The following is a 69,860-nucleotide window of genomic DNA, read 5'->3' as shown; positions in this document are numbered from 1 at the left end:
CCCCGCGCCGGGGGGGTCCGGAGCGGGGAGAAGGAGGAGCTGCTCCCGCCAGCACACGCCCGCGCACACACCGTCCTGCCACCACCCGCGCCCCATCCCTACCCCATCGCACACGCGTGTGCCTTTCCCCCCACACGCCATCCCCATCACACACACACACCCATCCCTCTCCCCATCACACACACATGTCCCTTCCCCCCCACACATCATCCCATCACACACTTTCCTTCAAGCACATACACACACATACATACACATCCCTATTCCCATCGCACACACATGCTCCTTCCCACGCACACACGCACCCCATCGCTATCCCCATCACACACACACGTGTTCCTTCTCCCCCACACACCCCATCCCCATCACACACCTTCCTTCAAGTACATACATACACATACACAGCCATATCCCTATCACACGTTCCTTCCCACACACACACGTGCACACACACACACACACACGTCCCTATCCCCATCACACACACGTAGTCCTTCCCACACTCATGTTCCTTCAAGCACATACACACACACACATACACCCCCCCTACATCCCTATCCCCATCACACAAAGATGTTCCTTCCTTCCCATGCGCACACACACACACATCCCTATCCCCATCACACACACGTAGTCCTTCCCACACTCACATGTTCCTTCAATCAGACACACACACACATACACCCCCAGCATCCCTATCCCCAACGCACAAAGATGTTCCTTCCTTCCCACACATACGCACACAATCACTCACACACACCCCATCCCTATCCCCATCACACACATGTTCCTTCACACACACACACACACATACACACATAACCCATTGCTATCCCCATCACACACACATGTTCCTTCCCACACACACACCTCATCCCCATCACACACATCCCTATCCCCATCACACATGTTCTTTCAAGCACACACACACACACACACACACACCATCCATATCTTCATCACACACACACACACACAGAAGGGAAGGGGATGAGCAGCTCATCTGAACACAGACCCCCCTTTTCTCAGCACAGGCTGGCCCCAAACCTCACAGGCAATCCCCCAGCTCCTTACCTCTGATTTGGTTCTGCTGTAAGGTTCAAATCTGCCCTGCCTTCTGCCTGACTTCAAGCTACCCCTACCTCTGCCAGGTCCACCAAGCCATACCCTGGATGGGCCAAGCCGTCTGATTCACCAGTTAAACTGTCAAGCGTCTGGCTGGGTATAATTGCCCTGTCATTTCTGTGCTGCCCTGTACTTGCAGCTGTGCAGCTGCACCTTCAATATGAAAAGCAGGCTTCAGGCCCTACTAAAAATAAGAGGAAGCATTGCACAGTAATGCTCCAGAGCACTTCTTCACACAATACTTGGCTGCATTTTATAGAGACCTTGTGGTGGATTTCTAAGTGTTTTACAAATATTGATGAGTTCAGCATCCCCATTTGAAGGGCAGAGAGATGTGACTTACATAATATGACCACAAGGTTCCTCCATTAGTATTACTGCACTGTTATGTGCTATTATTGCAAAATGTTGTTCTAGCTGTTTGCAAGGGATTGCAGAGGTCCTTTTCATTTGTTTGTTTGTCTGGATTGTTTTTCTCTTTTAGTGGGTTTTTTTTCTCTCCCCCTTTTTATGCTGTTCTGCTTAAATGCTTCATGCAAAAGGCAGGGGGATATTTTTCTTATTAGGTGCATTTGGTCACCTCTGTTCTGTTTTACTGAAGGAAAAGGAGGAGTATGTGGCTGAAATATCTCCCTCTTCACCTTTCTCAAAAGCTCTAGCATAGAGTTTCTCAGAGGGGCACTTCAAGATCCTTTCCAACATGCTATGAGGTGCCACACAATGTTGGCACCGTTAGGTGTCCAAACATGATTCACATGGTAAACTCCCAGTTTTCAAATAGGAATCCAATTGTGTTAAAAACAGTCTTACCTGTTGTGGTCTTTCTGAGTACTTTGCAACTGAAGAATTGCTCTGTTAGTTTTCTGTAGTCAAAATAAAAGAGTGAAAACTTAAGAGCTGGGATTTTCCAAGGGTTGTCTTGTGTCTAAAAGGTTGAGAACCACTGCTGTTCCCTGGAGCAACACCACATGATTAGAGCACTGTGGGACTGTGGGTTATTTGGCCGGCTAGAGAAAGTTAAAAAATAAATAAAATCATCAGTCACATGTACAAATATGATCTGCTGGGGAGGAATCAACATGGTTTTTGTAAAGAGGAAAAAATAATCTGAATTATGTTTACATAATGCTATTTTCTGAATTAGAGGTTACGACCCAGGAAAAGACCTTGGAGTCATTTTAGATAGTTCCCTAAAATCATCAGCATAATGTACAGCAGTGACCAAGAAAGCAAATAAAATGTTGAACATCATTAAGAAGGAAACTGAAAAAAAATGTAGAAAACATCATTATGCCATATGCCATCCATGGTGTGCCTACGTCTTGAATATTGTGTGCAGTTCTGGTCTCCACATCTCCAAAAGCATGTATTAGAATACGAAAGGGTGGAGGAGAGTGAAACCAAAATGATCAGGAGTCTGGAGAAATTGTTATGCTAGGATAGACTAAAAAAGACTAAGACTCTACAATTTGAAAAGGTAAAGGCAGGGGGGCCGGTTGCCTATAAAATCATGAAATGTGTAGAAAGTAGGACAAAAATGGAGCGGTTATGCAGCAAGACCCAGAATACTAGGACTAGAGATTACCCATTTGGAGACAGGTTTAAAACTAACAAGAGAAAATGGTTTTTAAGCGGTGTGCACTTATCTTGTGGAACTCATTGCCACAGGAGGTTGTAGAGGCAGATTGTGTAGCCAGGTTCAAAAAGGCATTAGACAAATTCATGGACAATGGCTTTATTGATAGCTATTAAACCAAACAGTTGAAGATGTTACACCTGGCATCTCTGAACCAGTAATGGAGGATGCCAGGGAGGGAAATGAACAGGGCATAGATCATTCTAGATATGCCCAGTTACACACACTTTCCCTCTAGGGCATCTACTGCTGCCACTGTCAGAGATGCGATACTAGGCTGGATGGACTTCTGGTCCAACCCAATATGGCACTTCTTATATTCTTAAAATTAGATTTGGAGAGCAGATGTGCTCCAGCTGCCATTCCAGCATTCACTCCTAATCTTCAGCATGTGCCCTAGTCACAGGGCATACAGCCGTGTACCTAGCCATAAAGCTGGAGGCAAGACATTGTATGGTGGAGAGAGACCTCTGAGTGGATGCTCTGTGACTTGCAGCAATCCCTTGTACAACATTAGTGTCTATGTCTGGGTAGCCACAGTATGGGTCACTTCTACCAGGCCACCAAAATCTCTGTTCACTGTGGTGAACACGCCCACAGACATTTTTCCTTAAAAGTTCTTCTTGCAGTATCTGTGTACAAAGGGATCCTTTAACATCTACTTTGTTTTTCTTTCTGTCTTTTTTTCTTTTTTATTCAATTGCTGGTAGCAATCTTGCTGCTGTACCTTACACCATGCTGGTTGCAGCAGAGAAGATGGATGGTAAGAGGAAGTGGGTGATGACATAGTAACTGAGTTTCCCCTTAAGACATAACATTTTGTGGTAAAGAATCTCCTTATTTGCTCTGCCTCCTTCAGAAAAATGTTGAGGTTTTTTCATCTTCCTGATTCAAGAATGTGAGAATTAAGAGACAGAGGGAATAGTACTCTTTAACAGCATTAGACATTAAACTACCATAACCTATTATTTGTGTATAAGTATGTAAATATGTAAAAAGTATATTAGTATACCTTTTATCCTTTTATCACTATATTGTGATAGGTATATTAGTATACCTTTTAGTATATTAGAAAAGGTATACTAGTATACCTTTTATCCTTTTATCACTATTTTATTTGCTGCATCTGTACAGATATGGAGACCTATTCTATCTCCTACTTATGCTAACTCTCACGGTGTAAACTCTGAAAAACTTCACTGACTTCAAAATTTAATATGGTGCAACAGAAACCATGATCTGGCTCATCTTTGTGAGTCTTCTCATTTTGTATGTCGCAGAAAAATATAATGTGGTAGTGAGCTCTCTTTCTTTCTGAGTGCTCTCAGGCAAAACATCACCATCACACATCCTCAAAGGTAGAGACCACCCCAACAAAGGAACATGTTCAATGATTAAACCAAGTGGCAGTTAAGAGTTTCATTGTTGCAATGCATTGATATACACTTTTACTTCAGCCAGAGGAGTGACAGAAATCTCACAGAAACTCATGGTGTTTGGAAAAGTACACTACTTTTACAGTTTGTTTTCTCACTGCCAAATGACATTTAATAAATAGCATTCAATGTGATTTGGTAGCCCTTCTTAAAAAGTATTTCTTGAACCTTCTTTTCTCATACCGTTCCACTTTTCAGATTTGGGAGAAATAACCAAGCTTATTTGTATCTTTTCTGTTCAAGAAGACTTGATTTGAACACCTCAGTGAAACGGTGCTGCAGTTCTCTACTTGTTCTTGTTTGTCCATTTTCGTGTCAAAAAACTGACAATCTGTTTGTCAATAGAGTGTTTGCAGAGAGTGTCCCAAAGGAAGTGAGATTGTTTCTGCTGAAATACAGTAGGACTGAAAAGGAGATTCACCAACACAGTCAGCTTTGCTAGGGTTATGGGCAAGGGGAGTCTATGAATATAGAAGATCTTCAGATAGTTTTACTGTCTAATGACGCTGTAAAAGAAAATACTGAACAGAGTTGAAGGCCCAGGCGTCTTTCTCACTTCTGCATATTGATTATGGTTTGATAATCTTGTTTCTCTTTAAAATGATAATTAATTTTCAAAATTAAAGGAAAAATTGTTGCTTTGTCACAAAAACATAGACAGTATCACTTTCTGTTAGGTCCATTGCACCCATTTTATGGTCAGGACCTCTGAGGGATGTCTTCCATCCCTAATTCAGAAAACCATGTACATATGTGCTTATCCTTATTCACATGCTAACTCTAAATGCATTCTTGAATCTCATTGACTCCAATGGGGATTTAATAATATGCTTAAAGTTAAGCCCATACTTAACTGCTCTTACTGATGAGGGGATCTCCTGAATCAGGGTGTTTGTTAGGATCGGAATAAAACATTACTCTTAGGCAATAAAAGATACCTGTACATTTACTTGGCCAGTGGAATCTAGCGCTTACAACAGTTATAAGGGATTAGTGTTGAAAGAACTAAGCTACTAGCCTACTAGTCTAGCCTACTATAACTGCATAAGTTATACCGGTATTCAAAGACCATGCATTACTTGGACCCAGCTTGCCCAACATCTGTATAGATGGGGTGCTTTAATGGGGCTTTTTTGGCACTTTTATCTAATAGCTGATTGAATCAGCTTTAGATAAAAAAACACCAAAAAGTCCCACTAAAATACCCAATCTATAGAGATGCTGCAGAGCCAGGTTGAAGTAACACGTTGCTTCTTTCCATAAAGTGCCCCCCACCACACGTCAGGGCTTACAAAGCCAGACTTAAAATTTAAGCTATCCTTAAATTAATTCAGCAGCTGTATTGCTACCTCCCTTACTATATGGAGCATCTTCATAGAATCATAGGGTTGGAAGGAAGCTAGAGGGCGATCTACTTCAGGGCTGCCCAATTCCAGTGCATCCAGAAGCTACACATGACACTGATGCACCATATCTGGCCTGAACACTGCTCAATCAACTTTCTAGAGGGTTGCCTCCCTGGGATCCCCACAACTACTCAGGCTGCACCAGCAGCTCAGGGCCCCAGTACCATGTGGTCTGTGCTGGCACAGCATGTCCCCCACTCTGCACTGGGCAGCCTGCGCAGGGGGGTCACAGATCCCACCCAGGCCCTTTCCCACTGAATGCCAGAGTCTACTCATGGACTGCATGCAGCTTACAGGCCTCCAGTTGGACAGCCCTGATATCGTGCAAATGTGCACAAAAGAGGGATTTGCTATTCCTAAACCATGCCATATTAATATCTATCCAGCCTCTTCCTGAAACCCCCCAACAAAAGGGTTTCCAGCAACTTTCTTAGACAGCTTGTTCCACTGTCCTCCTGTTCTTACATCTAGGAAGAGATTTTTGAGATGTGATCTACATCTGCTTTGCTACAAATTGAATTTATCACCATGGGTCCTACCTTCCGTAGCAGCAGAGAGTAATGTTACTCCATCTTTTTTGCAAAGGCTTCCAAATATTTGGAAACTGCTATTATGTCCACCTCTAATTTCCTTTCTTCATAGTCTCTCAACCTTTCTTTATACAGCTTGCTTTCCAATCTTTTTATCATCTTTATCACTTGCCTCTAGACTTTTTTCCAATTTCTCTGTATCTGTCTTATAAAGCACTGGACACAAACACAGAGCTATAGGTGAGGCCTAACTAGGACCAGATAGAATGGTACAATCTTCTCCCAAGACTTGCAATGTTTCTGCTTATGAAATATTTTTTGTGACAACTTCACATTGTTGTCTCAGATATATTTGTGACTCAATCCTTCTTAGTAAGGCTCTTGCCAAACCAGGTATTCCCTATTCTGTATTTGTGCATTTGATCTCTCTTCTCTATTTGTAGCCTTTTACATTTGTCTTTGTAGAATTTCATTTTTTTGTCAATATATCAAGATCTCTTTGAATTTTGAATTCTGCCTCAAAAAATTAGCTACCACTAGCAATTTAATATCTTGTGCAATCTTGATCACTTTACTCTCTATCCATGCATAAAGGTCATACCCTCATCTCCAGATATTTTAAAACAGTACTGCTTTATAAATTTGTTCTCTCAGTTTCCAAGTTATTAAGGTCAAATCGACTGGCCTATATGTTCCCCTTTTCCCTTCCTTTAGAAGACTAAAGGTAGTCTTCTGGGACTTCTACTTTCCTCTTTACATTTTCAAATATTACTGCCAGGAACTCTGAGATATGTTCAGCTACTTCCTTCAGCAGCTCTTGCTGTTTGGTAAAAATTATTATTTTAACAGGATAGCTGTGTTAATTGGTACACAAACTGAATATTAGAATGGGACTAGGGGTTCCTTGAGATCTCATTTTATGGCAAATTCTGTTAGGAATTAATTTCAGAGATCATAAACAATGATGTCTGGCATCATTTAAAACAGGGCCTGCCCCATGCTATGAACAATTTAAATATTGAGAGGGACAGGATTTAAAAGTACTAACCTAGCTCCCAAATCAAATTTACATGAATGCATGGTCATTCCATTGTATCATTAGAAGTGCACCTTTAAAACAACCCTAATAAATGTTAAGGGCCTAACGGTATACAAACAAAAAGGATTTACATCCATCTAACTGTAATTTTTAATAAAGGTATGGATATTACAAATTGGGATATAAGAACAGGAAAACAGCCAGACAAAATGTGCATGCTACAGTGATGAATACATCAGAAAAATTGTACCTACATAGACAAGACAGACTACATGTAACCACGATGTCTTAGCCGAGCTGGCCTTAGGGAAATGGCACCCTGGGCAAAATTGTATTTTGGTATCCTTCCCACCACCCTCCTCCCCTGCCCCCAGCATCCCCCTCCCTTCTCTTGGTGTCTCCCCCACCCTTCCCCAAGTCAGTAGCGCTGCAGCAGGAAGAGGCAAGCAGGCAGGAGTGCTGGTGGGAACTTAATATACAAAGTATTTTTTATATTGTATAATAGGCCCGGGATGGCACAGTATTATAATGATTTTCAAAGGATAAATAATGAGTATCTTTGGCACCGAAGGAGAGGCTTAAAAGCAGTAATCAGCATCTGACGTGTATGTTTAATCATGGAGAGACCTTCCTACAAAAAGACAAATTTATATTTTAAAGAAAAAGCTGTATCATGAGTAACAGTCAGGCTGCAGTCTCAACCTTTGCGTCTCAACCTGGTCCAATTGTTCATTTAACCTGCTAGTCTACAGCAAGTTGCCCAGAATGATCCACGATGGCCTGCGTAGGTACCAGCAGGGCCTAGCCCTCTGCCCACTCCCTGTCACCAGGGTGGCTGGGTCCTTCCCTCATATAAACCCTTGCACAGGAACAGTGTCTGGGAAACATGATTCAACCTGATCTCAGACTGCCTTGCTATTCTTTCTGGCTTGTGCTCCGACTCCACTCTCTGCTTGATCTCCTGGCTTCTTGACCCATCTTGTTCTTCCACTTTGCTCTCTACTTGATCTCTTGACCTGCCTTGCTCTCTGATTCCACTTTCTACCTGATTTCCTAACCTCCTGACTCAGCTTGTTCCTAGACCACACTGTCAAATTGACCTCCTGGCTTACTAACTTAGCTCATCCCTGGATACTACTTGCTACCTGGATCCCTGACCGGACTGTGTCCACAACCCAGAATGACAGTAACATCTAAAAATATTTTCACGCTGAGTGGAAATCAGGAAAGAGACAGTATATTGGAGCAATGAATCTGCATGTCTGAAAGGATGCACATACTACTCCAGTCTTAATAAGATCAGGACAGTCTTACATTCTGCTAAAATGCACCTTTGGGGGGCAGGAGTAATAAGCATAGTGTGAGCCCCTCTATAACTGCAAAGGTGATGTACATGAATAGCCTGTTAGGCAATGGTACTTTAAGCATAGTTGTATTTTCAGTTTTTCCTGGGTTTAAAGAAATGCTGGAGTCCCCCAGTTGTTGAGCTGGGTGAAGATTGCATTCTTGGGTCTAAAATGCAGGATAAGAACTGCTACTTGCTAGGATATCTTCTTTTGTTTGTTTTTTTCTCTTCTGAGTTTGTGATTGGACAAGGGTGTGATCCTACTAGCTGGCAAAATCCCCTGTGCTAAGGGCTGGAAAGGCCTGAGTAAGACAAGTAGGGCTATGGCACCACAGGACAAGGAGTTGGCCTCTTGCATATCTTATCTGGTTCTCAGTGATGAAGTAGCATATACCAGGGAAGGTTTTGGTGCAGAGAAGAACCCCAAAAGTGTGGGAGCACCCTTTGAATGTTTCAAAGGTGCACCCAAACTGCATTCAGGGCCAGGGTATGTCACAACTGTTATACAGATCACTTCACAAGATTATATTGGTTATCCCTGATTATTCCATGAGATCTAAAAGATAGAGCCAGACTTAGAGGTAGGCAACATAGGCACCAGGGTCAGGGGGTGTCACATAGGCATGCATATGTGTGTGTGCATAGGTGTGCTCTCACAGACATACAAGCACACACATGTGAGCAGGCTGTGCTCACAGCAGTGTTCTTTCGCCACCCCACCCAGCCCCCAGCCAATCCCCGCCCCAGACAGGAGGAGTGGTGCCCAGCCCAATTCACCCCCTGCCTCTAGCTGTGGCTCAGGAGGAACTGGGCCCAGCAGTGCAGGTGGCAATAGCAGTGCCTGCCTGCTTGGCACACAATGCCTATAAACTTAAGGATGATAAGGCTAAATATGGCTTGATGTTATCTTTCCATAGAGACTGCACATGTCAGATTAGTAAAATAAAGTAAAAAAATCATGCGGGACTCCCCATGAACCCCCAGTTCATGACAGGTTGATATTACATTACTAATATGGGAGTATTTATGCTAATAGATGCCTTAAGAATTAAGGTGATGTTTCTAGAAGCCTACTCTGAGTTGTAGACATGCACCGTTAGCTAACCTGTTCCCTCTCCTCTGACAAATTCAACTCCTGGGTATTAACAAAATATTACAAACCTCGAGATGATCCAGTACAATAAATCCTGTTGATGATTTGGTAGGTAGCATTTTTGGGGCTAAAGTATCAATATTTCTACTTAGGGGAAGTTACACCACTGTTTCTTGTGCCAGTTTTCAGTTGAAATATGAGTAACAATCCTCATTCTTCACAAGTGGAGGTGCTAGGCCTGATGTTCTTGCCAAGTTTCAGTCTGAGTAATTAAATTCTCTTCATTACATCCCCTCTGCAGTTTCAGTTATATATTCATTACTTTCTTCTTGTCCTAAATTGTAGTATAGTATTATATACTGTTAAACATTTGCTATGTCCTACCTAAAAGGTGTCTATATTTCACCTGTAGTTTGTAAAGTACTTTTTTTGAGTTAAGAGATCTAGATAATTTGTGTTGTATCTGTGGAGCAATAGAATGGCAACCTGTATGTAAGTAGTATCTTTGGCACTGGGATGATTGCTTAAATGACTAAATCTGGACACTTAGATAACCAGGAAAGAAGAGAATGCCACCTTTAGTCTCCATCTGTGGGACATAGAAAAAGTGTACTTATTGTGGGTTTCATCAGATTACTTGTAATCTGTAATTCCTCAGATTACGTGTATCTGTCATCAATGCCAACACTATGTGTTGAATGAATGATATTTTATCTATATTACTTTTTTAATGTGGCAAAATCTGGGCTAACAAACTTTGACAATAAGCTGGATAGAATCAGAAAAATGCTAACCAATAACAAATATATCACTTCTAAAATTAACTATCTCAAATTTCATAAACTATACCAAGAACAAGTAACTTTCTTTAAACTGACAATAATGGGATGAAATAACAGAATAGGAATTTGATGCTATATAGAAAAAAATGTCACCACTGGCAATTAGCTTATTTTATTGTTCTGCAAGGCACGGTGTAGGAGCTATAGCACTAGAGATATTCCTAAATAGAACTGGAAAAAAAATGCATGCATGTGTGCGTGCGCGTGCGTGTGCACGCACACACACACACACACACACACACGCACACACACACACACACAGTGCCCAGGAGAATGAACAGATGGAGCTCAATCTAACACATGGCAGGGGAGGACCGTAAAAGTTCATGTTAGAATTTTTCAGAAACTAAAGTTGGAGATTTTAAAGCTTATTTTTGTGTTATTTCATCAACTTGTGCTTTAATAGCTTTACTAAATACAGAAAACATTTCTGAAAACTCAAAGTCATGAACAGAGTTGTTTGAAAAATGAAGAAATTGTTTACACAAATGTGCATCTCTTATTTTATTTTGTTAAAGAAAATAAATAAAACATCTATGAACTGTATTGAGTTTAGTATTTTAAAATTAAAATGGATAACAGGGTTATTTCATGTTCATAGGTATGTAAAAGTGCTAGCTCAGCAGTTAAAAATAGCATTGGTTGTACAATGCTGAAAGTAAAAAAAAATAATGCAGATGATATATAGCCAGAAGTAATTGCATTTATTTAACATAGGGTGTATTTGCACGTGACACTATGTCACTGTAGCTAATGAGCTATGTCTACGTAGCATCCATGGGTGCCTACACATGACCAGCAGCTACTTCACCAGCAGCTACTTCACTATAGTGGTGTGCTCCCCCATTATAGCGTGCCGCCATGAAGAAGTAGTTAGCACAAATAACCGTGAGCTGCATGAATGGCGCAGTACGGGTGATTACTGCACTGTGCTTTAGTACATCCAAAAGGAAGTACTAAAGCACAGTGCAGTAACAACGTTGCTGCAGAGCAACACATAGACACACCCACAGAGAAGTAGTTTCGTTAGTCTGAAGTCAGGTACAAGGCAGGGCAGATGTGCACCTCATAGACTAATTGAATCAGAGGTGTATAGCAAAAACTTTTGTGAACTTGAGCTCACTTCATCAGAGTCTCTGATAGTGAAAGCTTATGCTATACGTTTATGATTTATTTAGTCTATAAGTTGCAAACCCACCCTGCCTTCTGTCTTTTTTAACTTAGTCATCAAGCAATGCACAAAAAAGTGTAGTCAGATATTGCCATCTGCTGGACCATAGATAAAAGTGTCAAACTGAACTAGAGTTTAGTAAAACATTGTTAAGTAATTCCATTCTACCAGCACTGGCTTAATCTTGAGGTCTTGTTACACATTAAGTTTAGGCAGCTTCTGGAGCTCTAAATCCCTGGAACTGCTGCATGTTAACACCTTTTAAATAGCTTAAAGCGCTCATTATTTGGCTAAAAATTACACCACTCCAGCGCAGGATTATCTCCAATCCGCCTAATTTTATTCCTGTTCCATTACTGTGTGGCCACATTCCACAGCTATTCACCAAGTTGAAGTCCTCCAGTACCCACAATACAGTGTCCCCTCCAGAGTCAGGATGAGCGTGGATGCCAGGGCTCAGTGCCGCTGGGGTCAGTGCCTTGCCTCCCAGGGACATCAGGCAGATCAAGCACCACAGGCTCAGAGCACCCAGCAGCTGCAGAGGCGCCACCTGAGCTCTGGAGAAAAAGGGATCAGACCCCTCAAAGCTCAGGTGGTGTCCAGCTGGCCGGCAGCCTGGCTGGTGAGGTGTGGGGTGGCGGGCGCCACCTGAGCTCCAGAGAAAAAAAGGATCAGGCCCCTTTGGAGCACAGAACAAGCAAGCTCCAGGACTACAGCCCTGGAGCTCTCTGGTTTTGCTGAAATGGACACATCAACTCCCCGCTGAGACAGTGGAGGGCCCACTTTTTGCTCAGTAGGAGCAGCAAACAGGTCCTGCTCCTAGTAATGCCTCTGTTCACCAAGTCTCCAGTGGCAAGTCACAGCTGTACACATGAAGGACATCCAGAGCAGCTTTTTTGCCTTACTTCATGACTGGTTCACTAAGCTGAACAACACTAGGCCAATTAACATTTGTTTGGCTTACAGCACAAGACCTAACAAGGCCCTTGCATTTCAATTCAGAAATGAAACTCAAGCCATGCTCATTAAAAGGTTATCATTTGGCAAAACTGGCTGAGTTTTGGTTTGAGTGAGATGGGCCATTTTAAGAAACATAGTGGATTAATTAGGCTTCATGAATATTGGAATAACTGGGTGTGTCTACTTGAGTAGCTTTACTGTGAAGTAGACTAATCTACTATGCAGTAAAGCAGCACTATGCAACCATGAGTAGCAGCTAATATGTATTAAAATATACTAATGCGCAGTTTTCTGCTACCTCTAAATTGAGGTAGTAGATTTACTGTGCATTAGCTAATGCTCAGTAGCGCATGGGTATTTAGCTGACCAGGAGCAAATTGCTCCCACTCAGCCAAGGCAGCTGCAGGTGGGAGAACTGCCCCCTCTGATGACTCTGAAACTTATATTAAGCTGGGGCCTGCTCATAAAGGTTAAAATGCTAACTGTATAGTGCAAAATGACGCAAGTTTATGGCTAGGCCATCTGAGAAGAAATAATGAGGTATCACTTCCATCTTATCTTACAATATCATGATGATATAGCAGGCTCCTAGCTGTCTGGTATGTAACCGTGTGAAATGTATATCCTTGATTAATTAGTATGGCAAATATTTCTGTTGCAATTAACTCATGTTACATACAGGAAGAGTAATTCTCCATACGTGATAATTATCTGCCCCTGATTTACTCCTGTTTTGTCTAGTGGTTCCCTTGATTTTCCAAGCACACTCCCCAAAACCTTGTGTTTTTCCTGATTGTTAATCAGTTTCTTGATATGTTCCAAACTTGGTAGAAATGGATAACCTCTTGTCACTGAGGAAGGTAATTCATTCAAATTTGAACTTTCTGATAACCAACAATGAGCAGTTTGATTAACAGGATTTTCCTGTCAAATACTGCTTGGGACTCTCTCTTGATTTACACAACTACAAGAATGCTTTGAAGATGTTGAACTAAGGCTATAAGAAAGAAGTGGAACAGCTAACAGTGCATGCTTCAGGAATGAAAGATCTCTCTGACAAGAACTGCTGCTATGCCCAGCTGACTTGAGAAGCTGGAAGAAACAGACCATCTCTCTTGTCGCCTGTTTGGGGGCAAATCATCACCTTATAGGTAATTACTGGACTTTCCTTTGGTTTGGGCTCATTTAACTTTGACTCCCCCCACTCTCTGACCCTGGTGCGCCCTGCCAGCCCAGGGCTAGCACCCAGGGGAGTCTAGAGCTCCCCCTAGCTGCTGTATAGGAGAAAAGCAGGGCAGGAGTAACCCTTCCTTGAACTGCTCCTGCCAGAAACAAATTTGCTCTTGACAGGCGGACATGTAGACACACTCCCAGGAAAAGCTTACTGCACAGTATTTTCCTGTGCAGTAAGCTTTTACCACATTAATTGTGTATGTAGACATGCCTACTTTGGAGGAATCAGACAAAGAAGTACCACAACAGCACTCCTTTCACCAGAATCTCAAACTCCTTCCAACAAAGCCTTCCTTAAATAAGAAATAAGACCTCTCCCTCCAGCATTTCCTTTGACTTCCTCACCTCTCTTGTTATAGCAAAGATTGTAATAGGTTCCTTTGGATGCTGCTGCAGACTTCAAACATTATGCTGAGCTGCCATTATCCCATTAACTCCTGCTTTCCCTTCCAGATATCTCTTTGTATAAAATCTTCTTAGACACTGTATATCAGTAATGGTCAACCTCTGGTTCACAGGTCAGTTCCAGCCAGTGGAGCTGTGTCATCTGGAATTTGGTAGTAGGCGGTCGGTGGCAGCATTAATTGCTGCTCCTGTGCTGCCAATAATACAGACCCATGGGGAGCACAGTGGTCCAGATGACATGGCATGCTAGATCACTGGTCCACAGTTTGTGGGGTCATTCCATAGGCATATCCAGCATGTGGGATCAGAACAGATCCAGCATGCAGAATCAGGCTGGGGTGTGTGCATCACTCACCTGGACTGCAGGGCTGCATGTCTGAACACCATTGTTTTATATGCACAAGTTCCTCCAGTGTTTCTTTCCCTTCCATTAGGGCACCTTTGTCTCCTCTTTTTTCCTAACACACTCATCCTGCAAAATCCTGGGGTTTTCCAAGTCCAGGTGTTTCCAGCTCCCATTATTATTAATATTTTTTCCTCTAATAATATTTCTAGTTTTTAAAACTGTTACTACTGGAATCAAGTAAAGCCACAAGAATCTCAGATTTAATTTTTAAAATATTTTTTTTATTTTTCATGATTGCAGAGAAGTGTTCCAAAATGTGGAGCAAGTATGTCTGAAAGACTCAAAAATCCCAAGGGAAAACAGAAAGAACTCCAAATCTATTATTTGAAAACAAAATATATCAAGATATTCTTGGGAACTGACTTGCAATTTTTGAATGCATTGGGTTAAACAACACTCTGCCTTAGTCTCTCTCTTCCTCCCTCACCCCCCCTCACAGCATTCATCCCTGCAAAGTGCTTCTTGTCCCAGTCACTGTCCAGTCTCCTAAAACCTTCCATTTCCTTTTCCCTTTCCTACACTTCCCTTCATATCTGCTCTGCTACACCTCTGTTGTCCCCATTATGCCAAGAGTCTCCTTTTTGCTTGTCTTGCAAACAATTAGTCCAGAATTGTGAGTAAGACAAAGAGGGCTTGGCCTGAATTTTGGAGTCTTCATCTAAGAATTGCCTTGAGCTCTTGGTTTTATTCAAGCCCCACTTCTGAAGTAAAACACAGAGGTGCAAATGCTTCTAAACTCAACTTCTTCCTTTATTGTGCCCTTCTTTTGTCTATTGCTAAAGATAAAAATAAATACTTCATGGTAAATTGCTGAACAAACAATATGTCAAATTGAATATTATTTCAAATACGGGAGGTGGTATTGCTTATCTTTTTCAGCAAATAATCCTCACTCAGGTCATAATATTAGCCAATTTGCTGAGTAACCAGTTTGGAATGTTTTGGAAGGCTGTATAATGTCCAAACTGGTATTACATGTACTCAGTGGGCATCTCTACACAGGCCCCTAACTCTGCAGTTGGTACTGCACAGTCCTGGCAGCACATGGGTCATTTTTGACCCAATTGTGTAGTAGCAGCCCTACTGCAACCCTACTGTGCAGTAGCAGCAGTGCTACATTTAGTGCTAGCTGATGCTATGTCACCAAAGTGACGAGCTATGCTGTGGCAACGTAGCATCTTGTGTAGACACTCCCAGTATGAACGGTCATGAAAATGAGGACCAGAGACTTTGTTATTTTCTTTTGCATAGTATCTTTACGAATGTTTACAAGGATTGGAAGATCTGGCCTTTAAAATATACCTAGCTGTCAGATCATATTCTTCTGTAGTCTTCAATTTTCCTGAAGATCACCAGAGGTAATGTAGAAGGCAGGGTAGAGATGCACCCTAAAAGCTAACTAAATCAGAGAAGCATAAACTTTCATAAGCAGGAGCTCACTAGCATCCTGGGGGCCAACTGGCTGGGCAGCAGCTTTTCAAGAAAGGACCCATGGTTTACAGTGGACAATTAACTGATTATGAGCCACCAGTGTGCCCTTGTTGGAAAGAAGGCTAATGGTATATGGGGCTGCATTGGTAAGTATGTTGCCAGCAAGTCAAGGGAAGTGATTATTCCCCTCTATTCAGCACTGGTGAGGCCACATATGGAGGACCGTGTTCAGTTTTGGGCCCCCCACTACAGAAAGGATGTAGACAGGAAACAAAAATGGTTCAGGGGCTGGGGCACATGACTTATGAGGATAAACTGAGGGACCTTGGCTTATTTAATCTAAAGAAGAGAAAATTCAGAGAGGATTTAATAGCAGTCTTCAACTACTTGAGGGAAGTTCAAAAGAGGATGGAGCTAAATTGTTCTGAATGGTGGCAGATGATGGCAGATGAAGGAGCAATGGTCTCAAGTTGCAGCAAGGGAAGTTTAGGTTAGATATGAGGAAGAATTTTCTCACTAGGAGGGTAGTAAAACACTGGAACATGTTACGCAGAGAGATTGTGGAATCTCCATCCTTGGAGGTTTTCGAGACCTGGATAGACAAAGCTTTGGCTGGGATGATCTAGTTGGGGATGATCCTGCATTGAGCAGGGGGTTGGACTAGATGACCCTCTGAGGTCCCTTCCAACCCTCATTTTCTTTCTATGCTTCTATGATTCTACGATCTGATGAAGCGAGCTCTTTCTCATAAAAGTTTATGCATCTCTGATTTAGTTAGTCTGTAAGATGCATATCTACCTTACCATCTGCCTGCCTTCATACTAACACTGCTAACTACCTCTCTCTGCTCAGTGATAATGATAATGTACACTGTCACGTACACTGTCACAAACACTGTCATGTTTTGAAGTTCGCAGCATCCCAAAATTGTTTTCTTGTGTTTTATTGTACTGACATAGCATGTGTGGTCTTGTTGGAAAACCCATGTTATGCTGTATCCATTTATGCTATTGTTATTACTCTATGGATTATGTTATGTTGGGCTATGCATCTCTATGGTTTTGGGTATGGTTTAGCCAGGGATCTCAAGGACTAGGTCGAATGGATTATTACCATTGTCTTTTAAGGCCAGGAAAACTGTTACTCACAATAGCAGGTAGAAGGGGCCACTGGTAGGATGGGCATCCTGTGGCAGTGTCTGCCTGTGATAGGGCCTAAGATAGCAAAGGCATCTGTGAGTAATGGTCCATTAAGATAGCAGGACTCCAAGTACCCCAGGTACACCAGAACTTTCTGAAGGCTTCTGGTGATTCATGAGCACTAGAATAATGCTAACTGGGTGGCTAGCGTGCAAGCTTTTTGGAGCCTAGCTAGTCTACAATGATCATTTTTGAATCTCAGGCTTTGAGGGTTCACTGGCCCCAGTTACCAGGACTGGTAGAGTTATCAGGAAAGCTGATTGCTAAGAGCTCTGGCAGTGACTCTCATGAAAGCTAGGGGTAGCCTGATGAGAGTGTAGGAACCTATATTTGTTTTACTTGTCTATGCCCAAGCCTATGATCTGTTTTGGTTGCATAATTCTTCCATCGTATGTAATAAATCCTTTTGCTGTTTGTCTCTTTCCTGATTGCTGGTGGAAAAAGTGATTTCTGGGTGAGTGCTATTTCAGGCTAACTGTCTCTACAGAGAGGCAGACTTATAATTTTTTCCATAACCCAAAAGAGAGGGCCACATGAGACTGTCAGAGATGCTTCATTGCAGCTGCAGAGTTCACTGTAAAGGCAGAGGAACTAAGGTGCTGGGATAGGGAGCTAGCTCAGGGATATCTTGGTCTGTTTCATGGGATGAATGGAGAGAAACTTGGGGCTCTGGGTGTCCCCCCGTGGATGGGTTTGTGACATATGCACTGGACAGAAAGCAATTAAGTTTATAATTTACATCCCAGGATGATTTAATTTATACATAGGTATTCTGCAATTATCCTGTGGTCAAAACCCCATGAAAACACAAGGTGCATTAAAGTGAACATTTAATGATTGCTGAAAGGCATTTCCTTCGATTGTTTGTCTTAGTTTCACACTTACCATTTCCCCTTTGATTTCCTTTTGTTCTAAATTTCAAAAATGGCTTTATCTTTCCAGTAAACAATATCTTCATAAAGTTAGTAAGTCCATTTCTTATCTCCACCTGTGTAAAAAGCACCCAATGATCAAGCCCTTTCCTTTCCTTTTTTCATGTCTTTGTGACAAGGTATTTAGGAAAATTTGCAGATTCTTTGGAATCTGACAGACTGCACTGTGAGCATGTCTGCTATGGCCTCAAACTTGCAACCTCTGAGCTGTCCACCATGTGCCTTTGTGCTTGCACCAGCCCAGCCCATTCCTTTTAATTAAACTGCTGTTGGAAAAGGAAATAATGTTATTTAATTCAGATCTCTTCAGAGTAGCATATTTCATGGATGAAACAGCAGCTATGAAACACTGTATGAAAACCACAAAGTTTTGTAACAAAGTAATCACTATGAAAATAAACTGCGGCTAGCTCCCTGAATAGCAGCTAAATTCTTTTAGACTGTCAAACTTGCCAGTCAGAGTTTTTAGACTGTCAAATTTGTCACTAAAAATGGGGAATATGTGGTGCAGAATGTCAGTGTGACTATCATTTTCTTTTCTTGCTAAGAAAAAGTTGAGCTTGGATTTCACGCTAGCACAGAACTGCAGTGAGAAGGCACATTACTAGTAGTTTACAAATTGCAGCATTAAACACAAAAAAGAAACTCATTTCTCTCTCATCTTTGGTGATGCCTAGGGAGAAATTAAAGTGCCCTTCTAAGGTACATTTGGAATGGAAAAAAAGCATAGTGCAGATAGCTGCAGTGACATAACCAACATTCCCTTTCAGTTACACAGTTTTGAATGACCAAAGCCACATGGGGAATATAGTACTGATGTATAGCTCTGGAACACACTGGAATGTAATGTAATATGATTACATGAGCTTCTTTTGGACACCACAGACAGAAGGTGCTATATAAAATAAATTTCATATTTACAGTGATGCAGTGGTCAAATAACCACACCAAAAGCATGAATATCCTATCTTTAACATTCGAATGGCAGTTTGGAGGGACCATGAAGGGGGTCTTGGAGGTCCAACAGTGCCTGCAAGGGGGGCACAGCAATCCCATAGTGCCTGAGAGGGGCAATCCTATAACAGCTGCAAGGGGAGCACCTAGCACCCTCAGAGAGGTGATCTAATGGAGCCCATAAGGCATGATCCCAGAGAGCCTAGGGAGGCTCAGCAGCCCAAGAGAAGGCATTAGTCAAAAGCCTTTGAACAGATAGGCCTAGAGCCTGAGGCTCAGACAGAGAGAGTCCAGGAAGTTTCAGCAGGCTGAGAGATGGCTGAGATAAGGACTTGGAAGACAGACAAGAAGCTGGGAAACCGTAAGCTCAGTCCGTGAACTAGAGCTAGAGGTCTCCGGAAGAGCAAAAAGGGCCAGGGCTAAGAAGGCTGAAGCCCGACATGGGAACAATGGAGTGCTTGCTCAGGCAGCCTTCCTCCTTTCCAAATTTTAAATCAATGGTGTGGGCAGGAAAGTAAAGGAGATGAAGGCCTTTAGAGTTAGAGCCAGGGCAGGAATTGCCTGGCCACCAGGGGGCACCACAGCCACTCATGGGACCCAAACCTGTCACAAGTAGTTAGAGAGGGTGCAAAGACAGGTAACAAAAATGATAAAGGGCTAGCAAGGCAAGTCATGAGAAGAGAATGAAGGAACTAAACATGTTCAGCTTGTGGAAAAGGTGCTTAAGAGGGGATGTGATAGTAGTCTTCAAATACCTGAAGGGCTGCTGTAAAGAACAGGGAAAATACCTTTTCTTTCTTGCTGCAAAGAATAAGACTTAGGTCAATGGCCTGAAGTCACTGCAAAGCAAGCTTAGATTGGCTACCAGGAAAAACATCTTGACTGGTGGAACTGTGAGGCACTGGAATAGACTGCCTAGAGAAGTTGTGGACTCTCTATCACTGGAGAGGTCCAAGAAAAGGTTTGACAGCCACTGGTCAGGGATGATCTAAGGCATAACTGCCTATGCTCTACTATGGATATTTCCCATACTTCTGGCTTTGCTAATTGCCTCATGGGGCAGGTAGGGAATTCCACCCCTCCTTCCACCACACCTTTTTTGCTATGTGTGCCAGATGTGTATGTGTGTATTTTTATAAGCCTCAGAGGCATTGGATGTTAACTGCAGCTAAGGCCGGGGATTTTGACCAGGACGTGCCAATGCTTCTGCTGGGACTTGAAGCTGAAGATTCCTGGCTAAAAGCTCTTGCCCATCTGCTCAGACCAATCACCACATTTTGGGGGCAGGAAGGAATTTTACCCCATAGTCATACTGGTAAGGACTGTGGGCGGTCCTTTCTTCTGTAGTGGGGGAATGGTGGGTGGATGGCCCTCTTCTTTGGTTCTCTTGAGCATATCTTAACAATCATTGCAGCAGCAGGACACTGTCTGCCATTGTTCTCCTGCTTTACCTATGTTAGGGTGTTATGTCTTGAGGTTTTATGTCATGGTTGACTGTGTAGTCTTCCTAATAGGTTACACAATGGATGTGTATAGGAATGCTTGAGATGGGGATGATCCTGGCTCAGGCAGGGGTTTGGCCTAGATGACCTGTGGAGGTCCCTTTCAGCCCTGCTTCTCTATGATTCTATGAGATAACAGGATCTCATGTCTAACTACTGAGAGCCAACCTATGATAAATATAGTTCTGAGAAATTGTTTCATAGTAAAACTTTAGTACTGGAAATAGAATTGTGAGAAGCAGGAGCAGTAACACTTGCAGAGTCTAGCTTGTACAATCCCCCCCATTGCAACTTTAGAACAGATTTCAGGTATGCACCTAAATAAAATACTTATCACCTCAAATTAACAGAAATCAGTATTTTTCCATGGTTCAAGTTAGTGTAGTCTACTGAAAGTTTCTGTGTGTGTTTAATTAACTTAAGTATGCTTTGAATTAAGCACCTACATTATACATGTAATGACACAAGAGAAGGGAAGTGCTTCTGCAAAAGAAACTATAAACCTAAAGGGATGCGTTTAACTTGGCACACCATACATTCAGCTCTTGTTCTCCTAGCATTAGTTGAAATGAATACCTTTTGAATGGTATCATGTATTCTATACTTCATTGGAATAAGAGTTAGAGACAGCAACCTCTGCCTGTGAAGCTACAACACAGTAGGGCTGTGTGAAACAGCACCATTTTGTTTCACCTTCTGTTTCACTGTTTCGAAGGGACAGTGTTTCATTTAATCATTTTGTTTCATTTCAAAGCGCTGTTCCATTTTGTTTCATTGAAACTTCAGCTGATTCGACATGTTTTGACGTTTCACCCATAAGCTATAATGGGGAATTGTGAAAATGCCTATAACGTTTTCATTTCTTGGCTGATTTGGATGAAAACTGTGGGGATAGTAGCCCCTTCTGAGGGCATGAAGCCTGCCAAGTTTCAAGGGATAGGTCTGGGGTTTCTGGGAAAACTGACCTTAAGGTGATGACAAGCAAAACTCGTGTCACTTGCTGGCAGTGACAACCTCTTGTCATCCCACATGCAGATCTGGGGGCTTGCACCCTCGGGAGGGCTGTGGGACTGTGCCGGATGCTTCCTGTGGGTGTGGACCCCTGGATCTGTGCACAGGATGACAGGAGGCTGTTGTGGCTCTCCCCTGCCTCCCGCCACTGGGCTGCTTTGAAACTCAAATAATTTCAAAACTTTCAAAATGTTTTGAGTGCCCTCATTTAATTTTGAAGCTGTTTTGAAGCCTTTTGTTTTGTTTCAATTTCGCTGTTTCAAACTCAAAACGTGTCAAAACAGCTTTGACACAAAATGTTGGTCGAAATTTCGCACAGCCCTACAACACAGCTGGAAGGATATATTTTTATATCCACACAAATGTGCAGGTTCAAGTGTAAACATTATCACTCAGCTTATGGTTAAAGGATAAAGTTATAGAAAAAACTATGGTTATAGACAAAATCTGTAGGCTACCGAGTCATTTGTTGTTGCATCTTGGGACAAATATTCTGCTGTTACATATTTCATACAATGAAAAAGTAAACTGGATACCTATAAGTCATACCAGTAAACTGGAATTTGGAAATGAAAGTTTTCCAACATAAGGAAATGTAAGTGTACCCAAAAACTTACTTGTAAATGTCCTTTGAAAATTTCAAGTCTCCTTCAGAGCGAGCAAAATGAAAATGTTTTTCTTTCTTTTTTTAAAAGCAGCAGATATGAAAGATAACAGTAAAAAAAAACCAGTCAGATGCAAAATGTATGTCCCTGCTATGGAATTATATCAGTTGGTATAAAAATGTTATAGAAGTGTTATTTCCTAGTAAACAATACTGAACTTTTTCTTGGCAGTCACTTCTAGCCTCGGAATCCAGAAACCCCTTCCTTCCTGGATCCTGGTAAGAACAGGGTTGTCTGCATTGCCCTCAAGAGGCTCATAACATTTGGAGTTCTGTATTAAGACAATGATTATAATCAAATCTCATTCTTCCGGGTTTCAGCCGTTCACCCACAGAGGTCAGGAAAGATTTTTCCCCTCAGTGCAGAACTAACTGTATTCTATTTCCTCTCTCTCTCTCTCCCTCCCTTATGCTAAAGATTCATAGACTGGCCATAACCAGGAGATGGACTATTAAACAGGGTAAGCCAGTGTTCTCTTAGGGAGTTTATACACAGGCTCCAGGAGCGGGGGCGCTTTAATTAGAGCAGCTCTGAGAGGCTGCTGTAATTAAAGCTGCTCTAATTAAAGTGCCTGGAGCATCACATGTATCAGCATCCCTGGCTTGAAAAATGGTGGTGGGGATGCTTTAGCTAAAGTTCGTCAAATGAGCTTCAGTTAAAGTGTCTCTGCTGCCATTTTGCAGCGTGGGGCGATGATACATGTGACGCTGGAGTCTGCTGGAGTGCGGTAATTACCACGGTCCAGCATACTCTGTAAATTGCGTCTGCTCTGACGTTCTGTAATTACAGTGCTTCAGAGCAGCCTTGCTGCACACGTATAGGCACCCTTCATGCCAGGCTGGTGTATCTTACTCACATCTCCAGGGTCAGATTTGGACTAGGGGGCTGATATGGAACTAAATTACTAGATTTGGACTTGTGGGGGCTGATATGAAAGTTTCCTCCATATTGGAATTTTTTTTTATTTTTTATTTTTCTGCCTTCTGCAGAATAAGAAGTGGTTCACCTATTGGGATTATAGAAACATCAGATTGAAGGGGACTTCCTGGGTCACTGAGTACAATCTCTCCATCCCACTTCTCTTTTTGCAGAGAACTATATTGTATTTTCCTTTTCACAAATTTATCAAATGTCATGTTAAAACAATTTTAAATTTTGTCCCAATCCCTCCTAATCTTCTGGATATATCTTACCTAATTCTTTTCCTGTCTTGGGTATGGTGGCACCTTGATCTCTCTTAGTATCTGTCCATTGCTCACAGTACAGTTTCTTGACTACTGAAATGTTTCAGCCTAGTCTTTGGACTACTATACCTGGGCACAGGACTTTCACATTAGGGGATATTTAGAATTTCAGAATCTTGTGCTGAATGCTGGACTAAAAATCCTTGTAAATACTGGCCATATTCACAATGTATATGTTGCATAGGATGTCCCATCAATAGTGTAAAGGTACAATAATACTCAATAATAATATGTTTCTTATGCTATTCTTAACTAGGAAAGATTTTTTTTCTAGCAAGTGTGAAGAAAACCAATTGAATATCTTTCTCTGTGGAAAATCAAGTCTTCTTTTGGCATGTGGATGTCACATTTAACAGCAATACCACTTTTTGAAAGCCATTGACCAGGGACTGGAGTTGGGAAGTGGAAGACTCAGACCAGTCTTTCATATGCTCATCACAGCATTTAGAAGATGTGCTAAGCAGACAATTACATCTTCTTGATGAAGATTAAGTTCTACAGTGGTTAAACTGAAGAAATATGCATCAAGCCTACGGCCTTGTACATGCACAGGTGAATCATTAGAGGCCATATTTTTCAGTGGAAGTTTCTATGTCATTTGTCACATTATGAATATCCTTTTAGATAGATAGCCTACTATGAGATGGGAATATTTTTCATCACTAGCTAGAGAAAAATAATTCCTTGGAGTTGTTCTTCATGTATCCGGAGAACTGTAAACTAACCAAGGGCAAATTAGGGATTGCTGAAATATAAAACAATGAAAGGAAATCCCAGGCTAATCAAAATCTCCAAATGGAAAGAATTATGCATACAATCTAATCTGTTTCACCTCTCTTGAGTGAATCTGGATATTCCTGAGCTGTATAGAAAGAACTTAAAAATCTGTCAGAGGAATTCGTTGTAAGTGCATACAGTACACTAAATCTTGAAGTGTGAAAAATGTACCCAACTTTTCAAATTCAGTTAAGGATAAGTTGCTTTTTAATAACATTCTCATTAAGAATACATGGGGTGCAGCTACACATGCATTTACTCCAACCTAAATTTATTTTTGTGTAAACTAAGCCAGAGTTAGGGTTTTCGGCAGGATACATGAGAGGATTAGGGAGCACATTTACACTCAGTTCCCTGCAGCCCTGAAATGGACCCCTGCACCCACTGGAGGGTGCTAGCTCAGGGGCTGGCAGGGAGCACTGGGCCAGGAGACAATGTCCCTTTGCCCCAGCAGCAGGGAGCTCCTGGTCCTTGCTCCCTGACCAGGGGCAGGGTACTTGGAAAGAGCTACAGGAGAGAGACAGGTTCCAGCCCTGTCCCCCAATTCACCAGTAGAGCAACTAGCTCACTGCTAGCTGCCCCACCAGCAGATCAGGGTAGGGGGTGGGGCCTACCCCACCCCTGCAGCTTTTTCCAAGCCCCATACCTTGATCACTCAATTAAGGCATGGGGCTGGGACATGCCCATGACCAGGGGAGTTCCTGGTGAGCCTTGGGCTGTGCTGGGACGTCTGCATTTGCAGCCTGGAGCTGGCTGGGGACTGCCCAAAACAGGACAGTCCCCAGGCACCTCCAGGCTATATGTGCTTCCTTGCAGAGCCTGGGGCTGGCTGGGAACTGTCCCAGTCAGGGGCAGGTCCTAGCCAGCTGCAGGCTGGGCGCGGAACTGTCCCCATTGAGGGAGCTCCCAGCCCCTGCTCCACGATCACAACTGTGATCAGGATAAGGGGCTGGGGAACTTTTTCCCAGCCCCAGCTCTGTGATTGCAGAGTGGGGGCTGGGAACAAGCTCCTAATCCCCACTCCACAATTGCGATCAGGGAGTCACAATTGCGATGCTGGAAGCTCCCTGCTGCTAGATTAGGGGGACATGGTCCCCTCCCGGGCATGTAGGGCAGGAGCTGGGGAGCTTGTTCCCTGCCCAGCTCCATGAGCATGAGGATAGGATCTCTCAGCCCCCTCTCCACAATCAAAATCTGGGTTTGGAGCTCTCTGCTGCCAGGGCAGGGGGACATATTCCATACCTGGGCTCTTGTGGTGGAGCCCACCCAAGCAGCAGGCAGCTCTTGGGGGCAGGAAGTGGGAGCTATCTCCTGCCCCCGGTGGACAGCTGACTGGGAGCAGATTTTGCTCCCAGTCAGGTATCTACACAAACGCTACAGTGCCATTATTAATCCCAAGTAAATTTGCTACTTGCATTTGCAGGTGGCAAATTTACTTGGGATTAGTGAGGTTTGCTGTGAAGTAAGCATGTGCATGTGTAGATTCACATACTTACTTTGCAATAAACTATGCTAATGCAAAATTAAGCCTCTCGTGTAGACACGCCCATGCATGAATGACTCATGCCCCTGGCGGCTGCGGGGGCATGGTGGCAGCAGGAGCAGTGGGAGCATGGTGGTGGCAAGCGGGGGTGTGGCAAGCACTGGAAGCATCGGGGCAGATGCTGCCAACAGTCAGCAGTGCCTTTTTGTAGGGGGTGCACTGCCATGCTCAGGGGGTGCACGTGCACCTGCATGCACCCCCTACGCATCACCCCTGTGCCCATGGAGACATAGAGTTATCTTCTGCTTCTACTTGCATCACTAAATCCAGGGTAACTGCATTAACTTTACTGCCAACCTCACAAAATGAAAGGACAAAATGTAGTTCTTGTTTTAAAGGGGCATAAAGTTTGACTTGTTTGAAGGGAGGTGAACCCACTTACACCAACAATGAATTTGACAGTTTGTCTTTTACTTTCTCTCTATTTCATATTTGTTAGCAAACACAATGGGCTAGTTTGACCACTTAAACCGAATACCATTTTACCACACCAGTAGTCCCAATGATTTCAATGTTACTAATTGCAGAGAAAGGTGTTTCTCAGTGTGAAACATGGTGTGAGATTGGGATCAGTATTAAGATGCCCAACAACCATAAGATAAACCTAAAGCATGTAACAATCATTTTTTAACATATTTAATCTTTGTCATATTTTGAATAGTGTATGGCATTTATAGAGGCATGATTGGAATTGCCATTTTAGTTATACTAGTAGTCTGTCTTTGACAATAACCAGTAGCAGATTCTTCAAAGGAAGGTAAGAGAGAACTTCCATCCTAGTGTTCCCAGAGGGTGTCTTTTTATTCTGACTTCCTGTAGGTTCTTGTCAAGAAGCATGTGTGTTTACATTTCCTAGACATTTTCTACTAACGAAAATATAGATGTTTTCAGTATGCTTATATATGCCCATGAAAACAACACAATAAAATGTTATATTTAATGAAGGAATACTTAATAGGAGTCAGCTTCTTCATTCCTGGTTTGCTTACTATTCCCATTGACAAGAATGGTTGTTTTTGAATGCTTGAGCATGAAGCCATTACTAGAGAGAATCACTGTGGGGATGAAGAGCAGACATTCATCTCTCTAACTGTGATGCAGTCCCATATTTCAGAAAAGAAGGAGATTTGGTATCGTTTTAAGTTAAATCACTCAGCCAAGGAAATGACGAGAAGGAAATAGTTCCTCTGTCTCAGGAACCATGTGGTGCTCCAAGATAAGATGAACAGTTGCTAATTCGAGTGTCCAAGCAGGAAATGATACTTCAATTTCCTTTTAGGCAAACAAAACAATGTGGCCAGCTGTGTAAAAGCATTTCTTCTGCTGCTACACCTCAGATGTTCTGAAACCAAGTGCTCCATTGTGGACATACTAGTATTGCAAATATTGTTTTGGATGTTATGGATAAACAGGGTACTGGTTCTGACATCGAATGGCCACCAAAATTTTGGGGTAAGGATTTTAAGATTTTTTAGCATATTAGAAATGGGAATGGGAATTCTGAAATATGACATCAATTACTTTAAAAAGTGACATCTAATCTCACTTGGGACACTTTCTAGAATTTCAGTAGAAACATAGTAGTACAGATTACTTCAATATTTATTGTGTTGCAAAACAGAAGTATATTTCAAATGGATATTACTGGAGGATTAAGATAATTTCTTAATGAATTCACCCGAGGACTAATCCAAAATTCCTTACTGAAGTCAGTGAGAGTTTTGTCCATTGATAGTCATACAGCTTCAGATAAAGTGCCTAATCTCAATGATTTCATAGAACAATTCAATTAAGGTAAGTGGGATTTAGTTAATTTTCAGATAAAAATGATGTAGCAAAACAGAGGGATTTCAATCTTCGGAGTAATTTTCCTTTTCAAACTATGAATATAATATGGAGGTGTCACAAGATCAACTCTTTTCCACTTCTGCTTCAGACTGTGACATGTTATTTATCCACTGACTCAGATTTGCAGAGCCTGGGGCTGGCTGGGACCTGTCCCAGTCAGGGGCAGGTCCTAGCCAGCTGCAGGCTGGGCGCGGAACTGTCCCCATTGAGGGAGCTCCCAGCCCCTGCTCCACGATCACAACTGTGATCAGGATAAGGGGCTGGGGAACTTTTTCCCAGCCCCAGCTCTGTGATTGCAGAGTGGGGGCTGGGAACAAGCTCCTAATCCCCACTCCACAATTGCGATCAGGGAGTCACAATTGCGATGCTGGAAGCTCCCTGCTGCTAGATTAGGGGGACATGGTCCCCTCCCGGGCATGTAGGGCAGGAGCTGGGGAGCTTGTTCCCTGCCCAGCTCCATGAGCATGAGGATAGGATCTCTCAGCCCCCTCTCCACAATCAAAATCTGGGTTTGGAGCTCTCTGCTGCCAGGGCAGGGGGACATATTCCATACCTGGGCTCTTGTGGTGGAGCCCACCCAAGCAGCAGGCAGCTCTTGGGGGCAGGAAGTGGGAGCTATCTCCTGCCCCCGGTGGACAGCTGACTGGGAGCAGATTTTGCTCCCAGTCAGGTATCTACACAAACGCTACAGTGCCATTATTAATCCCAAGTAAATTTGCTACTTGCATTTGCAGGTGGCAAATTTACTTGGGATTAGTGAGGTTTGCTGTGAAGTAAGCATGTGCATGTGTAGATTCACATACTTACTTTGCAATAAACTATGCTAATGCAAAATTAAGCCTCTCGTGTAGACACGCCCATGCATGAATGACTCATGCCCCTGGCGGCTGCGGGGGCATGGTGGCAGCAGGAGCAGTGGGAGCATGGTGGTGGCAAGCGGGGGTGTGGCAAGCACTGGAAGCATCGGCAGTGGCCAGCAGGTATTGCGGACCACCTGCAGATGCTGCCAACAGTCAGCAGTGCCTTTTTGTAGGGGGTGCACTGCCATGCTCAGGGGGTGCACGTGCACCTGCATGCACCCCCTACGCATCACCCCTGTGCCCATGGAGACATAGAGTTATCTTCTGCTTCTACTTGCATCACTAAATCCAGGGTAACTGCATTAACTTTACTGCCAACCTCACAAAATGAAAGGACAAAATGTAGTTCTTGTTTTAAAGGGGCATAAAGTTTGACTTGTTTGAAGGGAGGTGAACCCACTTACACCAACAATGAATTTGACAGTTTGTCTTTTACTTTCTCTCTATTTCATATTTGTTAGCAAACACAATGGGCTAGTTTGACCACTTAAACCGAATACCATTTTACCACACCAGTAGTCCCAATGATTTCAATGTTACTAATTGCAGAGAAAGGTGTTTCTCAGTGTGAAACATGGTGTGAGATTGGGATCAGTATTAAGATGCCCAACAACCATAAGATAAACCTAAAGCATGTAACAATCATTTTTTAACATATTTAATCTTTGTCATATTTTGAATAGTGTATGGCATTTATAGAGGCATGATTGGAATTGCCATTTTAGTTATACTAGTAGTCTGTCTTTGACAATAACCAGTAGCAGATTCTTCAAAGGAAGGTAAGAGAGAACTTCCATCCTAGTGTTCCCAGAGGGTGTCTTTTTATTCTGACTTCCTGTAGGTTCTTGTCAAGAAGCATGTGTGTTTACATTTCCTAGACATTTTCTACTAACGAAAATATAGATGTTTTCAGTATGCTTATATATGCCCATGAAAACAACACAATAAAATGTTATATTTAATGAAGGAATACTTAATAGGAGTCAGCTTCTTCATTCCTGGTTTGCTTACTATTCCCATTGACAAGAATGGTTGTTTTTGAATGCTTGAGCATGAAGCCATTACTAGAGAGAATCACTGTGGGGATGAAGAGCAGACATTCATCTCTCTAACTGTGATGCAGTCCCATATTTCAGAAAAGAAGGAGATTTGGTATCGTTTTAAGTTAAATCACTCAGCCAAGGAAATGACGAGAAGGAAATAGTTCCTCTGTCTCAGGAACCATGTGGTGCTCCAAGATAAGATGAACAGTTGCTAATTCGAGTGTCCAAGCAGGAAATGATACTTCAATTTCCTTTTAGGCAAACAAAACAATGTGGCCAGCTGTGTAAAAGCATTTCTTCTGCTGCTACACCTCAGATGTTCTGAAACCAAGTGCTCCATTGTGGACATACTAGTATTGCAAATATTGTTTTGGATGTTATGGATAAACAGGGTACTGGTTCTGACATCGAATGGCCACCAAAATTTTGGGGTAAGGATTTTAAGATTTTTTAGCATATTAGAAATGGGAATGGGAATTCTGAAATATGACATCAATTACTTTAAAAAGTGACATCTAATCTCACTTGGGACACTTTCTAGAATTTCAGTAGAAACATAGTAGTACAGATTACTTCAATATTTATTGTGTTGCAAAACAGAAGTATATTTCAAATGGATATTACTGGAGGATTAAGATAATTTCTTAATGAATTCACCCGAGGACTAATCCAAAATTCCTTACTGAAGTCAGTGAGAGTTTTGTCCATTGATAGTCATACAGCTTCAGATAAAGTGCCTAATCTCAATGATTTCATAGAACAATTCAATTAAGGTAAGTGGGATTTAGTTAATTTTCAGATAAAAATGATGTAGCAAAACAGAGGGATTTCAATCTTCGGAGTAATTTTCCTTTTCAAACTATGAATATAATATGGAGGTGTCACAAGATCAACTCTTTTCCACTTCTGCTTCAGACTGTGACATGTTATTTATCCACTGACTCAGATTTCACAGTATTAAAATGTCCAAAGGGTTCATTACCAAAATAAATTGGGTATGAGGCAGGGGAATATGGAATTGTATATTCTCTATGTAATTCTAAAACTAATTTGGAGGGATGAGATCCAGTATATGAATCCCAAAATAATCCCAGTAGTAGCTGTGGAGCTCTCTTTATTCCAAATTGTTCTATTATTTGACTTGTTTTCCGTTAGGTGTGTGTCATATACACTGTATTTACCTATTGTATGTGTGTCAGTCCAAGAGACTTTTACAGGAATCCTTGAAATATATAAAGTTACATACTGGTTACATACTGGTATATACTGGTAAAGCATGAGTCTGTTGTGGGAGAACGTTTAAGGGAATTCCTTCATTTCTTCTCGTGTGAGCAGGAAAAAGACTATGCCACACAAATTCTGATTCTTTCAGTAACACATACTTCCCAGCTTGATTATGATGAATAAGACACTTCACCTCTGTGTCTCAGTTTCTTCTTCTGTAAAACGGGAACAATACTAATTGGTTTTGTAAAACATTTTGAGATTGGCAGGGGAAAAGGGCTATATTGGAGCTGAATATTATTATATTTTTATAAAATACATTCTCTGTGCTTAAAGCAATGTTAGCTGGTCTTGGAAACATAGGTGAATACTAGTTTTGAAACATAAACTCCATGTATTTCTAACCTAGCTAGTTCCAAACAAAAGTGAAATAGTGGTTTCATAGAGTTAGGTCTGTGAGAAACCTGGAGTAAAAGGTAAAATGTTGAGGGGCAGGGCTAAATAGTCACAGGGATAGATATGCCTACTCAGGGGAAAGTTCATGAGAAGGACAAAGTTATTTGAGACGCTGAGAATTAATTAGCCATTTTCTAACTCAACAGTGCAGTGTTTCTCTTTATGGGGTCCTTCATCTGCATTCAGGGTTGGGCATCTATTTCCTTTTTATGCCTGTTGCTGACAGCAATAACTGTATTAACATTACTTCTATGCTCACTCTTAGGCATCTTTCTGGGCTTGACAAACCAAAGCTTTTCCCATATTCTGACTGTGTATAGCAGAACCTGCACAAGTTGCCATAGTATGGGGAGAGTAGCATTAATTATCACTCGTATTTTCCTATGGGTTGACAAGGAATAATATACATACCCATGACTGCTTCTACTTGGCAGAGCTGTCACAGCTTCCCTATTGTGAACCAACCAGTCTTCCCATGCATGGTCTTCCTTTGTTGTAAGGGCCTGCAAAGGCCTCTTTGTCTCTCTTCTCTTCTCTCTGACAATTTTTGGCACATTGCAGTAGGGTTTCCACTTTCTTCCCAAATATACTATATGGGAAGTGAAGAAAAGGAAAGGAAATAGTATGATCCAATATTTTTTTGAATCCTTGAAAGGCACTGCTTCTTATTTTCAACATACTTAAAGCTAAATATCATCAATTAAAAATAATGAACAATGAGAAACATATAATATATCTGCCTTTTCATATCATATCATGTAATGTATCTGTTCTCTAAAGTCTGATTTTATGAATATGCTCTTTTACATTTTGTTTCTTCCTTTCTCTTTCTTTTTAGGGCCTGTTGCTTGGGACACTGAGCAAGTGTTTTATCTGAGATCATATTACTATAGCATATTAAAAGTTACATCATATTCTGAGCAGTTGTACAGTAATGCTTATTATAATCTCAGCCCGCCCTGAACAGGGCTGGAGCCAGCTGTGCCCCCAAGCCCCTAGACACTGACCCCAGCACTGCAGCTAACATGTCTGTGAGGATATGCAGTCACAACACCCAGAACCCATGATCTCCCCACCGTGTGCCTACCACTGCCTCCTAGCACTGCACCTGCCCCTGGCACAGTGGGGCAAGCCAGGCCTGAATTGGTGGCAGGAGGAGGGAGGCATGGGAAACTAAGCCTTGTAGAGGGTGCTGCTTCTGGTGCTGGATCCACACCTGTCACTGGATCTGCAGCCTTGAACTGGCCCTGTTGCAGTACTGGGCCTGGGACTAAAGATCAGCTGATTGTCCCAGATTTTGCACCACACAAGAATCTTGAACTAGTTCCTGTGCAGAACTGAGTCTGGGGTTGGCAATCAGCTGATTGTTAGTCCCAGCCTGCACACCGCACCAAGTCTTAAACTCGTCTTATCTTTGTGGAGTAGTTCGATGACAGCTAAACAGGTGTTAGTTAATATGATCTGGAAATACTTCTCCCATGAAAAAAAATGTACTTTTGAATCATAGAATCATAGAAAATTAAGATTGGAATGGACCTCAGAAGGCCAACTAGTCCAACACCCTACTTAAAACAGAACCACTCCCAACTATATCATCTCAGCCAAGGCTTTGTCCAGCTGGGTCTTAAAAACCTCCAAGAATGGAAATCCAATGACCTCTTTGTGTAGCCTGTTCCAGTGCTTTACTACCCTTCTACTGAAAAGGTATTTCCTAAACTATCCTAAACTTCTCTTGCTGCAACTTGAGCCCATTGCTCCTTGTTCTGTCATCTGCCACCACTGAGAAGAGTCTAGCTCCATCCTCTTTGGAACCCCCCTTCAGGGAGTTGAAGCCTGCTATTAAATCCCCTCTTAGTCCTCTCTTCTCCAGACTAAATAAGCCTAGTTTCCTCAGCCTCTCCTCAGAAGTCATGTGCCCCAGCCCCCAAACCATTTTAGTCGCCCGCCACTGGACTCTCTCCAACTTCTCCACATCCTTTCTGCAGTGGGGAGCCCAAAACTGGACACAGGACTTGCCTTTTCTATGTTATGATAGTATCTTGCTTGTGTTTTACTGCTTGAGCATGTGGATGCTTGCATGTTAAATAAAGTTAATATGTCCTGGGTGCAATGAATGACATGGCCCTTAAACATATGTGTTTATATTTCCTAGGTATTTTATACTAATGTAAAGACAGGGTTCCATCACTTTATGCAGGTTCTGAATGTGCAAATTCGCTCTTATGTGATGACCCCTCTTATACCAAAAATTCGTTATATGGGAAGTAAATTCAGTCTTATGCAACCAGTGTGGTGGAAGCCTGCAGTCAGCTGCTTTGTATGGTGCATTTGAGAAGCACCATACAAAAATATGCACCAAATGCTCCAAAATATAGTCTCCTGTGTGGATCAGGACTCCTTGCTTGTTGTCTGCAACACGTTTCTGTAGTTGCCCTCCCCATTACGGTAACATCCATCACCACCCTGTGCTTGTGTGTACTGTCTGCTGTTGGTGAGTACCAAAATTGTCTTGTAAAAGTGGGAAAAATGGGTTTGGGGGTCAGTACAGTCGATGTCTTGGAACTTTCCCCTATTAGTTACATTGTAAAATGGGTTCTCTTTATGCAAATTCGAGTTATCTACCGTTTTCCAGGAACACATGTACAGCATAAAGCAAGGAAACCTGTACCTTAAACAGCCAGATAGTGTTATGAGCACTAGCAAATTATGTAAGCCCTGATGTCCACATGTTTAATTTCTTTTGTGATGTATCCTATTGCCTTCAGGATGGTGTGACATGTTCAACTTAACACTTATTAAGTACAGTTAAAATGACAGCAGACTCATGTTCAAGAAGTTTAGCACATATTAAGTGCCATCTTGGCATTGCAAAGTTGTACCTTTTCAGGCAAGGGCTATATCCTAAAACATACTAATAGCTAAGTCACAACAATCCAAGGGTTTGCAACTGCTGCAATTGAACCTGTGACACCACTCTCAGTCAGGTTGCCAATATGCAAACTTAGACGTGTGTGTTTGCTGACCAGGTACTTGCTTTGTGAGGAAAGTATTAAATACTGTAAAAATTGTTGGAAGAATTATTCATCATCATTATTACTCTGTTATGATTTTATAAATTATTTATTATTGTCTAATGGCTGGTACCGTGTTCTAGAAAAACTACAGGCATCTTGCTTTCTGAAACTCTGGACATTTCCCCTGATAGCTTAATACAATAGCTCTTTCAAAATAACCTTAAGAATTTTAAAACAATGAACAAAGTAAGGTCTCCACTCTGAAACAGTGCTTGTTTATATTTGATTAGATATAATTCTTTTCACATATGGTCCATGCCATACAATTATATTAATAGTTATTATAAGCAAAGTCATGCAACTTAGAAACACAACTTTGTTTAAGTCATGTTATATAGATTGCATTAGTGATCTCAGTCCACTTTCTGTTGAACAGTTGTGCACGTCATGAAAAAAGACTTTTTGACAAATCCCACAGATTAGTACGATTAAAGGCTAAAGACTGAATAAATCTAACCACTCTTTATCATTACATTGGTTGGGGAATGTGAAAGGAGATTTTGCTACTGCTAATTGTTCATATTCTGGAGGCCTTATCCTCCATTGTCTGCATATGAAATCTTTTTTAAAACATCTTTAAAAAATGTGAATAGGCTGGGGAAAAAGGAACAGGCATCAAAAGCAAATAAAATAAATTGTAAACAAAACATCTAAAGGAATAAATTGTAGGCTTAAAATCATGAATATTTATTTTAAATATTTTAACCTTCTCTCTTGTTTTATATCTTTAGGAGATTTATGATAGAGGTTATGGTCATGTCACCAAGCATCCCTTGTTCAGTAGATGATATGTCGTCCTCCTGTTACCTGGAGTTAGCAAAGTTATTCTCATGTCTGGCAGTTCTATTCCTTACTTTCCAAATACCCACATTCTATTAAAGATGTATCAAGAGTGCTTCTCAAATGCATACGTTGTCTCAGAGAACTTGGCTGGACTGATACTCTGTGAAGGAAGGCTTTCTCTATAAACATCTGTCCCTTTTTCCATGTATTTATGAAATGTTGCTATCTCTAGTAACTTTGATCTTGCCTTGGAAAGCCACAAGGTAATGTTCTGGCAAAGGGTGGGAATATTAGCTATGGAATCCAATACCTGGTGCAGTACAGTAGCACTGGAGTCACATGGACCTGTGGGCGGAGAATCTGAAATGATGATTTCATTGGTGAAATTAAATGATGATTTCATTGGTGACTTCAATTGGAGTTTTATCTGAACAAGGACAGAGTATAATGTAAGTAAGAGTCTCAAGGTATGGCAGCCAGACAGCTAACACTACCTTCACTTTTTATTATTTTTTTTAACTATTTTAATATATTCTTTATTGAGTTAATTTTGATTTGTAGGTGAGAAGTGAAACAGACTGAAAGAGATGCTCATGTTTTCATCGTGGGTGTGAAAACGACATTTCTGCAATTATTAGAAGACTTGCATTCAGTTACAATCTGATTAAACACAACAAAGGACCTTGAGAAAAATTCCATTCATTCAGTGTAGATGGTAATATATTTTCAGATTAGGAAATTTAATTTAAATAGTACTTTTGATCAATACCACTGGAGAACAGGGGAGAATAAATGTAAGCAGTTATTAATCATGACCAACTTGGATCCCTAGACTCTTTGTGCAGTAAAAAATTAAATCAAGCATTGCTTTCTTTTAAAAAATATAACATGGCAATTTATTAACCTTTAAAAGTATTTTTCCCTAGGGTCAGAATCCAGGGAGTCATTTGCACAGTACCTGAGGGATAATGCTAAGTATAAGTTTGCTTCTCAAATCTTAGGTTTGGTATTTACTATAAACATTACTGATTCTAGAGCTACAAGCATACCTCGAGCTTGTCTTCTACATCAAATGCACAGTTATAGACTGCAATCAGAGGTCCAAATTTTGTTCTTTGTTACACCCACAAAGAATTAAAATCCTACTCCTCCAAGTATGTATGTAAGCAGACGTAAAGGCCTAAGTGTGATCCTGTTCCAACTTGTTTGAGTTGCTGTACATCCATGAATGAATCTGTTCTTGTTTGTATTGTCTGTTACCTTAGCTTTAAAAAATAAGTCACAAAGAAGCAGCGAAGAAGAAGAGAGCCCACCGATCTGTAGCATTAACAGTTTTTCAGGGACTTTATCAGAGTGGAAAAGCATTGCTTACTTTTAGGGTCTGAAATACTGTTTCTGGACAGCAAGCTTGACATGAAAGGCTATAGAATTATGGAATGTATTGATGCCTTTCCAGTGTGTACCTGCCACTGTTGTATCATGGCAACAGGTCCTGGGTCATCTTCCTTCATGATTCTCTTGGAAGGTCACAGTGATAGTGAGTAGCACTGTGTCCCCAACTGCTTCCCTCTCTTTCCGAGTGTCTCCCCGCTACTGCTCATGTATCTTTCACATCTCTTTTCTCTTGGGCTTCATTTTCTGGACACACTTTCACTCACTTCTCTGTTTTCTTTCTTCCATGTTCTTGCTTGATGAGTTGTCCTCCTCCATCACAGCTTCAGCAGTACAAAAGAATCTTCCAAAAACATATTGGTGGGTTGAACATTCATGGTACACGTGTGAGAGCATAGGTTGAAATAGCAATGATAGCTTTAACCCCAGCATTTCTCCCTCTAGATCTGGAGTTGTTTTGCACTGGGCAAGACCCCTGATATAAGTCACAGGAGTCTGAGGGTACCACTGTTCTGCCAGGTCAGAATTGCTGGGAAGTAAATGAGCTCCAGATATCATTCCTGTGCTAGCAGCTACAAGGAAAAGATGATGTGGCATAACCCACCCCCTGCAAACAGTTCACACCACCAAAGATTTTGTTTGACAAGAAATTTTCAGGGGGCTGGTGAAGCGGACTACAGGGAAGCTTTGTATTACTGGAATGGATCAAAGCAGCTGAAGCACACCACAGACTTAGCACCTCAAACTCCAGGTGCAGTGTCACCCTTAGTGGCCTTATTTCCCAAAACAGCATTACTATTTTTGTTTTTAAAGAATTTAATACCAGAATGCCTGTTCTGATGGTATTTTAATTAGTGGAGATGAGCCAAGACTCCTGATGCAGGATCACCTTTCTCCAGGCAGGATGGCTTAATAACTTAATGGCATTTGCTTGCATAATCATTTTCTTCTTGGCACTTTCTGCAACACTTACTGTGATTTGGAAAATCCCCCAAATCAAAAAATGCTACAACATACAATGCTACTCGTGATGCAGGAGTCAAGATGGATCCCATTCCCATACTATCTCTGGGCTAGCTTGTGACTGACCAAGTGTACAGAGATGTGAGGAAGGGAACCAGGAACATTTGTTTCTTTTGTGAGCCCTGCATGAAGGAGTGAGACTACTGCAGTCCTTACAAACTCTGAAAGAGACCCAGGAGAAAGGGGATATGGCCTTGTAGCAGAGTAATTTAGCTATGTCATACTAATTCTAAGGAACAATTCCCTCCCTTCCACCCCTTCACCCTCAGGACAGAAGGACTCTTCAGTGCTGACATCAAGAGGCAGAGGCTAAAAGCCTTGTATACAAATGAGAGTACAAAATTCCCGTATGTAGTATTTCTGATGATTGGTTAAGCTTCTATTAATATAGAGCAGGGGTGTCAAACATATGCCTACAGGCTGGATCTGATCTGTGGAGCTGTATGGTCTGGCTTGTGGGTCTCTGGACTGAGCCCATATGCATGGCATATGGACTGGACTCAGTACTGTGCAGCCTATACACAGCATGGGGTTAGTCCAGGGCATGGACTGCATGTGGTGCTCCACCAGATCAGTCCTGGGCACTGGCTCTGAGGCCAGTCTATATTGGGCTGTACCAGAGCCAGTATGCAAGGCCAGTCCAGCAGGGTGCCACATGTAGTGCCTGCCCCATCCTTGTCCCCTGCTCTGTGTGCAGCACATGTGGCCTACTCAGTCTGCATGTTGTACTGGCTGGCCCTGGGGCTTGTTGTGCACACAGCATGCAGGACTGGCACAGGATCTGTGCTGCCCACTGTACATGTGCTAGACCTAGCACTGCATGCAGCGCCGGGGATCTGGGGCATGGGCTGCACATAGCACCTAGCTAGACCAGCCCCCTGTGCTGTCTGCATCAAAGTTTGGTCCCTGTCCCATAGACCCTCATCTGACCCTGTGAGCCAGATGAGTTTTACACTTGTGATATACAATATACTGTAGGTGCAATGTGAGTGAAATGATGTAGTTGTGATAATTTTTCTTTGTTAATTATATTTATTTAAATTGCTTTTGCATTTAAGAACCAACCTCACTGTGGGCACATTTAGATGTTCATTAATGTAGAGTGGTTCTGCACATTTATGTTAGTATTTGTATAATCAAGTACTAAATAAATATACAGTAACAGGAGTTATTGCTACTGTGCAGTATTATTAGGCTACAGCGCAGTATGTCTTGTGTAGATGTGCCCAGTTTGCATTTAAATCATATAGCTGTCACAACCCAAGGGTGTGATTTTGTTTGTGTGTGCTTCGGCACTGCTAAATTATTTCCTGCCACTAGGAGCTTTCTTTGCAGGGTGCATTTCTCAGTTGCAAAGAGAAATGCACGGTGCAAAGGAGTTCCCGCCATTCGCATGCAAATTTGTGTCCCACTATTGGCCAGTTCTAAATTGTTCCCACGTGGCGGTTAGTGATTGGCTTGCTAGCTGTATAAGAGGCTTGAGCAGTTTCCGCCCAAGGGGGAGATCTCCGAGAATCTCAGGAGGATCCTGAGAACCCCGATTCTGAGAATTCCGGGAGAAATCCGAGAGAATTCCGGCAAGGAGTCCACGATTACCTCGTGGACTTCTACGTAAATCTCGGACAGACTGGTGGTTTGATCAGCCATCAAGAATCTCTCCCCGTCGCCACACGATCCCTCGACATACCCTACCCTGCGCGCTCGTGGAGAGTCACCTTTCAGACTCTCATTTTGGTCGTTCCGCGGAGCCTAGCAAACTCCGTGAGTGTGTATCCAGAGCTCTGTTCATGTTTGTTTTGTGGAGCCTAGCAAACTCCACGTGTTTGTCTGTAACTGCAACGCAAGCAAGTTTTCCTGCCTGCACTGCGACCATCTACGGTGTAAGTAAAACAATCTTTTATCAACCTCCATGCGTCCGTGCCTAATTCTAGTTCGCCGTACCAACCTTTCCCCGGCCCATGGGCCCGGGCTGCTGGCCACAGCCCCTTGGCCCCGACAATAGCATGTAAACTCTAGATGAAATAAATCCAGTAAGTAACAGAAATAAATATCAGGCAGAATTTATCATTTTAATAAAAAGAAATCATAAATAAGAAGGTCAAGAAAGGTCCTATTAAAAAGCAGTAGTAAAGAAGGATTGTCTAACAGACTGATGATGAGAATGGAAATCATACTATCTACAGGTTCTCCTCCCAGCAATGTGTGTCAACATCTACAACATGCTACCAGTCATAGCGTGTAAAATGTGCAATCTGAACAAGGACCAGAGCACCCCTCTCAAATGACAGACTTTGAACTTTGGGGAATGTGGATCATGATTATAGTAAATAAAAGGTGCTTGTAAGTTTGCCTCATCCACCTAATGTGCACTTGGTGAAGATAACGGCAAGATGAGGTCCTTGTCCTCTAACAGTGAACCTGAGCAACATTAAGTCATTTTTTTCCTACTGGCAGAATGAGTACAGATTCCAGTGTTAAGGATCCCATTTTTCTAGTAAAATTATAGAAAAATAGGACTGGAAGAGGTCATCTCAAGAAGTCATCGATAAAGGTTGTGGAATCTCAGGGCATATCTACGTGTGAAAATAGCACGACACAATAAACTCTGGTGCAGTTCATGCCAGAGTTTATTACTCCCGGGTACAGTGTTTACACATGCTCCCAGGACTGCAGCACATTGAGCTGGGGTGGCACAGCCCCAGCTGACAGAGGGGCCAGGTGTTCAGCCTGCCAGCCAGGGGCTGCTCCCCCACAGCTCAACATGCTGTGGAGGGACTGGCTGGGGCATGAGGGTACTACAGTATGGGACTAGCTGGCAGACAGTCTTGAACTGTAGCACCCTCATGCCCCAGCCAGCCCTATTATCCTCCATCAACATGTGTACTGTGGCAGAGTAAATAACTCTGGGGCAGCTGATCACCTACCCCAGAAGTGCTGACAAGAAACCAGAAGTGCTGCCAGCAAAACTGGAAGTGCTGCCAGTGCTTCTCAGGCTGGGGGTGGGGTGGGGTGGGGGGGGGTGTGTGTGTACTGGCTGGCACTCCCCACTCCCCGGCTGGTGAGGGCCAATTTCAGGGAAAGCACATGCGCCACCCCCATACCCCCCTACACATCACCTATGGATAGAACAGTACTTATATCGGGCAGCTAACCTATGGCAAAGTTAATTAGTTTATTCAGTTCTAATAGTTCTGTACATATAGAGGAAGGCACTTTACTGCAGAGCTAATTAATTACCTTAAAAGTAAGCATCTTGTGTAGATGCTCCCTCCATCACTAGAACTTTTTAAAGCAGGTTAGACCAACACTTGGATGAAATGATCTATACAGGGATGATCCTGTCTTGATCCAAGGTTTGGAATAGATGACTTTCAGTCCAGGCTCCCTGCTGTTGGCAGAGGCATTTCTTTCTGAAAGATACATTGCCCCTTCGAACTCTTCACTACTGATCTTATTTGAATTAGTAAGCACAGAACTGAACTTTCATCAAGGTTTACAGCATCCTATTTCCCTTTTCAGTAAATAACTCAGACTGAACAATTCTTTACATACTTAATGGTGGATTGCATTGGATCCACTGATGTCTGGGCCAAGTCACAGGTCTGTAAATCAAAGGGGATGAATGCTTGAAACACTAGGTTTGGATCTAAGTGCCTGTTTCACTATAAACTTCCTGTGTGACCTTGAAAAACTTAATTAATTTCCCTGTGCCTCTGGCCCCTACCTGCAAAATGGGGATAATATATTTTCCTAGCTTGCAAAGATGTTGTGAGTGTACATGCATTAAATATTGTTAAAATACTATGATAATTTATAATGCATTACAAAGAATACATAATCAGAAAAAGAATCAATTATATATTTTTTCTTATCCATCTTATACACAAAAATATGAAGCTGCATTAAATATATACATATATTAGGACCAGAAATAAAACCTAAAAATCACACCAATATATGTATTTAAATAATGCTATTAAAGCAACACCAAAGAAGCAGGAGGAGATAACTCAATTTTCCCCTCCACTTTATCAAACTAAATACAATGGACTTCTAAACCTTCCATCCAGTTCTTCAATGAAATGTTACATGGTGCCATGAGTTTCATAGTGATATAATTTTTCCTATTTACTTAACAAAAGATTTAATTAGTAAGAGTAATTGTTTTTCATACTACTAAAGGATAGTTCCAATGTATTTGCATGTTGAGGTTGGAGTTACTAAGATTATAAACTCCATTTGGACAGTCACCTCTTTGGGATAGGAACCACCTTTTATGTTGGCTGTGTTTAAAGTACCAGCGTTAGGCTCTCCTTCTGCTTCTGTAATATGAATAACTATCATGGTAAAAGTAATGAAAACTAACTTTATTTAATGGAGATGTGTGTATTCCCACACTCAATGGTCTTGGTATAACATTTACTAGATGGCTTCTGAAATAAATTGTTTATTTGGATCTAATGCCAGTCTCTTGCTTTCTTTATTAGAAGTGATATGATTAAATGCTGACCCATAATGGAAAAAAAAGTAAGAAACCTACATCCTGATCCTTGGATATAGCTGAGGAGTGCACAATGGGGCCCTTGATTTAAAACTGAGGGAAATGGGGAAATGTCAATATTATCAAAGAGTATAGCTGCAATTTTAATTTCTAAGACTATTATAAACTGCAGTAAGAATATGGATGTAAATGAAAGGAAATTTGGAAAATGGAAAGACTACACTAAGTTGTTATCATTGATGACTGCTGCATGTTAATGAAAAAGTTAGTGCTAACTCTCATTGCTTTATAAGGCTTGAGGTATTCTTCAAACATATTGGAAATATTCATGTACCAAAAAAGGAAAAAGACAGGATTTACTTTGTGATGTAATTCTAAAGGAAGTAATTGCTCATTATCTTATCTACATTTCCAGAATATTAGATGTCTGTGTTCAGCAAATAGAGAATGAGTGATTCTTAAGCAATCTGTCAATCAGATTTCTTATGTATTTGGCAGTGTTAATACAGGATGTTTTAGAGGCGGTGGCTTTTGTTGTCTTTCTGTGTTTCTATGGAGTACCTGAAGCAGCTTGGCACCAAATCCTGTATTGTGTTTGTTAATTTTGCAAGGTCATGTACGTTGGTGACCACCCAACAACTGCAGGAAACTGGAACTTCCTCTGAATTTGCTCGTAAACATGAGTAGAACCATACATCAGATTTAAACAGGCTGTCTAAAACCAGGCACATTTCCCTGGGAGGAGCAGTTGTGTTTCAGCTATGTTATTGTGTTTTCTCTTTTGGCTAACTCCCTTTTTGGAAGTATTATTGTATATCAAATGCTAGACTGGTATGATTTATATAACTTCAGCCAAAGTAGTCACACACCCTTTTTTGATGGGTCTATTTCTGATCTCACAGCACTGGTTTTAAAATACACTAATTTCACTATCAGCTGACATGTGTAGGACATAGATAATGGACAGATAAAATGCCAAATGGATTGCTGGGTATAATTCACATAACAGAATGTAGATAAGTTAGCAATTAATTCAGGTATGCAGAGAAGCAATCGAATAAAATAAATGCAACGCTCACAGGAGTTAGTCCTTGCCGAGGGAAAATAGGTACATTCTCCTAGTTTTACTTTGCCCTTTTTTGGCAACCTGGAGGTAAACATAACACTGCTGTGGGAGGATGACAGCAACACCTATCATGTAATGGGGAGATGTAAATGACTTTAGGTTTGTGTGCCCTGAGTCCAGAATAGGGGGATTTTGGGACACCTGGGCATCTGGGTTTGGTTGGTGGCAAAAAAATACACTACTTTTTTGCAATCCTGAGTTTTAGCCTATTCTATTTCTAGCTGTTTAAGGCTTCAGTGAATCCTCATGGGTGCATGTATTTACCTGAGCTGTTACTATGCAAGCTCAGTTGGTGTTGCTATATAATCATTCATTCTCATCCAGGTGCAGGAATAGAAGGTCCACCAGTGTGTCAGCGGCCTTTTTGGGACTTCCAGGACCACAAAATATTGTAGACAATGAAATCTGGGTATATTGGCATCCAGAAAAGAATAGACTATGTGTGTGAAGCATCCTGCAAAAGTGGCCATGTCATATTTGATCTGAGTTTGTTGCCTTCTAATTACTGCTGTTTCCTCAGTCTTTTCTCTTTCTTTCTAAAATGCTTTACCATTGTCAACAGGGAAAACATTCATTTTAAGTAGTAGTGTAGGAGGGAACGATGTAGAAAAAGTTTCTTTTTAAATTGCTTTGATAATATAAAGGGTGTGTATGATTCTTTGGTGGTTAACCGTTACTGAATTGATTGGGTGAATGCTATTGCTCGTTCTTCCATCACATAGCTCTCCAAAGAGTCATAGCTTCTTAGTTGCCACAGTAGTATTTGGGAAAGGGTTCTGAGCCAAGGATTCTTTTATATTAGGCAGTCAAACTTTTTTTTTTTTGTCCAAACACCCTGCAAGTGTGTGTGTGGCTATGCCAACAGTAGCACAAGAGGAGGACCTGTGTTCTCTCTTCTCACAATAGAGTAAGTTACATGAAGGTGAATTCTAGGTTCCGAGAGTTTTCACATGAAAGTCTGGAAAGACTATAGCAACATTCAGAATCAGATCAGAATCAGAATGGTTCAGCACATTATGAGTCCAAAACTACTCTTTAGCTCCCCTTGCTCCATAGCTTTTATTTGAAAGCAATTTGAAAAATAATACTTTGTATTTGTAAAAAGCTTTCTATCAAAATGCCTCAAACCACTCAAAAATGCACTTAACAAAGCGCCCATATACTAAGGAATTTGACCTGAGCATCTCCTGGTAAATATTACTGCCCTTGTTTTATAGAACCTTATGCCCTATACCTGAGAAAATGGAGAAAAAGAAGCTTAGATAACATTTTTAAAAGAGTTAACACTGACTCAGTATTCTACAGCTGCATTTTCCCTACATTGAGAAGAACTTGAAATTCCTTCAAATGCCTAATTCAAATTATTCATTATAGAGAAAATGATAGCCTTTATATAGTAATGGTTGCAACAAATATTCTAACGGATTCCTAATAACTTTTTAGAAACAAACAAAAATCTTTACATCTTCAAAATACAAAAGCTAACTTTCAGGTGGAGACTTTCTTTTGAAAATCTTAACAAATAATGTTCCAGCTATGGAGACTGAAAAATGATTTTTTTAAGTATGTTTTTAGAAGTGGTCAATCATTCTTTTTGTTCCCATGTGCTGAAAACAGAAAAGTTATAACTCAAGATCAATTTATTAAATAATGTCCCTATAATCACTTGTATAGATACATGGAACAGATTGTGTGTGTGTGTGCATATATGTATATATACAAAGAAAGCGTTATTGATGAATAATTCCTGAATCATTTTCAGTGTCAGCAAAGCAAATGAAAACAATAATATCTAGCAGATAAAATTTGGCATCTACTTCCAGAGAAAGAAAGATGGAGCACACTTGTGTTTTGCTCTGTTCTCAGTGGCAGGAAGCTATTTTCTGGTATTTCTACCCAGAGATGGGGGCAAACTAGATGACCTTTGCTTCATTTATATGGCAGAGTCTTTAATCCATGCTATAAAAAATATAACATGGAATAGGGTGTGTAGGGTGCTTTTATGCTATAGACTGAAAGTAACTACAATATGAAAGCAGACTTAAAGTTGCTTCCTTGAATCCTACTGAGCACTTCACATTTTCATAATTATTTGAATATTTAATTGGTGTTTCCCATTGTTTTTAATACTTTAAAAACTTTTATGCTATATAAGGCACTAATGACAATAATTCTCTGAAGTTACAACAGCATCTTTTATTTGATGGTCTCATAGAAGTTTAAACCTATTAATGATTTAAGCCTCACAACACAGAGTGGAGCAATTTTTTCTTAGTTTCATTAATTAGAGAGGAAAATTCTGAAACAAGGAGGTAAAGTGTTTTGCTCAAGGTCACATGTAAAGGCTGAAAGAATGGAAAACAGAATCTAGACCTCCAAGATTATTTAATCACAGAAAATGGGTTTCTGCCTAGACTACTGTAAATGTGAATTTACAGTCACAGTCTAAAAAAATACACATCACATAGAAGAAGGTTGATTTTAGACTATTTTACTTACTGGACTAGGTAGAACTAGTATAGCGGAGAAATTTAACACCCTTGGATGGAACTCAAATGTTTTGGTAATACAGTATATGGATTAGGCTACATTAAGATAGGGCTCCCTTCCTGTTACCATTGTGATGTCAGTAATCACTGAAATCTACTGGCTGCTAAAACAGAGGCAATTTTCAAGTAAAAACAAGAGGGGGATACACAGCCTGAAGAATAAGGGGAAAAGGAACAATCTGAGCTAGGAGTGGAAAACATAAGTAAATTCATTAAGGGACTATGCAGGATATTTTTTAACTGACAATGCAGAAGTTGCAGTTTTCAGTTGAATTTTTTCTTGGCAGCACTTCAAAAGTCATAGATTTCTAAGTTGAGAGGGACCATTTTTGAGACACTTTTTGAATACTTTTAGGTCAAAACAGGATTTCCTTTAGCATTAGACAACGCAAGTTGTAGAACTGTGGTAATATTAAGGATGTTTTACATTTTTCATTTATTCTTCAAGGCTTTTAGTAGCCTGAAAATCTGGGCTTTTGATCTATCATTGTATATTTTCTTTATTATAAGGCACTGCTGGCTACCTTGTGTGAACCCCATTAAAATATCCTTCTTCATTTTTAGACTCTCTGTGTTAATCACACTATTAAATAAAATCAGAAGGGATGCAGTATTGCACTAAACCAACCATATCCACTAATTTTTTTTACTGATTCATTTAAGTCCTTGCAGCATATGTATAACTCAGTCCAACTGATTTTATAGAATTGATACCATTGCTTTGCCGGAGGGTTACAAGCTGTGAGAGAGAGCAGAATCAAAACCATATATCTACATCTCAGTAGCTGTTAGGAAGGTATGCAAAAGCTCTGTAGTAACAAAGATTTTACCCTGCCTTCCAAAAAACATTCTTTGAGGAGTCAGTTTTGTTTGTGCTTAGTTCGTTTATGATTGTGCTAACATTGGGAAATGTGATGCATTTACCATAGATTTTTTTTCCTTTTGGTCATTACCATTACTTTGTCTTTATCATCCATTTTAATGCTGAACAGAGGTAAGTGGCGCAAACACTCTAGACTTCTTGGTTCAGAGATGATGCATTTTATTAGACCAACTAAGAAATTGCAAAAAAAACCCTTTTTCTCTAAGCTTTCGGGTTCACATGTCCTTCATCAGGCTCAGGGAAAATTAAAAATGGTAAAAGGTCCTCATAGGTAGTCTTGGAGGTATTTAAGAGGAGACTGGAGAAACACCTGGCTGGGGTCATCTGAACCCAGCACTCTCTGGAGTCATCTGACCCCAGCACTGATTCCTGCCCGGGGCAGGGGGTCAGACTCGATGATCTAATAGGTCCTTTCCAACCCTAACATCTATGAAATCTATTAAATAAACTTCATTTTTGCACAGAGGAAGCTGAAGATGGTAGTCTGTTCCTCTGGGTCCATGAGAGAGAGATAAGTGAACATTATTACTTCTGACCAGGTTTTATGATTTTCAGAGCACATATCCTACTATACTTTTCAGTGCATTATTACAGAAAAAGGCTGGTAGACACAAAACAAATGTACAGCTCAGATCCTGAGACTCAGTCTGAGTTCAGTGCAAACATTCACAGGTTCAAAAAGCTTTTGTAAACAGCACTTCCTGAAGTTTCTTTGCACTGGTGCCTTGTGGCCCTGTTCAAAAAAATTGCAAAGTTTGAGTGGGACACTAGGCCCTACGGGTATATGCCGAGGGGATCTGAAATGCTCTCTATTTTCAGATAATTAGCAAAGAGAGCACTGGTTACATTGTTTCCATTTATTTGAATTGTTGCTGTGAGATTTTCTTGTGCTATCATGACTGAGCTGTTTTACTGACTGCCTGGTTTTCAGTACAAATTTCCAGCAGAGGGCAGTCTTGTTACTAGCTGGGTGGCTCATATGCTGAAGTAATTCTCTGTTCTGTTTAACAGAACTGCCTTCCTGATCTCAAGCACGCTGTTACCACCTTAATGGCCCCGGATCGGGATTCTGTAGTTACGCAATAAAATACACTGTTTCCAGGAGCTTTGAGGAGTCCTTTAGGTGGAAGAGCTGTGGGTATCTGTCCACTTAGCTCATGACCATCCTTGTCTGCTCCATGACACCCTGTTTGTTTTCTGAACGTGACAATTATCAGTGCTACAGACAATCACTTTTGTTCTTCTAACCATAATCACCCTATGACCTTTCTTAACATTTGCCATGACAAAGATTGCAGCTGGTTCATTTTGCAAACCCCCTGATTCACCCACCCTACTGAATCATGGACTGACTACAAATCATTAATAAGAGGTTGTTTTGACTTAACAATTAGTGATAAAGGTCAGGGAAGATAAGACAATAATTTTAACACTTGTCAGCTGTAGGGATATTGTTTCTACAAACTATACACAACAACAGTGTGTATGGCATGTAAGTTGGCTTGGCTTATAGAGACAAGCTTCCCATTTGAACTAAACTTTCTTGGTATGAAAGATCCAACCCAAGCAGATTTTTACTCATTAATTCTGCAATACTAGGAAGATATATTTAGTTTGTTGAACACTTGGTAGCTCCTTGTTTTCCTGAGGCTGGTTCTGTGGACTATGTTATGAACTTGGGGTGACAGACAGATATGAACCACACTTGGAGTATATACTAAGGACAAAGGGACTTAGATATTACAATTCTGAGCATTCCCAGAAGTAAAAATAAGTTGCCTGGCTCTGGGAGTGAAATCCCATATTATGTATTCAACTTCCCATTACTTTAAAAGAGATGCCTTCATAGATGCCTAGTTAGGTGCTTTGCAATGGGATTCACAGTGCCTAGCAAGCGGAGTGTGGATCTGCCTACCAACAAACAATGCTCAGACTTGGACATCTGTGCAACTGTGATTTTCAGTCTGAAACCCACACATAGACTTAGGTACCTTTGATATACTTTTAGGTGTACAAGTTCATGCTTTTCTTTTAAAAGTTAACTCTTGCACTCACTTAGGAAGTGAAAGACCTGGGTTCAAGGCTCTTCTCAACATAAAGGCTAGGGACAGACATTCAAAATTGATTGAATTGATTCAATCTTTGCAGGTTAGTCTAACCTAAATAGGCTATTTTTGTAGTCTATTTACATTTCTGGTTTAGGTACAGATGGAATTCATGTTTGGCCCACTACTCAGTGTTCTATGATAACTTTCAATCACCTGCTCACATATGGATTTCCATATTGCAGTTTATTTCACCTAGCATTCATATTTGTATTTTTGGAAAAGACGTGTAGTGAGGAGGACGGTTTGACTGGCCTGTCATCTAGATTTCTGAATACTTGTGAAAGTATCTGATCAAACACTTTTCACATCCTTAAAACACTGTGCAATTTGTGGATTGGAGAACGGGGGACATGACTGCAAAATCATGTGTTTTGGTCAGATTTATCTCCTTAGCATGTGCTGACCCATTGCTACAGCATGAAGTAAAAATGTGTGCAGGTACAAGACCAAAAGGGAAGCGAAAGGGGAAGGGACAAAGATAATCCTTCTCCATTATGCAATACACTCTTCCTGATACATTCCCCTTTTCAGGACAAATGAATGAAGCCGCTTGCATGTGACACGCTCTATAGCTCCTGCAGCTCATGTAGCTCCTGCAGCTCACATAAAATACGGTTTGCCTGCCTGGCACATAGTGCTTAGTTTTGTGTTTACTTGCTATGCAACTGCTGTCAGATTTTAGGAGAGTGGGGAAAATCACTTAGTTGCTTCAGAGAATAGAAGGCTTGTATTAATATGGAAAACTCTCTGTGGCAGGCTACGTGCTTGCATTCATAGCAAGGGCACTCCTGTCTGATTCTTGAGTTAAATATTTTCAGACAAAAATCTCAGCTAACATTAAGCTAAGTTTGCTGAAGTATTTATTCTTTTAATTGGACAACAATAAGAAATACTGATGTTTAGCATAGGTAGACAGTAGTATGTCCATTGGAAGTAAATAGGCTTTAATGAGGCCCTTCAGGCAGAGTCTATTGTATGGAACTGCCTAACACTCAAGGGTATGTCATGTACCAGGTGCTGTGAAAGGACTCTGCATTTCTAACCCTATCTTGGATGGTTATTAATGTTACGGGGTGCATCTACTTGAGACAGTTACTGCGGATCTGCCTAATTAGACCTGTAATAAAGTATCCGCATCTACATGTGGGGCCCCATTAGGCTTCAGTTAACTAAATCCTGGTAAATTAGTACTTGTAAATACAAATACTGTCCTGTGGCAGAGTTCTTTACTGCCCAGAAACCCAAATGTAGATGCTGATGGGGCTGGCTGGGGCACAAGAGTGCTTCAGTGTGTGGGCTGCCTGCCCACACACAGTGAAGCACCCTTGTGCCCCAACCAGCCCTTCCACAGCATATTCAGCTGGGTTGGAGCAGCCCCAGACTGGCACGCTGCCCCCCTTGTCCCCTCCCAGCCAGCTGGGGCTGCTCTGACCCAGCTCAATGTGCTGTGGTCCAAGGTAAACAGAGCACCAGAGAACAATAAACTCCAGCACGATGCACACTGGAGTTTATTGTTTCATATTAATTTTACATGTAGATGCACCCACTGTATACAAATGTGCAGCTAATTGTTTAGCCATTTGACCACAGATTGGCTATCTGATGCTTCCCTCACATTCTCCTGCTCTGCAATCAGTACTTATCCCTCCATCCCTCTAACAGCTATGCAGGTTACCATTCTTGCTGCTACACCTTTTTGAAATGCATTGCCCTTTCTCTCCTGCAGTTGGCCATTCAGCTAACTACTGTATGCATGTCTGCATGTGTGTATTTGTCTGTAGTGGGAGCCATATGCCCACCTACACTTTGTTCTTTGGTAGATCAGTGTTTCTTTCTAGGATCAGTCATTACAATTGCCTAAGCACAGGAAAAGGAATTCTGCTTTGGCCTTTACATGAGCTGAGTTAATGGTTCTCAGAGATTTCTTAGAGAGAATTTTGCCCTTAAGCAACAAAAAGTTTGGAAATGGTTTGCACACTCCATCCACTCCCTTGGTTTGATACAGTTACTAGATAATGTGCTGACAGAGATCCCATGCTCGCTAGTAGAATAGGAGCATATACAGAAAAAATGAGACCCTCACAGAAGTAAGCTCTGCACCTGAGAATGTTTACAGGACTGGACCTTACTTTAGTAAGCAACATAATTAAAAAAAACAGTTGTTCCAGAGATAGGGAAGGGGACTTCAGTCCTCTCACTCTTTTATTGTCAAGATTTGATATGCCTGCTCTGGGCTCCTCTATTTAGTCTCCTGAAATATAAGGTACATAAAAGAGAAGACAGAAGGATTATGTTGCTCCCTAACACTCCAAGAGGTGCAGTGGCCTTACCCCTTGTGCAACAAGGAGCTCAAAGAGGAATTCTCCATGACACAGGGCTCCTCCTGATTGTGGCTATGCCCTCTCTAGTACAGGCCAATGCCTGTAGCACACAGTTGAGCCCTCTGAACAGATAGATCCTTGGCTTCTATTTGTGCTTGGGATATTCCAGAGAAAGCTGTCATAGGCCATTCAGTGTCATGGTAGGACAGGACCAAGATATGATAAATGCTGGCAAACCTGACTGGGGACACAATATGCCAGTGCAAATTAGCATTTGTGTCTGCTCTTGCTGCCCTGAGAGGCTAGTCCTACCCTAGTACTGCCCAAGATTGGAAGGTCAAAATGTTGTAGAAAGTTACCTTTGCCCCAAAACACCAAATGTGTCCATTTCTGCTCTGTTACACTTGGGTATCTGAGCCCACTGATGTAAAATTTTCTCTAATGTCCCTTAGGCTTGGGTGATTGAATACTCTATTGAAAAAATCGATGGAGACAGATTTAAAATTCAATACATGTGGTTAGAATGTACTAGCTTTGGGTGAGATTCATTCAGCACAAGAACAAGGCACTTCATTTGCCCTGGTTAAAGCCTTAAGATGGTGAATTTCATGTTTTTAGAGTGAACCCACATTTCCCACTGAAGTAGGTAAAACCTTTGCATGAAAAAGGATTGGAGGGATTTGAACCAGTGTGTTCATTTTTCATTACTGAAATAGAAGGAGAATGAGTAAATAAACCAAGAGTAAATATGATGCTTTATGGACACTGAAGTATTCTGGGTGACCTCAGGAGTGGTATCCCATGTAGAAATTTGGTTCTCTATTTATTAATTTGAGTATAGAGGAAAAAGGGGCAAACAAATTATACAATGGCAGGTAATTGTTTCAGTTGTATCTGCTGCACGGGGAAGCAGCTAAAGAAAGTGCTCAAGTGGTGCATTCAATATTATGTCAATTTCCTTTCATGTTTTTAACAGTGTGAAATGCTTAGTTAAACGTGCAAGTAGTGGAGATATAGGGATAAAAGGGATTCTTGGCTAAATCCTCCCTGTGCATGTCGACAGTCTGGTTGGACTTCACTTATATACAGGGCAGATGAAATCCTTAGCAAACAGTTCTGCCTTCCCCTCCACTGAGTGATAGGGAAGGAGTTCAGATACTACAGTGATGAGTTTCCTCATAGATTTCTAAAGAGCCATAAAGTACAATCACGTAATCAGTATTCTGATTTAAGTGACCAAAATTCAATGCATGTAGGCTAGATTGTACCTAGCCCTTCCATGGTTGTGCAGGGAGTGTGAAGGAGTAAAGGCTACCCAGATTTCAGTTTAATATGGTGCCTGTATAGCCTACGCAGCAAGTCCAGGAGCAGTGGTGATAAATTAAACTTATTGATTTGCATGCACTCTAACTCACAAATTAGGCAATATAGGTAGCACTAGGGTAAACCTGAGTACTCACTGAGATAGAAAGGATGGGTCCTGAGATGTATGTTTTAGGACAAGGGCTGGCAACATTTGGCCAAAAATATTTGCCAAAAACACCCCAACATTTACCCATGCCTCAGCGTGGCATACCGGGGGCAGATGGCAGGGCAGCTGTAAGGGGCCTGATCCTTGTTGCTGGCGGTGGATGCATGTGTGCCTATGGATGGGTGGCAGGGGAGGAACCAGGGTTACACTGCACCAGCCCCTTCCCTGGCATTCACTCCGAGGCATGCGTGACAGGGCTGGTGCCAGGGCTCTGGACCGCAGTGCAGCTGTTTGAAGTTTCCTACTTGTTTGCAGCAGGTCTTGCAGCCTCCTAGCTGCCTGCTGTGCACAGCCTGGGCTCCATGGCTGGCAGCAATTGCACAGAGCCTGGCCTGGCTGTGGTGTGCTAAGCAAAATGGCCTTGCATACCAGGCTCTGGCATGTAGGCTGGGGGTTGTTGATTCCTGTTCTAGGGCATTGTTAACTGTTAAAGCTTGATCTTAAGACATCTAATGCCAGATTTGCAGGCTTGGGTAACTGCAGAGCAGGAGCAAGTAGATACAGCTTTTTTCTTAGTGGCACTCTTGGGCTCATTCAGAGGCCATATAGACAAATCCCGCTGCCTGGAGAAGTGTATAGAGTGCATTGGGCAGGCAGAACCTGATCTCTGCCCTTTGTACGTACTGATTAGCAGAGCTATTTGGAAGGATGGCAGGAAGCCGAGTGTGCTAAACTCTGTAAGGTGATATCACAAATTGCTCCTCCCAGTGCATACAAGGAGTCTTGTCAGGCACAGTGCCCCAATGACATTATTCTGAAAAGGGTATGATTAATAGGAGCTCATTTGGAAGTTGCCTTTAACTATTGATAGCAGCTGTATGCCTACAGTCGAAACTGCAGAACAGGCACGTAGTAATCAAGGGGGAAAACTCCAAGACATGCATAGTTAGGATTCAGGTTACATAAATATCCAAAATTCTAGTCACTTATTTAGAACCTATCCAATTTATCTTGGTTCAAGAAGCTTTGAAACTGCATTGAGTATTTAATGCAAATAGCTTCACATATGAGATTTATGGTATTGTTTGTCCTAAACAGCATCTGGAAATGTCCAAGGCATATGAAGAGAATGCAAATCTGTACTGATCACCTAATGTTCTAGAATGTCAATAAGGGGTTTGATTGCATTTTGCTTTACAAATAGTTGAAAGATTGGTTGAAGTGGCTTGCTCTCTCATAATGTTGAGTGGGAAGTGTGTGTGTGTGTGTGTGTGTGTGTGTGTGTGTGTGTGTGTGTGTGTGTGTGTGTGTGTGTGTGTGTGTGTGTGTGTTGGGGAGAGGGGGAATGAAAAAGAATCAATCCTCATTCTTCACCACAGCCTTTCATGTGGAGAAGAAAATTATCCTGCTTGGGGTCCTTTTTTCTTTTCAGATCCACTAAATACATTTTATTAGAGTAAAGGCAGGTGTTACAGAGTTAGAAATTTACTCCTTTCCTAATGAAAACTTGACTTCCAAACTGGGGAAGGGAAGGTATTGAGGGCTTTGTCATTCCCAATGGCCCTCTGTGACAAGAATTGTCTAGTGATTTTACAGCACAGTTTTTAATGTTTGATCTAACTCTGATTGTAATAAATATTGATAACATCCCACCAGATGTGTACTTTCAGCTCCCAATTATTTCACCCACACCGGTACTAGACACAAGTTACTCACATTTGAGTGATACCAGTGAAAATCAGTATAAGTAAGATCAGTGTAAGGCCTGTTTCTGTTATAGTATAATTGTGTATTTCACATGTTTTATAATGAACGAAACTGTTAACTCTTTATTGTTCAGGAGGGACTTGCAGTAAGTTGCACGAATGTAACAGCAAATTAATATTATAGAGGGCATCGTCTGTAAGATAATAAAAATAACTTTGTTATTTATTTTCTGTGTTTAGACAAGATAATAATATCCTTCTCAGTTTCCATGGCAATTGGACTCGTGATTGGAGGGATAATCTGGGCGTTGTTTACTTGCTTGTCCCGTCGCAGAGCCAGTGCCCACATTTCACAGTGGAGCCCCTCAACTTCTACCCGCCGTTCCAGACCTCCTTCTCATGGTCCAGCTGCCAACAGGCCTGGATTCTACCGCAACAGCAGCTGTGAACGTCGCAGCAACCTCAGCCTGGCCAGTCTCACCTTCCAACGGCAAGCCTCCCAGGAGCAAGCCAACTCCTTCCCAAGAAAATCAAGCTTTCGAGCCTCCACTTTCCATCCCTTTTTGCAGTGTCCTCCACTCCCTGTGGAAACTAACAGTCAGCTGATTACTCTGACTCCCACTAGCACCACCACTACAGTTGCAGGAAGCACCACCAACAGCTTAAGTCAACCTGAATTCCACTGGTCTAGCAACAGTCTCCGCATCTGCCATTCAACACAAACCCCTCCTCCTGCCTATGAGACCATCATAAAAGCTTTCCCAGACTCTTGAATTGGACTTTTGTTTTAAATACTTAGATATGGGTATGCATACATATCTTAGAAAGAACCTCCACCACCCAAGACAGATTTTCTGTGTGCTTAGAGGACATCGGTGAACCCTTCCTGTTGCTGTAGTATGCTGCAAAAAGGACATACATTGGTGAGATGCAGGTGACACTGATTCATTAAACAAGATGCAGTATTCTGTTGCCTCAACAAACCTTCTTCTCCAAGTTACTGCTCTGCAGTGTAGATGTGTATTTATATTATCCTTTGAATTAGTAACAGCTGTAGGGCTTCTAATGTAGAGGGAAAATCTTCTATACTTTAAGAAACTGGTGACTAATAGAAGAAATGAGCCAGGTTAAGAGTACTTTGTTGCTACCCATTCATTAATTTCCTTCAAAGTTCACTCTTTGTCTTTGTGTTTGGGTTGTTTTGGGAGTCCTGTTTTTAAACATTTTGTCTGTGAGTTTTAGATTCTCAGGCCCGGTACAGAGTGATCAGAGTGATCCACCAGTATAAGTGATCAGAAACTAATCTATACCCATAACTGAACAGAAGTTTGACACACACAGACTGGTTTAAACATAGTGGAACCCTGTCTAAGATTTGCTTCCCTCCCCCCAGCTCCCCACCAAAGGCTGAACATGTATTCTGCTTGCAACCGATCTAAACTACACCACTTATAGAAAACCATGTAATTTAGATTGATTCTGCCTTGGGGCTTTTGAATGTCTGTACAGAGCCTCAGTAGTTACTTTGTTTTATCCCTTACACAAAGGACTTTATTCTTTACATCCCTTTGACCTCCTGTACTCAAACATTCCCAGGAACCTCTGAGCAGAGCCATGGTTTAAAGTCATTTTAGAGTTCCAGTTTTGTAATGGGTAATGCAGGTCCCATTTTAATGTTTGTATTGGCTCCGAATTACACCAAACAATTCTTGCTTACACAGAATTCTCCAAAAGAGGAATCATAAACATTTTCCAACAGGGAATTGGAATGCACCAGCTTGGCCCTGAGGTGGATGGACCTGAGGATCCACTGGTTTTCCATGCCACCTAGTTGTATTGCAGTGCAAAAAAAAGAGCTGCCTACCAGTGAAGGGAGTGCATCATGGTACCCCGCCATGATGCACTGTGGGCAGAGTGCTCTACCTCCAAAAACTGCTGAAATCATGACTCCATGTGCCAAATCCAAAGGTTCCACAGGCTGGATGTGTCCTATGGAGCATAGGTTGCGACCCTTGATATGAATTGTGGCCAAAAAAGGTAAAGCATTAAAAAAATTGTGAAAAAGAGGTATCTCTAACCAAGTAAAAAATTAATGACAAATTAATTAATGAAAAATAAACACTATATAGACACTATATTCTGTAATCAGCAGAATGAGTAGTTACATTTTATTACCGTATAAGGCAACGAAGAGCAGAACCCTTGACATTTCTCTCTCAGACTTGGTCAGCAAGATAAACAGCATGAATGGCAACTATTTTTAATTAAGCTTCCTGATTTGCTATGGGAATACTCATTTCCGCTCTTTAAATTGTATTTCTCATGCTGCGCAAATGTTTCATCCTTCCTGGAATACTACTCAGTGAAACACTGTATTTTGCTAAAGGGAAATGGCTTAGACAACAAGGGTAAAATTCTGATTCTATTAATGTCAATGGTAAAACTCTCAAGACTCAGATTTCAACATTTCTGTGTTTACTTATACAACTGCTTTAGTATGTAAAGATATGAATAGGGTATTTAGAATAGATTAATGCAGACTTTGACTTTCAGGAAGGTAGAGCAATTACAACAGGTTTCCCATGGGCATAGAAGTGGCAGATTCCACTGACATGGGAGAACATCAGGTTTTGGAGCAAGGGAGAAAGACAAACTCATTCAATTTGTTCTAGGTCCTAATAACTGCAATGAGGGCTGTATTAGTCCCATAATGAACAGTTTTATGTTTGAATGCCGGGAAGGGAGTTTCAACATAAAGGATGCCAACTGGAAGAACAACACTGCTCATTCCTGGAATATTAATAACTTTAGCTCCTGTGAAGAATTGGGAAAAGAGTTATTAGTTACAGTGGGCTTGAGTTATTAGTTACAGGTCCTTAATGAGAACCAGCAACTGCAGCTGTAGTCAATGGGAACAACAGGCACTCAGCAATTCTCAGGAGCAGGCAAGTTGCTTATCATTCAAGATTCCTACGCTTTCAGTGGGTGTTGCGAGCACATCACCTTGAAGTGCTTTACATCTTTCATGAGCGGGCCCTGAGTCACCAGTATTGATCTTTGCACTTTAGTTTCCAAGCCTGCTGTTTTCTCTTTGCAAATATCACTACTAGTTCTAAACAACCTTCCCAACTTTTTTAAAGGAAAAATATTTTGCATTCAGTATACTGTCTGCCTTTTTTAATGTGCACCTTTTTTCCTTTATAAAATTAAATTTGATTGTGAGAAATACATATCATTCATAAAGTTTGTATCCAGTGTTTTGCTGCAGAAAGTATGGATTCTAATAAACTAAGGGCCACTAATGGTTCTGACTTCAGTCAGAAGAAGGCTTCTGCTATTGTATTATACATTTCATTTTTTAAAATGTTTCTGGGTAGGCTTCACTGCACCCCAAATACATCTGCACAGTGTCTAATGTCCCTCTGAAAGGTAATACCACCTGTTGTAATGTCTATGATACAATAAAGTCTATTTCTGTTCTGCTGGTAATTCATTTCAGCGGACTATTCATATGAGAAGTGAGAGGAGGATATGGTCCACAGTATGTAACCAAGTTATTTCAAAGTGATTGCTCCTTGCCATTGAAATAATTACAAAAAAAAAGTAAATATTTACTTGTGGTAGACAAATACAAGATTTGCAGTATAACCATATATTATTTCTTGTATTAAACTATAGTTAGAAAGTAATATAGGAGGAAAGGCTATAATGTTCTGTATTTTTTCCTTTAGAAATCCATACTGGCCACAAAAACTGTTTTATTTCCCCTGGATCACAGAAACTAGAACATGAATTCTTTGGTGCATAACCAATATGGATGTCAACTGCTTAACTAACAGCATGAGCAAAAACTGAGATTAATATTTTGTAAGCATTGTGGAAACTTTGGAATGTGAAATAAAGGTAGAAACTGTAATCTGTATCTTATGTTTTTTCTTGATTTTACTTTGAACAAACTGACTCTCACAGTGTATACTTTATGTAAATTATCTTCTGTAGCAAGCAGATGTACAGCGCCAGAAAAGTTATATAAAGTACAGGATTTATTATACAGTAAGATGACCCAATGGTTGGAAACCAAGACTGAAAAAACAGCAAGGGCATGTTTATATTGTATCTGCAGTTTTCCTGGGTAAAGCATGGACCTCTTATCCAGTCCTGCTCTGTGCCATACCCAGAACTGAGGCAGTGAGCTGTCTTGGCAGATAGCCCTGCTGCTGTTCTCAAGGTCTCTCTCTAGAGCAGTGGTTCTCAACCATTTCTAGATTCAAGGCACTCCTCATTAGAGGACTCAGAAAATGCTAGGTTTCACTTTTTCTGAAACCTGCTGAAAAGTTTTTTGACTACAGAAAGGCAGTTCTCTTGGTGCAAAGAACTCAGAAAGACCACAACAGATGAGAAAGTTTTTGACACTATGGCTTCCTGTTTGGAATCTCTGGGCGCATCCAGATGAGCATGGATATTTGGTTCCCTGGAGACAAGTAGCAGCAGCACACCTTGCCTTACATGAGGTGCTGGCTGGGAGCCTCCAGGGGTTGCAGCAGCAGTGACTCTGCTGTGCAGAGCCTGACCAGCAGCCGGAGTATGACTCCGGGTGTCCTGGCTCTGCTTTTGCGCAGCACATGCTTCCTGTGCATGCACTGTGCTGTTGTTGGTTTTTTTGCTAAATTTTTTGACCCCTGAATTCAGGGAAAAAACACGATGCAGTGCATGTACAGGCAGCATGCCTTTGCAGCAGTGTGGAGAACATCTAAATGCGTGGTATGTAGCGCCACAGACATGTTTGCAGTATCACATACCACATGGGCATGCTCGGGCCTTTGGGTTTATCTTGTGAGTCATATGAATCACGTGTAGGTGTTTGCACACCTAACAGTTACTCATACCCTGAAGCACCCTTAAAAGAATCTCATAGGACCCCAGTGTGATGTGGCACCCTATTGAGAATCACAGCTTAGTGTGCTTGATAATGGTGGTTGGAGGAGTTGTGAGAGTGGCTTTACTGCCTCTTTTCCAGGCATGGCACATACAAAGCAAAGGAAGATGGTTTTAAACAAAACTTTCCTTTCCTTTAACATGCAGAATTATTAGGTAAGCTGGTTGGGGGTTTTAAACAGATTGCTTTTTCCTCACTGGAAAAATCTAATTTGCCAAACCGAAAATTTTGTGGAGACATATTGGTCAGGGCACTCATGGGGTGTGAGGGATCTAGATTATAGTTTTGTTATGTGTCAGGGGGAGCAAAGTGATTCCTCTGACCACCCCCAAGCCTTGTCCCCTCAGAACGGGAATGAGAAGGACTCTCATTCATTTTTTCCTTTAAAAGTATGGAAAGGTTGTTTATTCTCTGGCAGAACAAAAACTTCTATGTTTTATGGAAAACAGAATTCTTTTTTTCAGCCAACCCTATTTATTAAAATGCTTTCCCCTTCTGTCATGCTGTTGGAAGGTGCTCCCCTTCCCTCCCCCTAAAAGTTTTTCTTTTTCTGCAGCAGCATTATGAACAGAAATATTTCAGGTGCACACAACGAATTAAGTTCTTCTTAAGAAGTTTAGCTGGGGGATGATCATTACTAATATAATTTTAGAGCTGGGGAAAGTAAAGCACAGAGAGATTAAAGGACTTGCAGAATCACACAGGAAGTTATCGGCAGAGTCATGACTGGAACCCAGATCTTCTCACACCCAGACTTGCACAATAATTAATAAACTTGTTTAATATGATAAAACATGTTTTTTGTATTATCCACATTTTAGATCATGTGCTAACCATGCTTTGGTTTCATACAGAAAGCAGATTAACTACGTCTCAAGATATTTAATATTCCTTGACCTTTCATTTCTGAAGAATTTCTGATCACTTATTCAGACAGCTACTGATGATAATACTACATTTCTGACCATACTGTCTTTGCCAAATTAAATTTTTAAAGTTCACTTGCAATTTACCATGAAGTTTTTGAGTCATCTTGACATGTATTGTTAAGTGTAAACTGAAAACTACATTTACTGGAAAGGTCTGCTCAGAAATGAAATGACACATGCCAGATCCCTGACCTATAGGCACTTTATAAAATTAGAAGATGTCGATGATGCAATGCAGCTTCTGAAGGAAAAAGAAAAGAAAAAAAACACTAATAGGAAATGTACCTCTAACATACTCAAAGCAGATTAGAAAATAGTGTTGACATACTTTACAAAGAGGAAGATTGTAAAAGTATAAATCAGGTATGACATATAAATTTAGGTACCCAAATCTGGGCATCTAAATCTGTATTTGGCCTAAAATTACTAAAATTAACCTGATTTCCAAGGTGTCTGAGCACTGGTATTTTTCTACAGCAGAAAACAATGTACCTTATAAAACCCTCCACCACAAAAAAAGGAAACAAAACTAAACCCCAGTTGCTACTTTGTTTCATGTGGGTGTAATAATTACAACTTTAATTTATGCAGCACTTTTCACTCAGCAATGGATGGCATGAAGTCCTTTACAAGCTGTGCACATTGCTGAAGGAAGAGGAGGAACCTACCAGCAGCTTCTCTGGAGCCACCTAGAATAACAGAATGGAGTCTTCTTCAGCCCAAGTACACACTGTGTCTGCATCTATTCTCTCGCTTTACTACTACAATAGTACCCGAGGCTACACTCATGGTCTGGGGCACCATAGTTCTACACACTGAAAGTACCTATAGTGAAAAGTCCCCCAAACCTACAGACCAGGTCAGCAGCTTGATTGAAAAGTCACACTGTTCTATGGGCAATTAACTAGTTTAACTAAAACATAAAATTAATAATTAGTGACAAATTGCTTACAACAGAACAATGGTTTCCTGAGTGTACTGATCCTTGGAACTTGCAAATAAATTTTCATTTCCCTTTACATGTCTGACAACATTGCTACATGATGGTAGGAGGCACATGGCAACCATGGATCCTTGAGGTACCACTTTAAGTCTGTTTTACGTTTGCATGCTTCCTGTGCAGACATTATGAAATGGCTGCAGGCCCTTATTTTTGTCTATTCAGCAGCCAGGTCAGAGTGATTTATAGAATCATAGAATCATAGAAAATTAGGACCTCAGGAGGTTGTCTAGTCCAAGCACCTGCTCAAAGCAGGACCATCCATAACTAGATTATCTCAGCCAAGTCTTTGTCTAGCTGGGTGTTAAGAACCTCCAAAGATGGAGATTCCACAACCTAGCTGGGTAACCTGCTCCAGTGTTTTATTACCCTCCTAGTGAGAAAGCTTTTCCTAATATCCAACCTAAACTTCCCTTGCTGCAACTTGAGACCATTGCTCCTTGTTCTGTCATCTGTCACCACTGAGAACAGTGTAGTTCCATCCTCTTTGGAACCTCCTTTCAAGTAGTTGAAGGCTGCTATTAAATCCCCTCTCAATCTTCTCATCTCCAAACTAAATAAACCCAGTTCCCTCTGCCTCTACTTGTAAGTCATGTGCCTCAGACCCCAAACCATTTTCATTGCCTTCTTCTGGACTCTCTCCAATTTGTCCACATCCTTTCTGTAGTGGGGGGCCCAAAACTGAACACAGTACTCCAGATGTGGCCTCACCAGCACTGAATAGAGGGGAATAATCACTTCCCCCTATCTGCTGGCAGCACACCTACCAATGTAGCCCAGTATGCTGATAGCCTTCTTTGCAACAAAGGCACACTGTTGGCTCATATTCAGCTTATTGTGCACTGTAACTCCCAGGTCCTTTTCTGCAGGGCTGCTGCTTAGCCAGTCAACCCCCAGCCTGTACCGATGTGTGGGACTGTTCTGTCCTAAGTGCAGGATTTTGCACTTGTTATTAAACCTCATGGGCATGTCCATACGAGTGCGCACATGTCTCTTTCCCCATCTCAAACCCCTTTGAGATGGGACAAGAGGCATGTGCAGGAATGAAGAAATGTTCCCCGCACTGTAAACTTGTCTGTGGTTGTCTCCAGCCCCTTGCTCCTTCCCCTGCTTGTTTCCAGTCTTGGGAGAGCAGGGGACAGCAGGGGAATGCCTCCAGGGCTGTCTCCAGCCCCCTGTTCTTTCCCCTGCTTGTCTCTATCCTTGGGAGAGCAGGGAAAGGAGCAGGGGGCTAGAGACAGCAGGGGAATGTCTCTGGGGCTGTCTTCAGCTTTCTGCTCCTTCCCCTCCTTGTCTCCAGCCTCAAGAGAGCAGGGGACAGCAGGGGAATGCCTCCGGGACTGTTGCCAGAGTCCTGCTCTTTCGCCTGTCTTCAGCCCCTTGCTCCTTCCCCTGCTGTCCCACATCCCCCCATCTCACACCCACCATGTGATAAGGAAACCCAAAGCAATCATTAAAACATGTAGATATTTAGTATTTATTTTATTATGATGCTAGATACATATTTCAAATTTCTTTAACATTGTAAATATTGTCATATTGTAAATATAACAATAAAACATTGCCCATCTGATCAATCCCCCTTTTTCTCTCTCTTTTGTTCTAATTGTGCAAGAATGTGGTTTTTGAGGTATTTTAAAAAGTTAATTTGGGATGCTGCTTCAGCAGTCTAGCTGATACAAGGGGCTCGTGTCCCCAGATACCAATTGCCTGGGCCCCAGAAGCTCCTGAGGTCAAGTAACCATGAGGTGCTGGCCAGGGCACATTTTTGTACTGCTGGGGCCAGGACAGGGCAACTTTTTATACTGCTGGGGACAGCACAGTGCTGGCCCTGGGCTCTAGCTCCCCCTGGCTGAAGATCCAGGAGGAGCCAGGCAGGGTTATTTTGCCCCAAGTGGCACAATTTGCTCCACAATAAATGCATGTCTGAGCACGTGCGCTGAGGCAAAAAGCCCCTGCTCAAATTTGCACTGCTTCTATTTGAACTGCTGCACGTGCACATGCTTGCATGTGTGGACATGCCCCATGAGATTTCTTTTGGTCCAATCCTCCAATTTCTAGAGGTCACTCTACATCCTAGCCTTATACTCCATCATATCTATTACTCTCCCCATACTGGTGTCATCTGCAAACTTTTTGAGGGTGCACTCTGTGCCATCTTCCAGGTCATTGGTGCAGGTATCGAACAAAACTGGCCCCAGGACCAAACCCTGGGGCACTCCACTTGATACCAGCTGCCAATTAGACATCAAAACATTGATTCCTATCCTTTGAGCCCAGTGATCCAGAAAGACTTCTATTCACCTTACAGTCCATTCATCAACCCCTTCCTTCCTTAGCTTGCCTGTGAGAATGTTGTGGGAGACTGTGCCAAAGCCTTGCTAAAATCAAGGTATACCACATCCACTGGCCTCCCCACATCCACAGAACCAGTCACCTTGTCATAGGAAGCAATCAGGTTGGTCAGGTATGACCTGCCCTTCGTGAATCCATGCTAACTGTTCATAATCACCTTCTTCTCCTTAGAAATGAATTCCTTGAGGATCTGCTCTATGATTTTTCCAGGGATGGATGTAAGGCTGACTGGTTTATAGTTCCCTGGATTCTTCTTTTTCCCTTTCTTAAATATGGGCACTATTTTTATCCCTTTTCCAATCATCTGGGACCTCTCCTAATCACCATGAGTTTTCAAAGATGATGACCAGTGGCTCTGCAATCACATCAGCCAACTCCCTCAGCAACCTCAGGTGCATCCCATCTGGCCCCATGGACTTGTATACATTCAGCTTTTCTGAATAGTCTCTAAGCTGTTCTTTCACCACAATTGGCTGCTCACCTCCTCTCCAAACTATGCTGCCAGATGCAGTGTTACTATAGTCATTAAGGAGTAGAACTACTGTTTTTGATTAGTCAGCTAATTTAAGCAAGGCTTGAATAACTTTATGAAAGGGTTATATGGCACTGGCTGCTTGTGATAGCAGGCAACTAGACTTGATAATCCAGGGCATGGTCTATGTTCCTGTAATTAGGAGATATCATGGCTCAGGGTTAAAAGCCTTTCATAAGAAGATTATTAGGTCAAATCAAGATCCATATCCATGGTTTTCTATAGACATTATTCCACATCTTTATTGAACTATGTGAAGAGTGGGTAGGATAGCTGACATATTCCTAGAAGACATGTATGCAAATCACAGTTGAAAGTTGATATCCTTTTGGGCAAGCATCAGTGAAGTGGTCAGTGGTTAGGTGTGCAAGAGGAGAGGACTAATTCTTCACATCCTGATACAGCTTACCTAGAACTGAGCTGTGGTGCACTGGAAAGCATAGTGAGGAAGCTTTCTCTGCCCATGCTGCATCTGTTCCGGTGGTAAACAGGTTACTTCCACCCTCAGTGCTCAAACTCACTGGAAACTGGACACTTTCACCCAATGTATTACCCTCTACTATTTTCAATTGGGGAAAAAGAAAAGGATGTCAGGTGTCTTTTAATGGAGGCCATTGTTAGAGTGATTTTAAAAACTGATATTTTTACAACACCATGTAGGTCAATAGGAACTTCTGTCCCTCTGTGCATACTGTTAAAAGAGAAAATAAGATACATAGGGTTTCATTCAATGCTTTTGTTACTTTACCAGGCAATAGAAAAAGTGACATTCTTTATCCAAAGAATCATCTTGGGAAATTTATAGGGTTGCATGTGATAAAACCGGCAGTATTAGTTTGCTGGTGTCAAAATATTTTTTTTTCCTGTAATCCCTTGGTATGTCATAAAATCATACAGACAGACATTTAGAAAAAGTGGCCAAATCTAAGTCAAACTATAGACTACAAATTCATCATTCAGATATTTTTGAATGTCCTGCAGAGCAAAAGAAAAATCCCTGCCCACTCAACAAATATATGTTGAATATTTACATTCATATAGGGTAAAAGGTCCAAAAGCACTTACAGCTACTGGCACACATTCATTTAATGGTGCAATGGTGTCTGATCCCTGATTCCAACAATTGCACCTCCTGCAATTTTCCTGCAACAAATGCACAATTTGGGATTAAGGATCAGATCCCAATTGTACCATCCCTATATATACCACTTAAAACTCTGGTGTCCACATGTTCAAGCAGGATAACACATGCTAAGCGAGCTCTTATCATATGATATAATAGCCAAGTTATTCCTTTTCCAGTGAGGAATATCTTCAAATCATATTAAGTAACACATGGGAGCTTACTCCATGGTTAGAGTACTCCATGGAGATAATATGATCATTTGCAGTCCTGGGGCTGAGACTGAAAATCAGCTGATTTATCATCCTATAGTTTGTTGACCTATTCCTAGCAGACATCTATACCAATCACAGTTGACAGCTGATATCCTTTTGGGCAAGCATCAGTGAAGGATTGCACTGGAGCTGGTTGGAGACTCTGTTATGGTTCCAGGGTGGGGACAGAGAATCACCCACCCCCCGGGCTCAGCTCCCCATGCCTTCCTCTGCCTGCTGCCAGTAAGCATTACAATGGAGCTGCTCAGAACATGTTCTAACTTTTGGCAATGCTTCCTACAGTCTAAATAAAACATGTGATAGATGTGCCATGTGACATGACCCTTAGGCACTTTGGAAAATATTATTTATCAGCTCAAGAGAAAAAAATTATTATTTCTATTGCAAATTTAAACAGTTAAAAGCTAGGAAATGTCAAAACTTAAAGAGATGTGCTTAGGAAATAATAACATGTATATGTAATAAAAATAATAAATGTATGTCCTTAGTTATATTATCACATCCTATATTTGTGTAGGACTATAAGAGCTCTATGCAGAAATATCAGTGTGCCTACCTGCAATGAATCAAATGAACATGGCCATTGACTGGGCCTGACTGCCAAAGATTACCTGGAGTTAAAAATGTCTTAGGCTCAAAAGTCTTCACTGGACAGGATTAGAAAAATTACTCACTTGCAAACCTATTGATTATTTGTATTGTTTTACCATTGGCCCATGACAAATTATGGACATCCTGGGCTCGATTTACAGATTCATTTATTCCATCCTGCTTTTTATTACAACTACCCTGGGTCAAACCCCAAAGACCATGCAGGCTTTTGAATTCCCAGGGGAGCTACATAGTAGCTTGAGTGATTGTGAGAATTGTTAAGTATAGAATGGCTGACTAGATGATAACAAATTATAGAGAAACAGAAGAAGGCGAATACTTATCACTTGGCATCAGCAGATCCTGATTTCTCAGTGTATTTTAATAAACAACTTCCTGTCCTTGCTGTGGCAGCACATTGACAGTGCCCTATCCCCTTGCTTTACCTGTGGCAAGGTTATGGGTGCTTTTAATATTTTGGGATTTATGTCTGGTCATTGTGTACATGGGTTGTCCTGAAGTTTTAAGAATAAGTTAGGGATGATCTTGCCTGAAGCAGATGATTGGACTAGATGACAACCAGAGGTTCCTTCCAGCCCTTCTTTTCTATGATTGTATGATTCTTTTCCCCATCCTGGTTCTGTAACATAGCTCTGGTGTTGAGCAGAAAGGGAGAAATAGAGTTCTCTGGCTACCACCTATCAGACAGCCAGCAAAACAATACCACTCACTAAGTGTAGGAATGTCAGATACCCCCCATTTTATCCCAATATCTTTTATAACGATACACCAGAGTACAGTTACACATTGCATCCATGCTTTCGTTATCTCATGTATAAGAGTAGTTGCTAGATCTAGTGATTGCTGCCCCCTGAAAATGGTAATCAGTTATCAGGGTTGCACCTTAGAAACTAACTGGCTCAGAGAGGCATGAGCTTTTCTAGACAACAAACTACTTCCTCAGATGCTATATTTCTTCAAGGTGCCTGATACAAATGTCTAGCATTACAGGGATTCTGCTTCTTAGCTTTATGGTCAATAAAATGTCCAAACATGGCAAACCTTTTCGTAGTGCCACCCTATAATTTCACAGAAATAGATTGGAGTCTAACTCTGACACATTTTCAGTAACTGCCTTATTATTTTAACACCATTTTCCACCAACCTATTGGTTTGGAAGGGTGGGGTGGGTGGGTGGGTATTTGGGGTTGGAAGGGTGGGGTGGGTGGGTGGGTATTTTTAGAACATGGAATTTCCATTTCAGTTGTTTAGTTTCAGCCCAGAATCTCTTTTTTTTACAGAGCTGCTCAGAGCTTCTCATCATGCTCATTATTGTTTTTCCCTAAATCTTCATCTATGTAAACCTTTAGGTGAAGACCTGATATTTATTTCAGGAAGGCCAGGAAGGGGAAGACCAAAATGAGACAATAACAAGAACATGCTGTTTTTCCTGAAACTATTACAAATTGTATTTTTTCCCAGTTTGTTATTTGACTTTACAAATGCCTCACCTATTACTTAGTGAGGAGAAGCTCACCAGCTAAGCCCTAAAATTTATCTAATCACTTTTCTTCTACCCTGTGCTTTTCTTTTAGTGTTAACTTCACTCATTGTCACATTTGGCTTGTGCACACTTGTCCAATTTAAAATTAAGAAATGTCCCATTTACTGTCTATTCATCTCAAGTGCAATAGTGTTCATTGCCTCTACGCATTCATCTGAATTAGTTATGTTAATCATCATTATGTTTGCACATGGTATGAACACCAGAGGTATTTGCAATTTTTTGTATTGTTTACCACATGCTGGGTACAGCCCTGGTTTGTACTGGTTGCCTGCTGCAGTTAGATGCAGCTCCTTGTAGTGTTTTTGCTTGACCTGACTTTCAGCCTGTTCCATTTGTCCATTCAGGTTATTTTCTTCAATTTCTTTCTATTCATAGCACTATGTGGTATTAAAAAATCACTCTTGACCCAAGGTGCTTGAAAGAGATCCTCTTTCTTTATTGGCACATTTTCAACTGCCTCTACTGAAGTGCACATGTGCTTATCATAGAATGATACAATCATAGACAAGTAGGGATGAGACCTCCAGAGATCATCTAAGTCCAACCCCCTGCTCAAGGCAGAATCATTCCTCTCCTAACCATCCTATACAATTCCTTGCCTAACTCATTCCAAAAACTACACAAGCAACCTTGTTGCTCAACTAAAAGGCATATTGCCCCAAGACACCAAAACCACCCTAAACTGCCAAAGGTAAAACAGGGGAAGAGGGCCCTGCCTACTGCCATGGAGGAAGGCAAAACTTCCAGAACCCATATCAACCTGACCATCAGGTCAAATTCCTTCCTGATCCCTAATGTGGTGACTGGTCCAACCCTGAGCAGAGGGACAAGACCCTTTAACAAGGAACCTCCATGTTTTAGTTCCAACAGTTTCTGTGGTTCCGCTCTGTCAGACTTTCTAGGTGGCATTATATTACCTTTTGTGTGTCTAATTGACAATTTTATAGCTGTGTAAGTGGATTTTTAGTCTAAGGGATGTTAGTTAGTGTTTAAAGTAGCATGTGCTAGTGATTAGTCACATATTAAGTATTAATACCCTCTTTAACACACACTGCCCAGACCTGCAGCTAGAGGACTGGTGACCCTACTCACCATGTCTAGGGGCTATAAGTGAGTGTCCTACTCACTGGCTTCTAGCTACAGTGTAGGCTGAATAAGGTGGGAGGGAATGGGTGGGGGAAGGGGCCCACCTGCACCACTTGGATTGCCCTTACCCCATTATTACCTCCTCCAGCCCCAGATTGCCACCCTAAGACCCTCATCACTCCAAAAGTGGTGGACATGGCAGCAAAAGTGTGGGGGCAGATTTCCTGGATCCAGCCCTTGCTGGGCCCCAAAGCTGCCTAGCAGCTTCTTGCCATGCCTCCCCCCTTGCCCTCTCCCCCTGTCCCATTCAGTTGTGGGGCCTGGTGTGGAGGCTAGATCCAGGTGTGTAGTCTACAGGGTGGTATAGTCTACAGGGAACCTGGGAGCAGGCAGGGAGGGGAAACCCTCCCACCAGTGTATCTGCTGTTTTTGGGCTGTTCGGAGTGGTAGAACAGTGATCTGGGGATAGGATGATAGGGGCAGAGAAGATAATTTGGAGGACAATTTGAAGGAATGTGGAGGTGATTGAGGGGAGGAATGGGTGACAGGGGTGGCTGGGCAACAATTTGGATGATGGGGGGATTGGAGTGTCAGGGGGGTAATTTGAGGGTGGAAAGGATACTTTGGGGATATGGGGAAATTTGGTGGGACAAAGGGAGTAGCAGCCCATTAGCTCCTGGCCAACTCACTCCTCCTGTCCTCTTCCCCCTCCACTCCAGCCCCTCCTTCCCCCTTCTCCATGGCAGCTTCCCTTTGCCCTCCCCAACTTCCTCTACTTCACCCCTTTCCCCTCCCTTCCCACTCACCTACTGCCTGGCTGTGCCCAGCTGCCAGTCCAGGGCTATAGAGCACTAGATAGTAGCTAGTTCACCTAGTTCACCTGACATACTGGAGGACCACAAGTTGGTGATCTGATATCAGGTGGGCACCCAGAAGCTAACAGGACTGGAACTAGGCAGCACAGCTCAAACATATTCTTTGTCCAAATTGGCATAACTTTAAGATGCCTCAAGGGCACTTAGCACTTGTTAACGAGCCTTAATGTACAATCATTCAAATGTTAAGCGCTCTTAACATGGCCTAATTGTAACATATAATCTTATCCTATGATAGTTTGGGGGGCTTGGAGGGATGGGGCTGGACAGGGCAGGGGTCAGGCGCCTCAGGAGGGCTGGCGAGGGGAGGGGCTGGCCCCGACAGGGGTCAGGGGCTG

General features: G+C 41.6%; 1 protein-coding gene across 1 annotated transcript; it reads left to right on the top strand.

Annotated features, from left to right (window-relative positions):
- The first annotated feature begins 29,941 nt into the window (after nt 1-29,941).
- On the top strand, nt 29,942-58,173 carry MYCT1 (MYC target 1). Its single transcript, XM_006024832.3, has 2 exons — nt 29,942-30,067; nt 54,494-58,173. The coding sequence occupies exons 1-2, from the start codon at nt 30,016-30,018 to the stop codon at nt 55,024-55,026; spliced, it is 585 nt and encodes a 194-aa protein (XP_006024894.1). The 5' UTR covers nt 29,942-30,015; the 3' UTR covers nt 55,027-58,173.
- The last annotated feature ends 11,687 nt before the right edge of the window (nt 58,174-69,860 follow it).

This window comes from Alligator sinensis, unplaced genomic scaffold, assembly GCF_000455745.1.
Source record: "Alligator sinensis unplaced genomic scaffold, ASM45574v1 scaffold1177_1, whole genome shotgun sequence".
In the NCBI taxonomy this organism is placed as follows: domain Eukaryota; kingdom Metazoa; phylum Chordata; order Crocodylia; family Alligatoridae; genus Alligator; species Alligator sinensis.
Note: the sequence above shows the minus strand (reverse complement) of the source record. Positions and strands in the feature narration are given on the sequence as shown.

Coding starts and splice junctions, on each gene's coding strand:
- MYCT1 (XM_006024832.3), top strand. CDS start 30,016: ATGGATAAACAGGGTACTGGTTCTGACATCGAATGGCCACCAAAATTT. Junction 30,068..54,493: donor ATGGCCACCAAAATTTTGGG/GTAAGGATTTTA, acceptor TTCTGTGTTTAG/ACAAGATAATAATATCCTTC.